The following is a 72,089-nucleotide window of genomic DNA, read 5'->3' as shown; positions in this document are numbered from 1 at the left end:
GTATGAACTGGATTGTTATTACAGTTTAAAATTAGATCCTGTCTCTGTAGTATCCAAGACCTTAAGACAAAAGGTGCCACCTCCGTTCTGAAGGAAGGTGTGAAGCAGCCTAAGCAAGACTCCATATGGGCCACACAAGAGAGTCAGCCTGGACTTGTCCTAAATCCTGCCCACAGAGGCCACCTGGAGGGTAAGGAGGTCCAGCACAAAGGAGCCAGAGGTTTCCTTGCAGATACCTTCATGCTGAAGATCATCCTTAATGCCCAGCCAGAGTGAACCACAAGGAGAGATCGCCAGTGATGGGAGATAGTTCTCCAAAGAACCTAAAGAAGCATCTAAAAGACAAGGAACCCGGATAGTCTGACAGTGCTTCCAGGAAGACCAATCAAATAAGGCCTTTCCTGTCACTTACCTCTTATCCCTCTCCCCTCTCCATTTCTGAAGGAATCAAAAGGCATTTCTGAGGTTAGGGAAGGAAATGAGCAAACACAAACTAGGGAAGCAGAGGAGCATCTCTGCTTTTTTACTGCAAGGCCTTGCCTGGAATGGGCCCAAGCAGAGGAAGGGAGAGATGGAATTTTACATGAAAGGAAGAGCTTATTTTAATAAGTTCATTTGTGTCATATTTTATTTTTTAATCTTTCAGCTGCATTGTGTAGCATGTGGCATTTCAGTTCCTTGACCTGGGATTAAATTAGCAGTGTTACCCTATATTAGCAGTGCAGTGTTAACCACTGTATACCATGGAGGAGGGGGACCAGGGAAGCCCCCAGAGAAGGAGTTGTGACTACTATATACGTTTGGACATTTTAATGAATGACATATTACGTTTTTTGCAACTAGCAGAAAACCAAGCAAATTGCAGGAAAGTCATGACCTGTGTCATATTTCACAAAAGGCATGAGGAGAATTAACTCTGCAGAGCAGGTGTGACCAGGCAGTGGGCGGGTAGGAGAAACAGGTCACTTTCTGAGTGTATGCTCCTGTCCCATTGTGCACCAGGGCAGTACATGACCAGCATCACCAAGGATCAAGGACATTGACACAAAAACTGCTATCTTATTTCTCCCCCAGGGCACAGCTCTGGCCACCCAAAGCACCATGGTTAATAGCCAGAAAGATTGGTGAGGAGAATCATGAAGAGGATATCTGCTGATGGTCCTTCTGTAAGTGAGGGGCAGGCAATCAACCCATCAGAGGCACCTTCAGGAATGGCTTCTCTACACGGCTGTTCTCACATGATTTTGTAAAGACCATTTGTTGGTCTCAGAGAAAAGATTTTTCTTGAAATGATTTCACAAATACCAAGGGCAAGACCTCATTTAGATAGAGCAAAAACTTCCCAAAGCCCAGCGGAACATTCCTTGCAGGGCTGTGCTTTCTGCTGAAGAAAGGGAGGTGTCTGAGATAAGCAGAGCAGACTGTGCTGGAAGAAAACAAATGTATTTGTTGTTCCCGTGGTGCATATATTTCCTAATATAGTCCGGGACCTTGAGAACTCTGGCTGCCCCTGCCCTGGCAGAGAGACTCAGAGTGAGTGCTGTCCTGTGGAACCCAGAGGCCTGTGCCCAGTGAAAGCCCCAAGCACCACAAGTCCTGCCTGAAAAGGGCGGCCCCAAGTGGCCTGGCCCAGGGAAGGCACTTCTCAAGTTCTAGGGGTTGCGGGCTGTCTGCTCTCACCTCCCTGTAGAGGTTGAACTGAATCATCAGCGACCACCTCACTTCTGACACCAACCCCTGAACCTCTAAAGAGGAAATGCTCACTGCGTTGAGATGTGTTCCACTTAAATTCTCTGCAGGCAGTGGGATTCCATCGATATTTATGGGAAAAAAAGAAAAAAAAAAAAGTGTTACTCATTCAGTTATGTCTGCGTCTCTGCAACACCATGACTGTAGCCCACCAGGCTCCTATGTCCATGGAATTCTCCAGGCAAGAATATGGGAGTGGGTTGTCATTTCTTTCTCCAGGGAATCTTCCCTGCCCAGGGATTGAATCTGGGTCTCCTGCATTGCAGAGAGATTCTTCATTGGTCTGAGCCACCAGTGAAGCCCTCCATATTCATGGACCACCAGCCAAACTGCTGGCACTGGAAATAAAACACGAGTTAAAACAACCATGGTGTAACTAACTACACAAGGGAAACGAGAGCAATAAAAGTGGGCGTTGTCTGTAGAGAATTTTCTTTAATCGAATTATAGTTCATTTACAATGTTGTGTTAGGCTCTGGTGTGCAACAAACTGATTCAGTTGTATATGAAGTGAAAGTGAAAGTTGCTCAATCGTGTCCCGCTCTTTGTGACCCATGGACTATACAGTCCACAGAATTCTCCAGGCCAGAATACTGGAGTGGGTAGCCTTTCCTGTCTTCAGGATATACACATGTAGATGTATACATATATATATATATACTTTTAAATATTATTTTTCATTGTAGTTTATGACAAAATATTGAATATAATTCCTTGTGCTAAATATATATAATATGAAATCCCATATATGTAAGCCTTAAATCTGTACATTTCATTACTTTTCCTTTAATAAACATCCAACATAACTAAGAGAAATTCTTTGACACACATACATTCAGCTACATGTCTACTTTGAAAGTATATGCTTAATGGCATTGAGAATTCAATAGTTCAGAATTGTTGGAGCTCATTTTTGTCCACCCTCTGTGTTAATAAACATTCTTGTGTTTAACAGAAGGATTTGAAAAAAAGCAATGACTTTTACTAAGACACAGAAACAGAATCTTAGTGATTTCTGTAGCTCCAAGTTTTATTTATTTTAAAAATTTGAATCAGAGTGCAGATTACAAGGTGAGCTATTATCTCCTCATTTGGTAAGTTCACATTTTGTTTCATTCATGAATATTTTACTGAATTTGAACAACTCAGACTGAAATTTGTTCCTTAAAATGGTTAATTCTTGCAGAACTAAAGAATTAATCAGTAAAATAAAATGTTACCTCAGTGGCATGAGATAGTTATTGTGCTTTTTGAAATCATTTTTCTTAAAATTCAGTTACTGAATAATTGTTTACAGAAATTATTTTCAGGCTATAATCAAAGAATCAAAATGCAAATGGTTAGATACATTTAATGACTAGTAAGCAAACAGTTGCAAATATATTCTTAATTTTATTAACTTTTATTAACTATTTTTATGGATATGGTTATGTACATGAATAAAATTTGTCACTGGCATTTTTCAATACTTATGATTATTTGTCTTATTGTTGCTGTTGCTATTTAGTTGCTAAGTTGTGTCTGACTCTGCAACCCAATGGACTTTAGCCCACCAGGCTCCTCTCTCCATGGGATTTCCCAGGCAAGAATATTGGAGTGGGTTGCCATTTCTTCCCTGTGATCTGTCTATACATGAAAATAATTTTGTCATGCAGAGGAAATGAGTGTGAAAAGTGATCTTCTGTCTCTAATACAAAAGGTATGCCACTGACCACAATATTATTGACAATGACAAATGGTTACTAAGCACTACTATGTGCTGGGCACTGTTCTAGGACTACGGACACAGCAGACACAGTGAAAAGAGCAGACAACTTGTCTCTGTTAAGCTTATTATTTAATGAAGAAAAATAAATGATAAACAAAATAGCAAGGTAAATTATGTAATATGCTAGGAAATGGTAACTGCTTTGGAAAATGAATAAAGCAGAGAAAGTAAATCAGTTATCTACTTTGGGATAGGCTATGATTTTAAATAAGGTGGTCAAAGTAGACCTCAATGAGAATGTCATTTGAGCAAAGACATGAAGGAGGTGAAATACATTTTTATCCACTAGGATTTTATATGTCAGGTCATTTAATAATCTTGCTACTGTCTGCAGTGGAAACAAAGCAATCAAGGTCCAAGGATGTGACTTATTTGAACAAAATTTAAGCCTATTTAATATTATTTCCTTTTTTCTCACTGGAAATTTTTTTAAGTTTATTTTTAAGAAAGTTTAAATAATCTAGATCTATAGTGATTAATAATAATAGATATATTACTAGAAAAATATTCAATGAATACCTTCTCTATACAACACATTTTGATAAGTACTCTTTGCTTCTACTATGAACAAAATCAACCTTTATTTCCAAACAGTCAAGTGAAGGGATAAACTTATGCTGAGGAGGAGTGCTATAAACTGCAAAAAGCATTAGTACTTGAGAAGTCGAGGGAAGGCAAGGATAACCTGGCAGCGTGATGTCAGAGGTGGCTTCATGAGGCAATGACTTTTAAATTGACTTTGAAACATGTCTAAGATTGGAGTAAATAAAGATCATGTGGTCAGTCCATTTGAGCTAAGGCACAGAGGTTGGAATCTGTGGGAAGTTGGAATCATTGCTTGCTTGTAGATTCTTGTATGAGATGGAGACAAGCAAGTGATCAAGAAGATTTGAGAGAAATCAAGGACTCTTGCTAGACTGCAGGTGTTCAGACTGGAAAATATAGATTTAATCAAAAGAGTGGGGGTTTGGTTGTATGGTTTATTACATGCAGGCATATGTTTGCTTAATGATGTAAGTCAAAAGATGGCCGTGCTTGAGGTTTGCTGAAATAGGCTGTGGTTAAGAGTCAGAGGATTTAAGGAAGCCAGGAACCAATGGGTGGGTGGTGGGAATCATCAGTGTGGGGTTGAAGTCATGGAAGAAGAACACAGGGGATAAGCAGGAGGGGAAGACTGTATCTGACATTGATGTTTGCAAGAAAAAAGGAAGCATATTCCAGTCTTTGTACGAGAGTCATGATGGTGGGGAAACATTTAACTGATGGCTCCTTGTTGAATTGGTAGGCTTCCCAGGTGACACTAGCAGTAAAGAACCCACCTGCCAATGCAGGAGACATGTGGATTCAACCCCTGGGCCAGGAAGATCCTCTGGAGGATGCAATGGCACTCAATATTCTTGCTTGGAGAATCCCATGGACAGAGGATTCTGGTGGGCTATGGTTCATAGGGTCACAAAGAGTTGGACACAACTGAAGTCACTTTGTTATTGTTTTTTGTTGAATAAGACTAGAGTCCAGTCTTCTCCATTTTGATTTTCTATAGTTCTATTGTGTTGACTGGGGTTGGAAGGGAATTCAGGGGGCAGGAATTAGAAATGGGACAGCATTTCCCATGGCATCAGATTAAGTAAATGTAAAATTCAGTTGGGTCATGCCTGCAGTTAAATATCAATTGACTAAAGTGCAAAAACTACCAACATGCTGTGCCTGTGCTTTTAGGTCCCCCATTATGTTTATATGATACATAGCCAATGGATAAGGAATGCATTTTATAAGCCAAATGTAGAAACTTAGACATTCTCAATAAATATGACCCTCTAGGAAAACCCCAGGACACCTCCAAACATGGCAGTGTTTACAAGAGACACCATAGATGCCTAGCCTTGCATCTTCTGAAAGGAAGGTGTATAAGGGGCAACTATCTCTGAACACTTGAGTACATTCCCTTGACAGCATATGCTAAGAGCTTTCCTTAAACATACTGCTGTTCTTCCAGACCATTTGAATATTGTAATATTCTTATCCAGCCGAATAATGCCACTTAAGGAGAAAAGAGAGGAGGCCTTTGAGCTGAGGCTAGATGCACCACAGTCATTCTCTAGGCCAGCCCTTTGTAAGTTGGCAATTGAAGAACGATCAATCTAGAAATGCAAAGTTGGTGAAGAATTCAATCCACTCAGTGCTTAGATGCCTCATTAATATTTCTAGGCTTTACCACAATAACTTTTAAAAATAATCCATGTCCAGTTTTAGAGGAAAAAAGTGATAACGTTCATCAATGAGCCATGTCCAGCTTTTTGCAACCCCATGGACTGTAGCCCACCAGGTTCCTCTGTCCATGGAATTCTCCAGGCAAGAATACTGGAGTGGATTGCCATGCCATTCTCCAGGGGATCTTCCCAATTCAGGGAAACCTGCATCTCTTGCAAGGCAGGCAGATTCTTTACTGCTAAGCCCTGGGAATCTAAAGGGCACCTCAAAACATTTCCAACATTTTTGCTCTTTGATGTTGGGATTAACACTACAAATTTTAGAGGTGTAACATTTTCATTAATGCTAGTTCAGAATTCAGAACAGACAGCAAGAACAAGTTCCCTAGGGAAGTCCTAAAGATCCATTTTTGGAAGAGAATGTCTGTGTTTATATTTCCAGTTTATAAAACATTTACCAATCACTTGGCCTCAGATCATGTTTACAGAGGAGAAAAACACCCACAAAACAAATAAACTGCTTCTTGCACAGTGTGGATCAACAAAGCTTGGCTCTCCCCCGCAGAGAGGCACTAGTTTTCCTTGCCTGATAGAAACTCCCCATCAAGGGGTTTCTGTGGAACATCCATTCTTATAACCAAAGTTTAGTTCAGATTGCTTCCTGTCGGATGTGCTGACAGCTGATTGAAATTTGACCTAAAAGGTTCTCACTGAGTAGGTCCACTTACCAATCAACAAACCCCAGGTAGTCTCTCTCTAGGGCAGCATCCTGGACAGTGCAGACAATTTCCTGAGTCTGTTCTCCAGGGGGAGGTTCAGGTTAAATGGAGACTTGAATCAACATTTCCGATTTTGATGCAGTTTCTCAAGTGGAGCATGGCCTCAGGAAACCAGTTTATCTGTCTTGTCAATAAGGAATGGCCTTTGAAAACCAGTTTATCTGTTTTGCTTTGTAGGTCCTAGAGAACAGGTCACTGGAAGATGCACTAACTGGTTCCTTTCAGCCTTTGGTTGGTCATGGAAAAACATCACGAGGCAAATCGAAGCCATGAATATTGCCTTTAAATCTGGTGAGAAAGAGATGCTTGGCTAGTGAGACCAAAATGATGAATGTAAGAAAGGAAGTTTGAAGGAAAAACTGTGAGAACCAACTGTAGAGGGATCTGAGTCATACCCAGGAAATATGAGGATGCCTACTCCCTGGGTAGTTCCTGGGTCTTTAATGTCAGATGGAGCAGCTCCGACCTTTTCATTAACTAGAGTTAGCTGTCTGAGCTTCTAAAATGCAGCCATCAGTAACTTCCCAAATAAATTTCAAGGAGTCATGCTTTGTGAAAACCTGTCACTTTCATGAGTCACTAGGAAAATGTTGTGTGTCAACTGTGCCAACTGTAGTGTTTCATGTGAGCCCACAGTTCTGCAGCATTTGAGAACAAATCTCTTCTCCAGTCATTGCTGCTGGGCATGTAGTTAATTTTAAGTAAAGGCTATTTAGGACTGAATCAAGCACAAGTGACTCATACGCAGTGGGGATTCAAGAAGTATTAATTAAATGAATTCATCAATTAAACTACTTTTCTGATGCAAGAAGAGGAGTCATGTGTAAGTGATGTAGGGTGGTCATCAGTGTTTCTGTGTATTTTTCTATTTTCTTCCTCTTTGGGGGATATACTTATCCTGAGTGTTGGTTGGGCTTCCTACACTCAGATGTCTGTGAATTTATTATCATTTACTGACAACTTGAACTTGCATTACAGGTAGTCTTTCTCAGTTTATAAGTTCCCTGAGTGGGGAAGATCCCCTGGAGAAGAGAAAGGCTACCCACTCCAGTATTCTGGCCTGGAGAATTCCATGGACTGTATAGTCCATGGGATGGCAAAGAGTCAGACATGACTGAACGACTTTCACTTTCACAGGAAGAAATTCTGGAAGTCTCTTCTCTTCCATCTCCATGAATAAGTCATCATTCCAATTCAGATGGAAAGTGAAAGTGAAAGGCACTCAGTTGTGTTTGACTGTTTGTGACCCCATGGACTATACAGTCCATGGAATTCTCCAGGCCAGAATACTGGAGTGGGTAGCCTTTCCCTTCTCCAGAGGATCTTACCAGCCCAGGGATCAAACCTAGGTCTCCTGCATTGCAGGCAGATTCTTTACAAGCTGAGCCACAAGGGAAGCCCAGATGGAAAGAGATCCTAAATCTTGTCTCTAGGACTCTTCTGTTAGAGTGCAAGCTCTTTGAAAGCAAGAGTTATGTCAGTCTTTTCCACTATTCTGTCATGCATTTATCGTAGTGCTTTGCACCAAATAAGTACTTGATCATTTTTTATAAATTAACAGCAGTTAATATATATTTAATATTATTTGCTGAATGAATAAAGGAATAAATAAATCAATATCTTTGCCAAACATATGTCAAATGAGTATTTTAGACTTCTCCCCTACACATTAAAAAATTGTCTTATATCCTGTGTTCATCATTTCGTTGCTCTATTTTTATGGCATCGCTATATATTCTTTAACAATATTTATTTAGTTTAATAATTTTAACTTTAAAAAGCTGTGTCACTATACATAAAAGAGATAAACAATAATAACCTATTGTGTAGCACAGGGAACTAGAGTCAATATCTTGCAATAATCTATAATGGAAAAGAATCTGATAAAGAATGTATATACAATATTATTAGCATATATGTGTATGTATAATCACTTTGCTGCATACCTCAACATAAATAACACTGTAAATTATACTTCAAGTGAAAAATTATTTTTTAAAAAATAAATGTATCATGCAATACTATATGGAATATGCATTGATTTCTTTTGGTTTTTATTTAATATTATATTACCAATGTGAATTTCTACTGTATTTTGTCATAGTTCTTTTTGGACTATTGTATAAAAGTGCTTTTCACGCTTTGTTAATTCTAATGTTGATGGGTATCCAGGCTTTCACTATTAAAAATCAAGTTTCTGTGAGCATCCAAGTACACATCACCTTTGTATATGTACAAAAATGTTGATGGGTGCACATTTAATATTTTGTTTGTTGAGTCATAAGATATATGAAGGTACAGATTTATTTAGAAGGAAATGCAAAGCTCTTTTCCAAAGTGGTTGTAGCAATTTTATAGTCTCACGGGCAAAGTTAAGAAAATACTATTGATTCATCCTTTCAAACACTTAGAAATGTCATATTTTTTTTAAATGTACCACTTGTAGAATTTATATGGTTGTTAAGTGATACCGCATGCAGTCTTGATTAGCATTCCCTTAATCACTAATGAAATTGATCACCTCTTCATATGCTTATTAGCCAGGAGGTCCGTTTCTGTATTAAAACTTACTCTAAAGATCCCCACTTTTTTCAGGTTATAGCCCCACTTTTTTCAGTTTATAGGATTTTGGTGATTTCTTTTTGAAAGTTGTCCTGGCCTTATTGGTCATTTATGACAGTGAATAGACTCCTTTTAGTTCCTTATCATATGTAACAGTCCTTTCAAACTCTGATTTGTGGTCACAGTCCTATCACTTCTATTAATACCTTGATATTCTAAGAAAAATGGACAAACATTTGACACCTTACATTTGTCATCTGTAAAATGGACATGAGAATAAAATAATCATAGTAAATATTCAATGGCATTTCTGTAAGTACTTTATCTGCTTTGTAACTTGTTCCTCCCTCAAAGCCAGGTTCTTAGTTATGCTCCTCTCATCTTGTGTCTCCCTCTAACATAGCCTGTATTAAATTTGTGCTGACTTGCCATGTCATATTTTTGACTGTTAGAAAATAGTTATAATATTATGATAATGATAATAATACCTAACCTTTACTAGACAATGTACCAAAGACTATGATAAGCATGTTACAGATGTTACCTCATTTACTGCTCATAACCATTTTATGTAGTAGATACTATTATTATTCTTATTTATGTATATCCTCTAAAACAGTGATCAGCAAACTTTATCTATAAGCAGCTAAGTAGTAAATATTTTAAGTTTTAAGAATTACCAACCTCTGCAATTACTCAACTCTTTGTCATTGTAGATTGAAAGCAGAAAGGAAACATGAGAAGGAATGGCCAAATAAAGCTATTTGCAAAAACAGGCCGCGGCACAGATTTGGCTTGTGGGCTGTAGCTTATCCACCCAAGGACATGACCATGTATGCAAGAGTGGAAGTCACATCTCAAAACACCATGAGGTCTAGAGGTTTACCTTAAGAATTGATTTTCTAGAAAATCTTAGTGCAACACATGCTCTTGCCTTAAATTTAGGAAATATTTATTGAATATTGATGCTGAAGCTGAAGCTCCAACACTTTGGCCACCTGATCTGAAGAACTGACTCATTGGAAAAGACCCTGATGCAGGGAAAGATTGAGGGCAGGAGGAGAAGTGCAGCGACAGAGGATGAGACGGTTGGGTGGCATCCCTGACTCAATGGACATCAGTTTGAGCAAGCTCCAGGAAATAGTGAAGGACAAGGAAGCCTGGCACGCTGCAGTCCTTGTGGTCTCAAAGAGTCGGACACAAGTGAGCGACTAAACAACAATAAATTGAGTACACAGGTTGTGCTAAGCACCTACCCCTGGAGCCAAGGATACAGAAATAAATTAAGTCAGATCCTCTGCCTTCTGGGCTCAAAGACTAGCAATAGGAAGATCAATTAGACAGACATGGAATTCAGCAAGTGCTGTAATAGAAATATACAGTCAATATGCACAAAACACAGACAAGTGACCATCAGTTCATAGATACCATCAGGTACCTACTATGTTCTAAGTGCTCTGTTAGACCCAGGGATGGATACACAATACACAGAACAGACACAGCCCTCACCCACATGTACTCACAGCTGAATGGGAAAACTGTTTCAACAAATGATTTAGTGGTAAATATTTACCAGTGTGCAAAATGTTGAGAAGTAACAAGTATGAGGAGAGCCTATGAACATGTGGAATCTGGGAACAAGGAATTTGTCTGGGGTGACTGGATTATGAGGTGGGGGATATGAACTGAAAGGTGAATGAAGGCCAGGCCAGAAGAGTTTGAACACCAAGTTAAGGAATTTGGACTTTATTCTGGAGACACCTGGTAGGCATCAAAGATTATTGAACAGGTGAATGACAAGACGAGTCCTTTTGAAAGAAAACTCTGGCAACCATATGTAGAGCAAATTGAAAGTGAGGCCAACAGTCTCAGCCTCATTCTGGCCTTAGTGGAAAACCATTTAATGAATGCATAAAGATGGTGCGAAGGCAGACTATTGAATAAACTCAAAAAGAGATGTGAGTACTCCTTGTCCAGGCTTTAAATATTTTTTAATTAACAGCACATTAACTTTTTGCATAACTTTTTGTAAAAGAGTGGGATGTCAGTTATCTGTAAATTACATCATATTTGCTAAAACACACTGAGCTTTAGTTTGTAAAGTATTTAAACAAAATATCTGCTATCTATTTGCCTATTAATTTTCTTAGTATCTACTTTCTGCATGTATCATAGATCAGTGTAGTTACAGACTGCAGGGCAGTGGCATTCACATATGTGAGATTTCTCCTTTGATCTGCTGATGTGTAGCCCTGGGCCACCTACTTTATAAAAAGTATGCCGATCATGTATTTCCCCTGCTCCATAAGACTTCATATTCCAGGAGATTCCTAAAGGCAGTTTCCTCATTCAGTGATTTCACCATGGAAGAAATCCCTGAAACTCAATTCTAGAAGTTGACATTGGATTTTTCTCTTTGTATAGCTAGTTACCAAGTCCAGGTGAGGCTCTGTTCAAACTGTATCTCAGATTTAGGTGTTTTGTTTTTTTTTTTTTCTTTTCTTTTTCCCGTTGTCACATCTGCCAGGCCAAAGGATAGATCAATTTTGTGTGTCAGGGAAAAAAAGAGAGAGAGAGAGATGGTAAGAGACAATGAGAGCCTTGATGAGAGCAGTGACTACTGGATAAAAGGTCTTGGCCCAAGGAAGCCCCAAGCTGGTGTCTGCCTGGTGGCACCAAAGGCTTCATGGCTGATCTGTAGCAAAGCAGGAATCCCCTCTGGGGCTCAAAACTTAGCAGAGGCAGAAAAACAGATGCAAGAACTGTGAATAACAGAAGGTCTTGCAGAGCTGAATCCCAAAAAGAGAGGATGCCTGGGAGTGAGGAAAGGGTTACAGGTCCCCCGGGGCTCTCTTCATGCACACATACATGGACTGGGTATCCGCAGAAACACCCTGCTAACTGGAGGGCAGCTGATCACTTCTGCAGCAGTCGTAGGTTTTAATATCTGTATCCTAATTTATTTGACATCTGCAGAACATCCAAAGAAAATATTCAAGTACGGGATGGGCAATCCGACTGCTTTCTGAGTTCATCAAATATCTCACACTCCTTTTTCAAATGTTTTCAGTTTTGCAAAACTCAAAATGCATTCTGCCAAACATGTTCTCTGTTAATGTTTATTTAGAAGGGAATTTAATCCGTATGCTGCTGATGCATTTACACTTAACTCATCAAAATGTTTTACTAGAGTCATTTGATGTCCAAGAAACCTTTTGAGTCTTTTTTATAAGCCTCTTCAAGCCCATTTTGCTTCGAAACAGGAAGTCGCCTGTTACTAACCATAAACGAATGCAATCCCCAGAGGATTTGGTTTCATTTAAGACACTGAGAGAACACAAGTTCTCAGCCTACCCTGAACTCCACAGAAAAGATTTTCCTCCTGAATCTACTGAGAATGGGCCATGCACAGATGAGGTGCCGTTATTATTTTCCAAAACAAAATCCTTTATGAAGAGGCATCTTTCATACAACTCTGGGAAAGACGTTTACCAAAGCAGAGAGCTAAATCATTGGCTTTGCAGGCTGCACCTGGTCAATGTAACTGTCTGCCATGATCCACTTACCATTCAGAGCTCGTTTGCTCGTATTAATAGAACAAATAAAATAGCATGGGAGATAAAGATCCCAGGATAGTGATTTCTTGCTTCAGGAAAACCATCCTGGGTTACAGACCAATACAGTGTTCCCAGCCATGAGCCAGGGAACCGAAGCTGATATAAACACAGCATCCAAGCCACAGAACATGACTTGTTTAAGGCTTAATTCTGTGAAGTAAGGCAGGAAACAAGATTTATCCTTCTGGGAAACTTTTGGCATTTGCCTCGAGCTGGGCCTGACTGCTCTTTGCCGTCCTCACCACCCATCATAGCTATCTGAAGGAAATCAATTTTTTTGCCCAAACTAAGGCAAAAGAGCGACGTCTCCATCTGAGTCCCGTAGAAATCCTTCTGTTTGACGTGGCGTTAAACATCGGAATGCGCGCAGCCCCGATCTGTGAGGATGGACCGCTGCTATCTTAGGCCTTTTGGCTGTGAAGGGGAGTGAAACGAGTTGGGCGAAAGCCATTTTACAAACACAGTAAAAATAAATTTACTACGCTCAATAATTGAATCTTAAACTTGTCACTATGGCAAACTTTAAATTATTCCAAGAGCCTTCACTGGGACTTGGCAAAAGTCGTGGGTGCTGGAGGTCAGTTTTCATGTATGAAATCCAGCTTAGGTTATAACTGTACAGGCTACAGAGTAAACGTTCAAAGGATGAATGGACCATTCAGAAGTAAATCAGGCTCCCCAGACACTTAGATAAGTCCTGGAAGGATTTAAGCCATCAGTTTGGTGGGCTACCAATAGAATCAGGCTATTAATACAAGAGAATTTGAGGTTGTTAATACCAGGCTTTTTTGTCCCTGTGTGTGTGTGTGTGTGTGTATACAAAGAGTTTGTTTTTTAACATGTCTTTAGTTTAATGTTGCTTTCGTTGTATTAAGTGAACTCTGATTGGGCAGTGAAAGCTGTGTGACTTGGTCTTTGGCCCAGGCTCTGACTCCCGGGCACAAGGCTGGAGAGGAATATTCAGACCCTGACCCAACAGGGAGACATTTCGGTTAACATCTGGCTTTGCTTACTTGTCCTAAATATTAAATTATTAATGGACTATTAATAGTAGACCTTTTCATTGGTTCATTTTTTTTTTCTCCTTAAAATCATATTTAGAGGCCACTTTCCTTAGAATAATGTTGAAAACTCTCTCCTTTCATTCAGAATTCACCATTTGTAAAAATCTTCAGGGGACTCAAGCAAAAGAATTATCAAAGCAACAAAGGTACAAAATGAACCCTTTTTTTTAAGTTAGGTTGGGGAAAACAAATTCATTTATTACTCACACTGAAGATGTAAAAACTTTTATCTCCAAATGCTATCATGACTGCTAATAGTTCATATGGCCCTAAGAAGCCACCTGATTTGATAGCATAGGTAGTTGAATATTCTTCCCAGCAATAAATATTTTACAGTTTTATTCATGTTAGTCTCATGCACTATTCTTTGAACTAGGTCTAGACAGTTACAATTGCCTAATTACTTAAGGTGAGATCACCCATGCTTTAGAGCGAGGCATATATGTATGCATTGAGTCAATGCAAGTCTGCTCTTGCCAGAGTAAGTCATGAAAACATCATGTCTAATGATAGAAAAGTCCCTTGGACTGCAAGGAGATCCAACCAGTCCATCCTAAAGGAGATTGGTCCTGGGTGTTCATTGGAAGGACTGATGCTGAAGCTTAAACTCCAATACTTTGGCCACCTCATGCAAAGAGTTGACTCATTGGAAAAGATCCTGATGCTGGGAGGGATTGGGGGCAGGAGGAGAAGGGGATGACAGAGGATGAGATGGCTGGATGGTATCACCAACTTGATGGACATGAGTTTGAGTAAACTCCCAGAGTTGGTGATGGACAGGGAGGCCTGGCGTGCTGCGATTCATGGGGTCGCAAAGAGTTGGACACGACTGAGAGACTGAACTGAACTGAACTGAATGATAGAAAAGGCCTCAACTGGGAGACTGTTTTACTAAATTTACCCAGTTCATCATCACAAGATGCTTGTAATATTTAAATAGAATGCTTTCAAAAATACTTAAGTGCTTTGTGTCATGGCATATGTGGTACATATTTCATGCTGCTGCTGCTAAGTCGCTTCAGTCGTGTCCGACTCTGTGCGACCCTGTGGACTGCAGCCTGCCAGGCTCCTCCATCCATGGGATTTTCCAGGCAAGAGGACTGGAGTGGGGTGCCATTGCCTTTGAATATAAATTTGGGGCTTCTCATGTGGCACTAGTGGTAAAGAACCTGTCTGTCAATGCAGGAGATTTAAGAGAGTCAGGTTCAATCCCTGGGTCAGGAAGATTCCCCTGGAGGAGGACATGGCAACCCACTCCAATATTCTTGCCTGGAGAATCCCATGGACAGTGGACTAAAGTCCATAAGGTCACAAAGCTACTTAGTTACTTAGCACACAATCATGGGTATAAATTATTAGGAAATGGTCCCCTGAATTTTAAAATGCTTTCTTTTTGCCCAGAGGAATTCAAACTTGAATGGATCATTTTGTCCCCATATCTGCTGTATCTCCTGAGTCCTCAGTTTTCTGTTAATGATATAAAGATACACTAACTTCTGTATTTTCCACCTTGAAAGTGCACATAACCTTGACTCCAAATATATTTTCGATATTCCTCTTTCCATATTAGCTGGAAAAACTCAGAGTGAATCAATCTCTTACTAGCATTGCAGGGGTAAGAGCCATGCATGTGCAGGAACTTTAATGTGATTGTATATGAAATGCAGGAGACCCGGGTTCAATCCCTGGGTTGGGAAGATCCCCTGGAGGAGGAAACGGCAACCCTCACAAGTATCCTCGTCTGGAGAATCCCGCGGACGGAGGAGCCTGAGGGGCTGCAGACCATGGGGTCACAAAGTGTCAGGCATGACTGAAGCAACTTAACAAGCACGTATGCATATGTACATTTAGAGATATGCAGAGATGGAATTCTAAATTTTAGCAATTTCTGTGAATAACAATCACACTCATAAAAACAAACCAAGATCATTAGTAGCCAGAGAAGTAAAAATAAGTTGCATTTAAATAGGGCCTTGTGTTTTTACATATTTATTTCCAATCAGTTTCCATTAAATCTTTATGATTTTTCTCCCTTTTTCTTCTCTTCTTCTCCTCCTCTTTTTCTTCTCTTTCTTCTCATTCTTACTATCTTACAATTCTGTCAAAATTTAGAGATTAAGATGACTCAGGTGGTGAAGAGTAAATTTAAGCTCTGTATCAGGTAGGTCTGATTTACTTAGGCTCCTTACCAAAACCATCCTCTGACGATGTTTTTGCAGCTATTGTAGGGAAGCCATTAACCTCTTTGTATGCAAACACACATGTGGGTCCTCTTTATGACAAGCTACAAGGAAAAAACAAAGTCAGTATCTACTTTTACTATGTAAAGACAGATCGTAGAAATGCAGATCAAAACCACAATGAGGTACTGTCTCACAACAGTCAGAATGGCTGCTATCAAAAAGTCTACAAACAGTAAATGCTGGAGAGGGTGTGGAGAAAAGGGAACCCTCTTACAGTGTTGGTGGGAATGAAAACTAGTACAGCCACTATGGAGAACAGTGTGGAGATTCCTTAAAAAACTGGAAATAGAACTGCCATACGACCCAGCAATCCCACTGCTGGGCATACACACTGAGGAAACCAGAATTGAAACAGATACATGACCCCAGTGTTCATTGCAGCACTGTTTATAATAGCCAGGACATGGAAGCAACCTAGATATCCATTGGCGGGCAAATGGATAAGAAAGCTGTGATACATATACACAATGGAATATTACTCAGCTATTAAAAAGAACGCATTTGAATCAGTTCTAATGAGGTGGATGAAACTAGAGCCCATTATAAAGAGTGAAGTAAGTCAGAAAGAAAAACACCAATATAGTATACTGATGCATATATATGGAATTTAGAAAGATGGTAACAACACCCCTATACGTGAGACAGCAAAAGAGACACAGATATGGAGAATAAACTTTTGGACTCTGGGAGAAGGCAAGGATGAGATGATTTGAGAGAATAGCACTGAAACATGTATATTACCATATGTCAAATAGATGACCAGTACAAGTTGAATGCATGAAACAGCACACTCAAAGCTGGTGCACTGGGGCAACCCAGAGGGATGGGATGGGGAAGGAGGTGGGAGGGGCGTTTGGGATGTGGGACACATGTACTCCTGTGGCTGATTCGTGTTGATGTATGGCAAAAAAAACACCACAATATTGTGAAGAATTTAGCCTCCAATTAAAATAAATAAATTGATTTTTAAAAAAAGATCATGCAAAAATACTTCATAACACCATCCAGCCAGGGTAGCTTCAAGAATGAGGCAAGTGAGGTGTCCAGGACCCCACTCTTGGGGTCCTACAATTGCAAGACACACCTGAGAGTAAAGGCTTCCTTAAAGTTTTTCCCCTGGACACCTCCATTGTCTTTTCCTAGCCATAGCCAGGAAAATTCATGCAGGCAGCAATTCTCCTATGCTGGTCATCTTGCTCTAGTTCCACAGAAATAAAAGCTAATCAATGAGTGATTTACTAAACACTGATTACCTGTTGTAGGTTGAGAAAAAAAAGGAAAACACTTTATGTTGCATCATCTTCTACTGAAAGATGTTATCCAACTAAAAAGATAAGACTTACACATGGAAAACAGTCAAATTAGATACATTGTTGGCTCTATAAAATACCATGCTCCCGTGAGGTCACGGAAGGTAGACCCAGGATGGTAGAAAATGTGAGGTTACTGAAGATGCTCTTAAGGATAAGCCCGTGGGCTGTAAGTCACATATAGGTGGGTGAGGCAGGGCTATACTGGGGAGACTGTGGAACTCCAAGAAAAGCTGATTGATGCTGGTTGTAAGAAGCCATTTATGTGTTTGAACAGGGGAACAATGTGCAGAAAGCTCTGTGATGGATTATGCATCCTTTTGCTGGAGTGGGTCAGGGTGATGGATGGATGGTAGGTCCATCCAAAATAAGAATATTGTTTTAAAGTGGGGGCATATTAGTTTAAAATTTATTTTAAAGTGACTACTGCTACAAAGTGGTTTTTGATCTGTTACAGGGAAACTGAAGTTGTAAGAAAGGAAACAGTAGAGGTTGAAATGTCCAAATCAGGCATCTTATTTATAGTATTCTGTCACATTCCCATTTCTCCTGAAATTGGCTCCACAATGCACTTAGCCGTTGTTGTTGGCTCTGAACTGCCTATTGTCTGACCCACAGGGCTGGCTGCTCCATCATGGGCTGCCTAGTTCAAGGAGCAGTTTGTGTGGATGACTCTGGTCTTCCAGACTAGATCACCAAGTCCTTCAAGGTCAGGGCTCAGAGCTAATTCTGGAATGTTCTATCTCTCTAGACTCTAAGCAGCAACTGGGTCCATGAAGAACAGTTAATAACGGTTGCACAGCTGTCTGCTTTGGAGAAAAGACATGGAGAGAAATTGAACTTGATTACCAATGAGGAAAGGTCTGCATTTGTTGTACTTTGCAATGTTTGGACTGATCTGAATGAAATTTCCAATGGCTAATTTCATTTCTAATCCTTCCATGAGCCAGAAAACTCCACCTGTGAGGGAACAGTTTTTCACTGCCGTTCTTTTGAAAAGGGCGAGGACCCCATTTCCTGTCAACAAGAGTTGCAGTAACAGGTGGGAATTGGTTTTTCCTAAGACAGTGGAGGCTGCTTGGGGAGGAGGCCCAGAACTCAGGCTTCTGCAAAAGTTCTTGGCTTAGGGTTAAACCAGAATGTACAATGCAAGACCCGCATGTCTCCTGATAGATATCTGAGCTGGGGGCTCTGAGGCACAGGACAGTTTACCAAGAAGGTAGAATTATGTAATCCTGTCACTCAACAGGGCTTCTTTCCAGGTCAAGTTATCCTGGGACTAAACAGTACACATAGCAACAAAACAAACTGAACCTGTACACTCTTTGCATTGTTCAATGGAGCACACTCCCTGTGTCGATCATAAATCAACAAAAGTGCAGTGGAGTGATGCCTCATTTATTTACCATCGCTGGGGAATGGACTATTTATTATAGATAAATATTCCAAATAACTGAAGCCCATGACTTTAAATGCCAAAACTTTTAAGAATGTTAACTGTATATGATGAAAATTCTCTAAATATTTCCTACTGTCTTAAAGAATGTACTCAGAATATAGCTTGACCTTAGAAATGTTTGGAAGGAAAAAAAAAAACGGAAGAAGGAATGAACAGACATACTAGTAAATCTGATGTCTTAATGCTAATGACTAATCAGGAGCAGTGAAGGTCTTCTAGACTTAGTCTTCTTTTTATTTTGAGAGGTGTCATTGGTGGACTGAAGGGGTAGTTTGGACATTGCCTGGGAGAAACTGAAGCCTTATGTGGAGCAGGCAGCAGCAGGAGAATGCTGGTGCTGCTGATACATATATGTATATATATATAACCAAAATATTATATAGATATATGTATATATATAACCAAAATACTAAAAATGGAGCAGAAGTGAGCTAAATATCACTCTAATGTAAAATTCTGGAAAAAGATACTTCTGGGCACATGGGTAATTAATGTCATCCTCAAGGTCTCTTTTTCTCTCTGATCTCATGTCTATTATACTTATAAATCCTGTTAGCTTTATCTGCACGATTTGTATATAACTTGATCACTCCCTACCTCTTCACTATTCCCTTCAGAGCCCAAGCCAACTGATGACATTAAATGAAATCACTGGCCTTAAGTCATCACTTCTTTCTGCATACACGCTTTTATCAAGGGGTTCTGATCAGAAAAGTCTACTTTCCTGTCCCTTGACTTTAAGCTCCATTGTATGCCCTCCAAGCAAGAAGGCATGATCTTGAAGCGTGCCTTCAAGAGTGTCTTGATGGAGTTTTCCTTCTGGCCTTTGCCGCCACATCAAGAAGCATTTATACACACTCACTGGCACACTCTTACCTGAGTTACAAAACAGCATCAGGTAACACCTGAGGGAGAGGCCCATCAGTCAGACCCACAGCTTGAATGGAGTGGTCAAGCCCAACCCAGCTTAGGTCAGCCAACTCCTAGATCACCCACTGATCCTTGTGGATCAAGGCTGTTGTTTTAAACCATTGCATTTTTTAGTGGTTCTTATATAGCCATAGCTTACTGACTCAAGGGGATTTTGCACTACCCCTTAGCATCTTACCTTCCTTCTTCTGCTCTAGTCTCTTCTCAACTCAGAAATCAGCATGATCTTCTAAAATAAAGGTCAGATCACAGCCTCCTCTGCTCAAAATATACAGTCATTACAATGCCCTTCAAAGCCCTACACAGTGTTTCTGATCTTATTTTCAGTTCTGCCTTTTCTGAACTCTTCTGTAGAGAGTCTGGCCTCTTTCATTCTTCCTCCAGCATGCCAGCCTTTAGCATAGGCCATCTCTACCAGAACACTGCAGTTCTGTTTTTCTAAACCATTATTAATGCAACCAAGTTGAAAAAATAAAGGTAACTTTAAAATGTGGAATATTAACTTAGAGATTAAAAGCATCTTAGAAATGTAAAGGAAATTTTAAAAAGTCCTTAAAAGGGACAAATTCATCCTATGAAGATTTTTGATGCAGTTTAGTAATCTTTAGAGGCAAGTGTTCTGAAATTATGTGGGTCTGAGGTCAAAACATGGTTCCATCAACTTACTGATAAATAGATCATTGGCAAGTTATGCAGCTTTTCTGTGCCTCAACTGGAGTCTCCAAAGACTTGTGGACACAGTGGGGGAAGGAGAGTGTTGGACAAATTGAGAGGGTAGCACTGAAAGGTGTACATTACCATATATAAAATTAGATAGTGGAAATTTGCTGTATGATGCAGGGAGCTCAAATCAAGTGTTCTGTGACAGCCTAGAGGGGCGAGGTGGGGGGAGCGGAGGTGGGAGGGAGGATCAAGGTGGAGGGGGCAAATGTATACCTATGGCTGATTCATGCTGATATATGGCAGAAACAAACACAATATTATAAAGCAATTATCTTCCAATTACAAATAAATAAATTAAAAAATAACACATGCCTCATAAATTTGCTATATGTATTAAATTAATGTGAACAGTAAATGCAAGACCTGGCAGATAGCTGGTAGTTTAAGAGTTGCAACTAGAGTTTTGTTTGTCATTATGATTGCTACTGATGCTATTACAATGGTTATTCTGAATTTTGTATATAGACTTTGTACAGTCCTATGCAAAACTCTAGGAGGATTTTTCAAGAAGTACTACTGAAAGTTTTATAAAATATCTACTTAAACTCTGAAATCATTGACATCATAATCATCAACTAACTGAAAAAAGAGAACATAATCAAACTATAAAATTTAAATAAAAATGAGTTAAATGGGTTTCCCTAAAGATTAATAATTGTGTACTTAGAAGAAGACAAAATTTAAAATACAAAAACAGCACAACTAGGAAAAATATTTGCAATCAAATATGACAGACAAATAATTACATTTCCTTATGAATAAAGTTCTCATTGAGCTTATCTCAAAATGTAAAAATATAATTCAAGAAGGAAAAATACAAATGATTCAAAAGTAGTTTTAATTATAACAGTTTTCAAGGAAATATAATTTCTTTCCTTTCAAAACAAATAATTATAATAATAATAATAACAATGCATGCATGCTAAGTCACTTCAGTCATGTCTGACTCTTTGCGACCCAATGTACTGTAGCCCTCCAGGTTCCTCTGTCCATGGGATTCTCCAGGCAGGAATACTGGAGTGGGTTGCCATGTCCTCCTCCAGGGGATATTCCAACCCAAGGATCGAACCCACATCTCTTGTGTCTCCTGGACTGGCAGACAGATTATTTTCCACTAGCACCACTTGGGAAGCCCAATAATAACAATAATAATGGTGAAAAAGGAGAAAGATGAGGAGACTCAGTGCAGAGAGGCACTCATGTTCTGCTTCCAAGAATAGATATTGGGACAATACTAAATTTTTAACAACTAAGAAGTGTTTTAAAATGTGCACTCTACTAATTTTATTTCTGAGACTCTAAGGAAAGTATCAGAAATGTAGACAACAAGGAATGTACAAAAATAGAAAATAAAGCAGTATTTATAGACATGAAATGGACTCAATGGACATGAATTTGTGCAAACTCTGGAAGATAGTGGTAGACAGGGAGTCCTGTTATGCTGTAGCCCATGCAGTCAAAAAGAGTGGGACACGACTTAGTGATGGAACAACAACAAATAGATGTGAAAAGAATATGAATGAGGGATATTGCTAAATAAATTGTGGCTTATTTATATAAATAGATATTATTCAGCCTTTTAAATGGTATTTAGAGAGTTTTAGAAATATTTCTGTCATATTCTGTGGTAAAAGTAGGTTGCCGTATCATTTAGACAATACTGTTTTAAATATATAAATATTACAGAAGAAAAACAACGAAATGTGTTAACCACAATAACTCCTCTGCTGTTATGTATATTTTAAAATTCTATTTCTGAAATTTCCTGGCAGTTCAGTGGTTAGGACTCCACACTTCCACTGCCAGGATGAAACATGAGTTCATTCTCCTGTTCAGTGTCTTTATTTTGCGTCATGGTGTGGCCAAAATAAAAATAAATTAATGAACTGAAATTATGCTTCTTTATGTATTTTTAAGTTTTTAATTGTGACCAAAAACACCCATGTAACATAAAATCAGAGATACCAAGGGAACATTTCATGCAAAGATGGGCTCAATAAAGGACAGAAATGGTATGGACCTAACAGAAGCAGAAGATATTAAGAAGAGGTGGCAAGAATACACAGAAGAACTGTACAAAAAAGATATTGATGCCCCAGATAATTATGATGGTTTGATCACTCACCTCAAGCCAGACATCCTGGAATGTGAAGTCAAGTGGGCCTTAGGAAGCATCACTACAAACAAAGCTAGTGGAGGTGATGGAATTCCAGTGGAGCTGTTTCAAATCCTAAAAGATGATGTTGTGAAAGTGCTGCACTCGATATGCCAGCAAATTTGGAAAACTCAGCAGTGACCACAGGGCTGGAAAAGGTCAGTTTTCATTCCAATCCCAAAGAAAAGTAATGCCAAATAATGCTCAAACTACTGCACAGTTGCACTCATCTCACACGCTAGTAAAGTAATGCTCAAAATTCTCCAAGTCAGGCTTCAGCAATACGTGAATCATGAACTTCCAGATGTTCAAGCTGGTTTTAGAGAAGGCAGAGGAACCAGAGATCAAATTATCAACATCTGTTGGATCATTGAAAAAGCAAGAGCGTTCCAGAGAAACATCTATTTCTGCTTTCTTGGCTATGTCAAAGTCTTTGACTGTGTGGATTACAATAAACTGTGGAAAATTCTGAAAGAGATGGGAATATCAGATCACCTGACCTGCCTCTTGAGAAACCTATATACAGGTCAGGAAGCAACAGTTAGAACTGGACATGGAACAACAGACTGGTTCCAAATAGGAAAAGGAGTATGCAAAGGCTGTACATTGTCACGCTGTTTATTTAACTTCTATGCAGAGTACATAATAAGAAACGCTGGGCTAGAAGAAGCACAAGCTGGAATCAAGATTGCTGGGAGAAATATCAATAACCTCAGATATGCAGATGACACCACCCTCATGGCAGAAAGTGAAGAAGAACTAAAGAGCCTCTTGACGAAAGTGAAAGAGGAGAGTGAAAAAGTTGGCTTAAAGGTCAACATTCAGAAAACTAAGATCACAGCATGTGGTCCCATCACTTCATGGCAAATAGATGGGGAAACAGTGAAAACAGTGGCTGACTTTATTTTGGGAGGCTCCAAAATCAGTGCAGATGGTGGCTGCGGCCATGAAATTAAAAGACGCTTACTCTTTGGAAGGAAAGTTATGACCAATCTGGACAGCATATTAAAAAGCAGACATTGCTTTGTCAACAAAGGTCCATCTAGTCAAAGCTATGGTTTTTCCAGTAGTCATGTGTGGATGTAAGAGTTGGACTATAAAGAAAGCTGAGTGCTAAAGAATCGATGCTTTTGAACTGTGGTGTTGGATAAGACTTAAGAGTCTCTTGGACTGCAAGGAGATCCAACCAGCCCATCCTAAAGGATATCAGTCCTGGGTGTTCATTGGAAGGACTGACTTTGAAGCTGAAACTCCAATACTTTGGCCACCTGATGCAAAGAACTAACTCATTTGAAAAGACGTTGATGCTGGGAAAGATTGAAGGCTGGAGAAGAAGGGGTCGACAGAGGATGAGATGGTTGGATGGCATCACCGACAAAATGGACATGAATTTGAGCAAACTCCGGGAGCTTGTGATGGACAGGGAGGCCTGGCATGCTGCTGTTCATGGGGCACAAAAGTCAGACACGACTTAGGGACTGAACTGAACTGAACATCAAATTTACCATCTTAAATATTTTTACGTGAACAGGTCAGAATAGTTAATATTCACATTGTTGTGCGACAGATCACGCAGACTAAGTCATTTTGCAAAACTGAAAGTCTATACCCATTTAACAGCAACTCCTCACTTCTCTCTCTCCCCAGCCTCTGGTAACCAGTATTTTATTGATACTTTCTGCTTGACTATTTTAAATACATCAGTGAAGTGGAATCATACAGTATTTCTCTTTCCATGACTGACAAATTTCACTTACATAATGTCTTCAAGATCCATCCATGTTGAACATGCAACAGGATTTTCTTCCTTTATAAGGATGAATATTATTCCATTGTATGTATAGACCACGTTTTATTTGTCCATCCACCAGTGGACATTTGGGTTGCTTCCACCTATTGGGATTTCTGACTAATGACTTCTTGAACATGGGTGTACTAGTATCTCTTCAAAACTCTGCTTTCAATTGTTTTGGAGACCAACCTGGAAGTGGGATTGATGGATCCTATGGTAGTTCTATTTTTAGTTATTTAAGGGACCACCATACTGCTTTCCACACCAGTTGTACCATTTCACAGTCCCACCAACAATACACAGGGGATAAGATTGCTCCACATCTTTGCCAACACTTGTTCTTTTTTGTTCATTTTGTTCTCCGTCTCAATAGATGTGTGATGGTATCTTATTGTGTTTTAGATTTGCATTTCTCTAACAACTTCTAATGTTAAATATTGTTTCACATACTTGTTGGCTCTTTACGTATTTTTGAACATGTCAGAATGTTTAGCATTAATTGCTTTTGTATCAAACAAAACGTGATGACAATTAGGATCAGCTTTGCCTCCACTTTGTAACATTAGCAAGAGTAAAAAAGCTTTCATTTTCCAGGTCCCCAAATCCCCATTTGTGAAGTTAAAAAACTAGACTAGCTAATCCCATATTCCTTTTTTAATAAAGAGTAAGGAGGCTAAACTAGCTAATCCCATATTTTTTAATGAAGAAAATAATCTTTCCTTGCTTTCTTTAGTGTTGTGAAAGTAGTTACATTAACTAATCTTCTAAATTTTGGAATAATTCTGAGAAGAACAGGTGAGTGGGTAAATTGATGATTTGGTGGTAGTTTTTTTTCAGCACTTCTTCTTCATTAAGAACATTTTCAGTGCTCCAGCTCCATAGGAAGCATTCAACCAGGGGCCAAGAGTACAAAGATAATGCAGTCTTGACCTTGCCTTGTTAAGTTACAAGTCTATTTGGAGAAGAAAGCTTGTAAGTAAACACTTACAATGCAACTTGAAGTTGATATAATACATGTATAAATAAGGTTCTTTGGTGTTGCAAAGAAGAAGACATCTGCTTCTAAGATGCTAAAAATGTGAAGAGTCATCTAATAGTGGGAAAAAGCTCATAACAGTTGTCCCCCAGACCTTGGTGTTTACAAAATCCATGGCATTCAAATTTAGTGAGAAGAAATGTAATATTTACCCAGCAAATACAAAGCAGAATTTCCATGAGCATTTAACCATTACATTTTTTTAAACTAACAAATGGCTAAAATGTTTTCCATTCAATCAAATGGTATTTTAGAAATTGTGGTCTACACAAAGGATGTCTCTTGCTGGGCAAAGTAATATAATCCGTTCTGTGTGGAGTAGGAAACTTTAATGATATATGCAGTTTTGTTATTAAAACTGAGTTATATATTTTGCTCTGTTCTGGAAAATTGTGACCCAGTATAACATATCTTCACATTGTTTATAACTTGAGGAAAATCAACATTTTGGGTTCCCAGTTCACACAGTAGGAATTACATTTGTTTTGGCCAAATATAATTTATATAACTGCAAGGAACAATAAAACATGAACTCTCTAGTGTTTTCTTACCTAAAAATAATATAGACTTTGTAAAACTGAAGAGATTATTATTATAAAGGAAAAGACAGTAACTTAAAAGGCCGAAGCTCATTTTACAAGACTCTTTAATGCCTGTGCAAATAGGCAGACACCTGTGTCCTCATTTTCCTTGACCCTAGCCACAGGATTGAGATTCCACACAGTAATAAATAACCTTGCAAATAAAACTTTGAAATATAATTTGCTTGAACAAGCTCAGTTCTTCTATGTTGAAAAGTCATTTTCAAAGTGACTCTTAAAATGACTCAGTATTTTTTATTTCCATGCCTACAAAGATCTTTTGTATGTAATGAAATCATCTGGATCATCTTGTTAATAAGGTCCTCCTAGTTAGCAAAGGGACCACCCTGAATTTGGAGTTGTGAGTTAAATGAATGAATGAATGCATGAATTGATCAATCAAACATTCAATCAATAATTAGGCACTTATCTTTGAAATCAACTAGTCTATGCAAGAATTGACTCTCCTATTTCAATATCATAATGTAAAATGTGATCCTATTCTCAAAAATGTGGAGATGATGAGGGAAAAGTGTAAAACTTCCTTTGAGGAAATAAGTGCAGAAGTCAAGTTGAACATATACTATAAACCCGCTGAATACTAAATCAATCAGACAACTAGAAAAAATATTGACATTTTGTGGGCAAGTACTATGTTCAAGGAACTGATCCATGGTATCTTATTTAATCTCTAAAGTCTAAACAACCCCACAAAGTTGGCAGAATTATCGTTATTTTACATGTGAAGAAACTAGGGTCATGAATTTTAAGTGACATGTTCCAAATTACATAGCCAAGTATGTGTTAGAGCTGACCCTCGACCACAAGTTGTCTGATTCTACCCACTGCACTCTTGCCGCTGTCCCACTTGAGAATCTGTTGGGTGAAGATGACAGGCTAGTACCAGTCACAACATAATCAGATGGCAGACGGGTCTAGCATAGCATTCCTACTAGATGACACCTATCTATTCAAGCAATTCTTACCTTTTCTTAGACCTAAAACTTTCTCACTTACAGAACAGATTTTCCTGCCCTGTGATTTGCTTAGAATTCAAATTCTTCAGATTCCCAGTATAATTTTTGATTTGATCTTTTGTCTTCACTTCTATTTTAAACTGAGCTTTGAATTATATTTAATATTATTAGAGTTTCTAACTATATTGATTTTTTTCTAAAACAATCTATTCTGAATACCTTTGAAAAAGAGTCCTAAGGGCTTCCTTGGTGGCTCAAATGGTTAGGAATCTGCCTGCGAATGCAGGAGATGGGAGGTTCAATTCCTAGTTAGGGGAAATTCCCTGGAAAAGGAAATGGCAACCAGTATTCTTGCCTGGGAAATCCTATGGACAGAGGAGTCTGGTGGGCTACAGTCCATGGGATTGCAAGAGTCAGACACAATTTAGCAACTAAACCACCACCATTACCATCAAGGAATCCTAAATGGTGCAGACTTGTTTCTCAGAAGTCAGTGTGAGAGTTCATTTTTCTTTCTTTTTTTTTTAAATTTGCAGCCTCTCCAGGCATTGAATCATCTGGCTTAGGGCCAGACACTAGAGGGTGCTTAAGAAATATTATTTGATGATGAACTCGGATGTTGTCCACTTGCTTTTCAGAAATCATTCCTATAAATCATGACTTTGAAAACTTGTCAGCATTTTTCTCTCTCTTTTGTGGATTTCTTCAAAGGGAAAAGGAATGCCTGAAAAATAAACATTCAAACAGCCATAACTACATCCCAAGGAGTGTGGAATAAAAAAAAATTATAGATACTTATAGATATATAAATATGTCTGTGAGATAAAAAGAGAACCCTGTGGATAACTCACAAAAAGCCTACTGGAACCTTATCAGTACACTGGGCTTTGTCAGAGTGAAGCAGGTTTGTGAGAGGGCCCAGGCAACATATGTTTCTCCAGATTCCATATCCTTCTTCTCTGGAAGCTTGCTGTTAACATAACACCTCACATTTGTATAAGAATTCTGGCTTTTTATTTTAAAGTCACACTTTTACATATATTATCTCTCAAGTGATATTTAAAAAACCTGTACATTATAATAGCATTACTATTCCTATTCACTGAATGAAAAAAGAAAAAAAAAACAGAAAATTCTGAAGTTTAATGACGATAATTATTATACCCAGATCTTTAAGACTAAGTGGCAGAGTCAGACTTTAATTATAGGACTTTTGTCTAGTATATTTATAGGGCAGCAACCCCATCCTTCTTCTTTCATACTTTTGACATATGTATATTTCCACAGTTAACATAACCACGTTTCTTCACTTTTTCCTTCCAACTTAGTCACCACATGTATCTTTCTTCATTAATGTCTTCAGATTTTAGATAAAAATAAACTCATGAATAACAAAAACAAGAGGGCATTAAATACAAAACACGGATGCCCACATCACATTTGCTATTTAAAAAAATTAACCGTAACCTGGTAGAGGATGGAGCATGATTAAGTAATGCCATGAATAAGGTGTGGTGTGTGCTCTGGGGTTTCAGAGAAGGCAGAACGCTAATTGGGAAGATTGAAAAAGGTTTCTTTAGGAAAATGATGCCTTTCTTCTAAGTCTTGAAAGGCAGCAAAATTCCCAAAGAGCACCCCAAGCTTTGGTAATAGCAAAGACAATGTTGGTTAAGTTCAGGGCATTTGCAGAAAACAACGAATATTCAATTTACTGGAGAATTGCTTGGATAAGCAGGACCGTGGGGAGAAAAGCCTAGCAAACAAGGGTTTAACCAGGTTTTAGACCAGCTCGGAGATAAGGGAAATGTTTTTTAATGAGCATTGGCCATCACAGTAGCCATGGGCCACATGTGGTTATTGAATACTATTGAAAAGTGGTTGATGTGACTATGAAACTGAAATTTTGTCTCATTTACTTTTTTTCCCATTTATTTTTATTAGTTGAAGGCTAATTACTTTACAATATTGTAGTGATTTCTGCCATACATTGACATGAATCAACCATGGATTTACATGTGTTCCCCATCCCGATCCTCCCTCCCGCCTCCTTCTCCATCCCATCCCTCTGGGTCTTCCCAGTGCACCAGCCCTGAGCACTTGTCTCATGCATCCAACCTGGGCTGGTGATCTGTTTCACCCTTGATAGTATACTTGTTTCAAGGCTGTTCTTTCAGAACATCCCACCCTCGCCTTCTCCCACAGAGTCCAAAAGTCTGTTCTGTACATCTGTGTCTCTTTTTCTGTTTTGTATATAGGGCTATTGTTACCATCTTTTTAAATTCCATATATATGTGTTAATATACTGTATTGGTCTTTATCTTTCTGGCTTACTTCACTCTGTATAATGGGCTCCAGTTTCATCCATCTCATTAGAACTGATTCAAATGAATTCTTTTTAATGGCTGAGTAATATTCCATAGTGTATATATACCACAGCTTCCTTATCCATTCGTCTGCTGATGGGCATCTAGGTTGCTTCCATGTCCTGGCTATTATAAACAGTGCTGCAATGAACATTGGGGTACATGTGTCTCTTTCAGATCTGGTTTCCTCAGTGCGTATGCCTAGGAGTGGGATTGCTGGGTCATATGGCAGTTCTATTTCCACAGCAAACATTATCCTCAATGGTGAAAAATTGAAAGCATTTCCCCTAAAATCAGGAATAAGACAAAGGTGCCCACACTCACCACTACTATTCAACATAGTTTTGGAAGTTTTGGCCACAGAAATCAGAGAAAAAAAAGAAATAAAATGAGTCCAGATAGGAAAAGAAGTGAAACTCTCACTGTTTGCAGATGACATGATCCTCTACATAGAAAACCTAAAGACTTTACCAGAAAATTACTAGAGCTAATCAATGAATATAGTAAAGTGGCAGGATATAAAATTAACACACAGAAATCCCTTGCATTCCTATACACTAACAATGAGAAAACAGAAAGAGAAATTAAGGAAACAATACCATTCACCATTGCAACAAACAGAATAAAATATTTAGGAGTATATCTACCTAAAGAAACAAAAGACCTATACATAGAAAACTATAAAGCACTGATGAAAGAAATCAAAGAGGACACAAATAGATGGAGAAATATACCGTGTTCATGGATTGGAAGAATCAATATTGTGAAAATGAGTATACTCCCCAGAGCAATCTATAGATTCAATGCAATCCCTATCAAGCTACCAACGGTATTTTTCACAGAACTAGAACAAATAATTTCACAAATTGTATGGAAATACAAAAAACCTCGAATAGCCAAAGCAATCTTGAGAAAGAAGAATGGAACTGGAGGAATCAACCTGCCTGACTTCAGGTTCTACTACAAAGCCACAGTCATCAAGACAGTATGGTACTGGCACAAAGACAGAAATATAGACCAATGGAACAAAATAGAAAGCCCAGAGGTAAATCCACGTACCTACGGACGCTTTATCTTCGACAAAGGAGGCAAGAATATACAATGGAAAAAAGATAACTTCTTTAACAAGTGGTTCTGGGAAAACTGGTCAACCACTTGTAAAAGAATAAAACTAGAACACTTTCTAACACCATACACAAAAATAAATTTATTTACTTTTATTTCTAAATGCAAAATCCACATGTGACTAGAGACCACCATTTTGGACAGGGAAGTTCAAAAGGGCCTTGGATGATAAACTGAGGCTATCATGGAGTTCTACGTTTACCCCGGGGGAAAGAGATACTTGCTGACTGAAGGAAAGAGACAGACTAAGAGATTTCAGAGAGGCTAACACTATGGCCAAAATCATCCCCTTGCCTTTTTTAGGCCTTAAGGGAAAGTGAATATCAGCCTAACAGCCACTGGAGTTTCTCAGAGATCGAATTCTGGAAATATGTACTCCAATACCTTCTTTGTTCACAACAATGAAAATCTTCAAACTTCCAGAGGTACTGTTTTCTGCCATCTTAATTTCATCCAAACTGTACAGTATTTCTTTGAAATATCAGCAGCAGAACTTGTGAAAGGATTTTAGTCCTGAATCCTCAGTTATAATTCTATTGTTTAAGTTTTCTTATTAAAAAAAAATCTGTGATAAGGAATCTTGGCTTTTCCTATGCATTTACTTGAATTCAGGCACTTGACTATATAAACCTAAAGAAAACAGTGAAGTCGTCAATAGCAATGTGTTAGTTAAAGCTGGAATTGTTCCTTCAGTCACAGAATCCTGAGATCTTAAAATTGAAATTGACCTTAAAAGAAGCCTCTTACAAATGACTTCTTTAAATGACTTCTTCTGTAAATCATTCTTACAAATGACTATTGCAAGTATTGAATGCCTGGGAGCAGAAATGGGAAGAAGGCTTGTTCATGTTCTGTTCTTTGCTTTTCTTTTTTTTTCCAAATGTCCAAGTATCCAAGTCTCTGGTATGTATCAGAGGAACAGGCAATTTTCAGAGTGAAGTCAACTGAAAAGTATGCAGATGGCAGTGTAAATGTTAGGAAAGTTTAGAAGAAAGTATGCCAGCTATGTGCTGTTTTGCTACAGTAAGTATAGAACCATCTCTTCAGTGCCATGAACAAGATCCATGCCAAGTGGAATACCCTATTTATAACCCTATCAAGAAGAGGAAATAGTGCCAGGAACAAGATAAAACTATTAGCCGTATTAACAAAAATACTTAAAAGCATGTTTGTATTTGAAAATAAATGTTAGTGGTTAAGAAAAAAATATATAAGTAGTTGAAGATCTGGGTGTTGAAACCTGTTGCAAGACCATTAATTAGTCATCTTCTTATCTTCACTGTCATGTGTCTGCCAACTTGCCTGTTTGAAGTCGTAAATGGAGCTCATAAATGGACTCTCTGGGAGATATGAGGAAAATAAACAATTCCCCCTATTTGGTAAATAGTTAAGAAATCTCCCTAGGCTCACATTTTATTTTTTCCTCCTGTTGGCACTGTTGATCCAGTACCCATCTGGGATGTCCTCCCAATCTGCCTGAAAGCTGCCAAGCTTTCCAATGCCAAGTATGTAGGCTGCAATCTCAGAAGTGGGAAAAATAGACAGAGGCCAAGGTTGTGTCATTGAGTGTGCAGACTCTGGTCACAAGAGCGTCATGCTGGGCGGGGCCTGACAACCAGCCTGCATGTGCCAGCATCAGGCTGTGGCCATGAGCTGCCACCCCATGTCTTTCCCTCCCCCTCAGTACCCTGGGCAGCAACCCTAAATCCTTAGCAAGTGGCTGAAGGAATGGCTGGATTGGAGCCAGGGTCAGCTTCTTTTGCTTTCTGAAAAAAAGCATCAGTGAAACTTGGTATATGCCGTACTGTCCTCCACTTTCAGGACTGAGCAGGCATCAAGCTACAATCTCCTTTTCCTTCCTTTGTTTTGTCACTCTCTTTTCTCCACCTACTGCTCTCACCTGGTAGGGTACAAAGACCATATGATATGGAATCAGACAACGTCAGGCTTAAGGTCTGGCTCTTTTACTAGCTCTGTGTCTTGGAAAGTAAAATAGAACATTTAACTCATCTGAACCTCAATTTATTTTCCACTGTTGGCATCTACCTTGCTGGCTGGTTGTGGGGATTATCAGAGGTGATGTAAGTGCCTATCACTGATTCTAGAATATGATAGGCAATATATATGAACTTTCCATAGCTAGAGGTACCTACATAGACTATGGATATCCCAATTTATTAATGATTTATTAATTGAATTATTTAATAATAAAATTCATTTATTATTATATTGATGATATGGAATAGTACCCTATAAATATTAATATCTACTTATTAAATAATTATTAATCCTGTATCAAGTTATATGAAAATGTTAAATATAATTTTAAATTATTGTTTAAAATATAATTGCTACATATATATTATGTATTATATATTTATATAAACATTACCTATATCATGTATATTATGTATTATCTTGTTTTATAGATCATTATATAGCATTATATTATGGTTTTTATAATGAGTTTATATTGTCTATGTGCCCTATATCAAGTATCATGCTTTATATATTATATTGATACATATTGTTTATATGTATATAATTTATATAGTTATATGTAATTTTATCAACTTAAATAAATTATTTAAGATATAAAATGACAAAACAATAATTATATTACTAGTATATTATACATAGTATAATGTATATTATGTTATAAAATAATTTGATTATATGATTGCTGAAATTAAAAAAACAAATTTTAATAGCATTCTATTTGTATATGTTATTATATTAACTGAAATGTAAGCATACAGACACAAATGTAATTATTTAATAATACTCTATTGCTACTCAAGCCACAGTTCTCATGGTTAAGAATTGTCACAAACATGGACAGTAAAATACCATGAAAAGACCATGTGTCTCAGAGTAAAAATGCTTAAATCCAGTCCACGCCAGATGTGGGAACCTAGACATGCCAATTAACCTCCTTGAATCTCTATTTCCTTACTCTGTTAGAAAGAGGGAAGGGAACTTATGGACTTGGATTAAAATACTAATAATGTATGAAAAATGTACAACTCAACTGCCAGCACATCAGTCCTTAATAAATGAAGGATATCATTATTCATATTATTGTTCAAGTTATTATTGAAAAGTAACAATTATTGTTGTTTTCAGTGGAAGTCCTCGAAGTACACTCAAGAAACAGCCCTTTACCTTAAGGGATTTCTCCACGCACAGTTAGCTCCTGCCATGTCCATTTGGCTCGGGCCTCATTTGGAGAGCAGGGCAGGTTGTCCTCACTTTCCAAAGGTCGGAGAACACTCAAACTGATATTCCTGGTGGGATAAGATCTTGGGGACAAATATTTCTTCTATTTCAAGGTTTCTTAAATTTCACATGTGATTTAAAAAGCAAATAAGCCCCTTAATTGCTTCGTTAAGCTAGTCAACACTAATTAAGAAAAGTCAAGGGGAAAAATATTAGAAACTGCTGTGCTTGAGTTTTAGTCTCCACTCTTGCTTCCAGAGTATGTCTTGTTCTGCTGAGGAAAGGGAGTTGGTGATTTTCTGTGATAGGACCGACCCACTCTGACCGCCTCAGTTCTGAGTTTGAAACTGAGCTCTAGTCTTCGGGGGTTCAACTCTTTCTACTCTTGTTTATTACTGGTGAAACATGATTTTCCAGCCCCGTGAAAAAATGCTTAAAATGCCTTGTAAAGTGCTGCAGGGGGTAACCTGAACTATTTTGATGAGTTAGACTTCAACAAGCTTGAAATAGCAGTTTCTTCTACGGCACAGTGCAGGGGCTTAAGAACAGAGTGCAGGGATCAAGAAGGGCGCTCAGGCTTAAAGTGGGAGAGGCTTTTCGTGTGTATATGTCAGTGTGTGCACGTAAGTCCTTGAATGTGTGCGTTCGTCAGCGCCATGCACCTTTGTGCATATATGTACTGGCGGACATGTGGTAAGGAGATTCTACTTATCTGCATGACAACTGGAACCTGAATTCAGCCTTTTGATCTTGTTCAAACTTTGGAAGAGTTAGTCCTTTTAGCTCTGCTAAAGTTTAAGAGAAATGTTAAGTTTTGTCGTAGGTTTTCCTAGAACTATCTAGGCCATCTCTCTGGTTACATCAGCTTCCTTGAAATCTCGCAGATGCAGAGAGATTGATCCAATAAATCCAGCAACCTGCCTGACTTCTCCTCTGTGGTAGGAAATAGCTTCTATATATTGAGCACTTCCTGTGTACCTAATTTTGTTTAGGTATTTGATAACCATGGCCATAATTCTCAGTAACACTTAGGAGTGCATCTGTTATTCCCCTTTAACTCTAACTCTCATGCAAGTGAGAATGTGGGCAAAATTCTTTCCGATTCTAATCCCCGAGTCCTTCCTCCTTTTCTGCTCTTGTAGCAGATTCCCATAAGCAGCCCAAGTTCCTCTGAAGGGTTCCACATGCACTGGCGTCCTGAGGGCTTTAGGGAAAGATGGCTCTGGATCAACAGGAGCTCTTCATATGCTGAGCACAGGCACTGTCCCACTCAGCATTTTTCAGAACAAGGAGGGACTCGGAGTCTCCTCATTTGGGACTGGGAATAATTGCTGGTTTAACTCCAAGGATCACGGTGATAGAGCCTTTTGAATGTTAAGGAGGAAATCACATTGGTTTTGCCGTGGACACTTGGGGTTCTAATTCCTGCTCAACCACCTGCTGACTCTGAGGCCATTAGCCCTTTTTTTTTAATTTCTCTTAGCTTCAATTGCTTGATCAGTTAAACAGGAATAACAAATACACATCAAGGAGTTACCAAACAATTACACAACAAACTCAACAGAAACCCAAAACTATTTAATGTGTGTGCGTCCTCAGTCGTGTCTGACTCTGCGATCCCATGGACTGTAACCCGCCAAGCGCCTATGTCCTTGGGATTTCCCAGGCAAGAATCCTGGAGTGAGTTGCCATTTCCTACTCCAGGGGATCCTCCTGTCCCAGGGGTCGAACCCGTCTCTTACATCTCCTGCATTGGCAGGCAGGATCTTTGCCACTGCGCCACCTGGCAAGCCTCTAAAACTATTTAACGTAAGACTCAATCAGCTAGTTCTCAGTCATTGAAAGCGTTCTGGAATACTGTTGCATGGGCCTACTGGAGTGTATCTTGAGTGAAGGTATCATGTAGAGGCCATCCATGGATGTGGTCAGGGGTCCAGTTCATAGGTTTCAAAGCAGTTCCATTAATGTGGTACTAACTAGCTCAATGGTATCAAGATTATCCATTTTGCTTGGCATGGCAACTGACCCCTGCCTATAACTGGCATAATTCTGGGGAGTGAAAGGCCTCCCACTCCATAATTCCTAGATGTTTAAGATCTGTTTCAGCTTCCTTGGGGCCCAGGACTTGTGGGAAAGGACAGATTCCAGGTTCCATGCATCATGGGTCTGAGCCAACTGACAGTTCCCTTGGCTTGGACTGAGAAAGACAAAGTCTGCAGGGTGCAGGGGTAGGGATGGGGATTGGGGGAAGGACAGAGCCCATAATTCTGATATTTCAGACATGTGGACATTCTCTTCAGAAGACAAATTACCTCTGGCCAGGCACTGCATGTAGATAAACTAAGGCACAAAGTGTGCACAATTAAAAAGACTACATTTGTGCAGATACTGACTTTAATGAAAACAAGCAGCTAAAGGAACAAACAAACCTCACATATTTCTTTTCATTTCTCAGTGTTCTGAAGATCCATAGCAACTGATTATAAGTCTAGAAAAATGTTATCAAGAAGTTATCAAATACAATTCCCATATGAGTTGGCATCAGAAGAGTCTCTCATGAGAGTAAAAGGAGGTCTTAATAATAACAGTTTCTGGTATTTCTGTGGGGCCTCTATTGTTCCAACTGTTTACAAATCAAACCAGGATTGCAAATTCTTAACCCAGGATGTCTTCCATGACTTTCTCTTGCCTAAGCAATTCAACTGGTGAGCCAAGCTCGAGAAATTTCTAATTTATACTTAATGTTTTCAGAGAGTTTATAAGGAATGAGTCAGAGCTCTCTCCTGATATTACAGTAGCTATGACTCTGGTGAAGGACCCTGCCTTTGCAGCTCTGGCTAAATCATGAGATTCTTGTATAACCAGGAAGAGGCCAGGCCTAGGTGAAGCCATTGCTAACATACTGCACCCCTTCCTGGAGGGAAGAGAAGGAGATCCATTACGTTAGTCTTGAGATTTCCCCCCAATACTCCCTTTATAGCTTCCTCCTTCACCTCATGTCGAGTTCTGGGATACGAATGTGCTCAGGGGTAGAGAAGATTGTAATCCCCAGGGCCTTGCACTATAAACTTCATTTCCTCCCTTTATTGCAGTTAACTGCCCATGAACTCTATTAATATTTTTCAAATTGAGATCCCTAAAACACATGTTATAGTTAATTTTAACCTCATGCTAACTAGGATGTGGTCAAATTTTCACAACAAATTCCAAGGATATTTTGATATGCCTTGGAAAAATGCATTTAAAGGTGGCTCTGGGGTATTTTTTTTTTTTTTCTGAATCCACACATTTCCTTTCAACTCCTGTATTTAAGGAGCAGGCAGGAGTAAACTGTTTTAGGAGAGAAGGAGCCAAAATACTTACTGACTCAGTTATGATGCAAGAGTGGCCGGGAAGCAACATCTACTAGACTCAGAGAGACAGAGGATTCTCTGTTTCTAAATTTGTCATAGCGGAAGTAGGATGTCCCCTTAGTCAACAGATGGGTGCACGCTCTTCACACAGGATCATTTTTCTTTAGAAACATTTACCATTCCTTATATTAAGGAATGGTAAATAAACACAGTCCTTATATTAAGATGATTGCTTTGGGCTTTATAAGTTCAGTGGGAAAAATAGATTTTTCTTATCTCTAATTAGGCCAAATGCTTTTCCATGGAATAATATCACAAGTATAACTTCTAAAACTGATCAGTCAGAATGATGAAAACTTTTCTCCCTTCCTTCCTTCCTTCCTTCCTTTCTTCCCTTCTCTCCTGCTTTCCACTTAGCAAGCATTTTCTGAGCACCTACACATGCCAGAAATTGCTCTAGCCTTTGTCCATACAGTGGTAAGCCAACCTCTGGAAAACACTAACTACATGATTCCAAATTTAATCATTTAATTATCCTTCTAAGTATGCAACCATGGAGATGGATACCCTTCCCCAAGATCATCAATCTGTTGAAGACATTCATCTCAGCAGAAAGATTTGAGAAAATGTCAGCTATAGAAAAAAAAAAAAAAAAACTTTCTATTAATCAGTAGGTAGAATCACTTTAATTTTTTTAAAGAGCTTTTTATTTTCCCTTAGAAAATATTTTTTTTCAAATGACTCCTCATTTTCCTTCAACCATGATCTTGAGTTGAGGTTCACCTAAATTTGGGTTCCTTTAAATGAGGGGATGGTGTGGTATAGTGACAGCATTTCTCTCCCACAACCAAGTCTGAGTTAGATGAAGGGAGCAAGGCCATTCCAGAGAAGAATATCCAGCTTTCTTTACTTCCTGGTCTTACAGTAGCCAAGGTCACTCCTCGACCTAGACAAGGGACCCTCCTCATCCACATGCATCCTGTTGAACCCATTCTCCAGCCTCCACTCCTCTCATCCTATTCTCCCCCACTCTCTGATTCCAACATAGCAGGTAGCATTCTTAATACATAAGTGGCAACTTTCCTTAATATTTCAATAAACATTTAGTTATTTAGGAAGCAGAGTGTCTCCAGGGGCAAAGGAAATATTCTTCATGAAGGACCTGTGACCAGTGAACTAATTAATAAACTTGACAAAACTGTGGTTACATTTGACCAAGTACCAGGGAACATGCTACAGATTTTATTCATCAAATTATATTTTGCCAAGATGAATGCATGGGAGGTATCCAGGATTATAGAATGAAATAAACTAAAGGTTCTCAAACTTTTTGGTATCAGAATCTCTTAGAACTACAGAGGAACTAAACATTTTATGTAGATTATATCTATCAATATTTAACATAATAAAGACTAAACTGAGGACAGTTTTTTAATATTTATTTGTTCATTTAAAAATAATCATAATGATCTCACTATATTTTGATATAGTTAACATAATTTTATCAAAATAACTATAATTTTTTAAAAGGCAAGTGTGAGAAAAATCAACTTATTTAATGTTTGGTTGAACAGAAGAAGGCTGATTCTCATACAAGCTTCTGCATTAATCTATGGTAATATCACACATCACATAGACTCTGGAAAACTACTGCACATTCATGAAAGACTGCAAAAGGACATGGAAGCAACATGGAATTTCCATCAACAGAAGAATGGATGAAGAAGTTGTGGTACATATAGACAATGGAATATTATTCAGCCATAAGAAGGAAAGATTTTGTGCCATTTACAGAGACGTGAATGGGCCTAGAGACTGTCATACAGAGTGAAATAAGTCATAAAAAAAATACTGTATATTAACGTATATACATGGAATCTAGGGAAATGATACAGGCAAACCTATTTGCAAACCAGGAATAGAGACACAGGATATAAAGAACAAACATATAGTCACCATGTTGGGGGTGGTGGTGGTATGAATTGGGAGACTGGGATTAACATGATACATTATTATGTATGAAGTCGACGGCTGGTGAGGGCCTACTGTACAGCACTGGGGTGGTGGTGGAAAGAAGGGACAAGAAAAAAGAAAAAGACTACACATAACTTATCTGTGCCTCAGTTTCCTCACTGTTGAAATGGATATGATAGTAGTCCTTATTTACCTCATAGCTCTACGAATTAAGTGAGCTTGTCACATAAACTGCTTGGAGCAATATCTGGCACATAGTAAGAACTGTTTATTCTCATCAACACCATTGTTTTGCATTTTTTCTGCTGACCCACTCCCTGAATAAGGCAAGATTTGTGGGGTCCTCCATGTCTAGATGGAAGAAAACTGAACGTTTATATGCATTGCACTCAAAGGGAAGTGCAATCCTCTCTCTCTGCTTTCTGTGATGTCCCTCTGAGACAGAGCATGTGGGGCCTCTGATCTGTAAACGTCGGCCTAGTTTGGACAAGCAGTCATGCAGTTACTCAGACTCAAGGCAGTCAGACCGATCCAAAGAGGGTTAAGCCATGCAGGCCTAGCCATAGAATTCTTCTCATGACCATCATGGTGTTGAGCTGAATGGAAAATCAGGGGTTTATACCTGCTACTTGCCTCTAGCTACAGTTATTTTCCCTGATCCGTCTCTGTTGTTTATGCTCTGGTCTTGGTGTGGGCACTTTCGGGGATTAGGAGGTTACCTAAGATGTTCTCTTAATCGACAGCATATCAGGGCTTTCCAGACCTTAGTCTCCCCTCTCTGGAGCCTTTTCTTCTCGAAGTCTCTTTATCCAGTTTCTTTATCCAGGGCATTCCCACATTGATAGGGTTTGCTACTATTTCTACAGCATTAAACTACACTATTTCCATTTTTTCTGCAGGAATGAATAGGGATGAGAGCCAGGGGCTTTGGAGACAGATTCACACTTGACTATGAGCTGCACAACTTCAGGTTACTTCAGTACTCTGAGCCTTGGTTTCCTCAGATTGCTAATAAAGATAAATGGGAAATACTATCTCACAGGTTTAACTGAAGATTTTGTGAGATGATGCACATAGAGGGCCTCATAGGATGCTCAGCCTGGTAAGACTTAAGGCTGGTGCCTAGAAACAGAGCCCAAATTGGGGATCAGAGTGTTTGGTTAGGAGAAAAGGAGAGAAGTGAAAAGGATTTGACCAAAGAGACTCTAAACCTGGCTGTGGTCTCAGCTGGAACTCACCTTCAGCCTGATCCCACAGTGAACTCTGGAGCATGAATGGTACTCTCAGTCCCCACCTTCACAATGGAGCTCCATGCTTTTGCAATTTTGCATCAGATCACCATTGGCTAGGGCTTCCCTGGCGGCTCAGACAGTAAAGAATCTGCCTGCAGTGTGGGAGACCTGGGTTCGATCCCTGGGTTGGGAAGATCCCCTGGAGGAGGCATGGCAACCTACTCCAGTATTCTTGCCTGGAGAATTCTCATGGACAGAGGAGCCTGGGGGTGGGGGTGGGGGCTCCAGTCCATGATGTCACAAAAAGTCGGACACAACTGAAGTGACTGAGCGCACACGCATACCACCATCGGCTGGGTATGAGAAATGGAGGAGAGGGGAAGGGGTGGGAGAAGGAGGGCTGGAGGATGTGCATAAGGTCCTTGATGATATGGTTCCCAATCAATAGAATGTACTCCTCTAGAGCAGGGAGAGGCTGTGGGAAACAGGTGCACCGTCCCAGGAAAGAAGATGCTAGAGGCACTCACGGCACTTACAACCTTCACACTCTGTCCTGCTCTGCTGCCCAGGTTTCTCATATTAAGGTTCGCTCATCCAGGCACAGCTTCTTCAAGAGCCCAGTTGATCACAGCTCCCAAGGGCACAGATTAGAGAGGTTTCATGAGACTCACTCCAGGTCTGACACTGCGGTCAGTCCTGAGAGGATGAGGTTCATCACCTCCAGTCCTCCATGCTTCCAAGTCCATCTCCCAAATTCTCCTGGTCAGCACCTCACCTACCTAGGTAGCTTGCATCCTGTGGTAACCAGTCTGAGTCCTGAGGGTCTGAGTTCTGGGACACCATGCCTTTAAGCGTAAATGTTTAGTAAGTGCCAGGCAGAGTGGAAGAAGCTAGGGGATGACCTGAGGCCACACACGTTCTGTGTTTCATTGTGAAACAGCAGTCCTTCCTCCACAAGATCACAGTTAATTACAACTGCTGCTGTGGTAACTCCTTTCCTTGCCTGATGGTCTAGTGGTACAGCGGGCCCCATGTGACCTGGGACCCATCATAGCTATAAGTTATTATGAGTCTCATGTTTCCTCAGTCCCCAGAATCTAAAGTGTCAGGGGCCAGAAGCATATCTTCCCCAAATAGTTCACTGGCAGTAATAGTAAGCAGGCACCCAAAGAAATTCACAAATGGGCTCCATAACTAGAATAAGTATCTATTCTTCTCCCATTCGCACACCCTCCAGAGATTACCAGGGCTACCTGGGAGCTGGCTGAGAAGGTGTACAAGGTTCTACTTCTGGTTGAGAGAGCTACTTGATAGCTCCTGTCCACACAGGCATCCAGTTTCTTCCCTGGTAGCTCAATCGGTAAAGAATCTGCCTGTAATGCAGCAGACCAGGATTCGACTCCTGGGTCACGAGAGATCCCCTGAAGAAGGAAATGGCAACCCACTCCAGTATTCTTGCCTGGAAAATTCTATGAACCGAGGAGTCTAGCAGGTTACAGTCCAAAGGGTCGCAAGAATCAGACACAACTTAGCGACTAAACCACCACCATGCGGGCATCTGGGCCCTGGGCCCCCTCAGCTCAAATCAGCGGCCCCCAGAGCATCACAAACCTGCCGCCGGCCTCAAAGCTCCACTCGCTTGGCCCTGGCCCCACATCACTGTAGGACATGCGGAGCTTCAAAGGAGTGCCCCTCGGAGCTGCCTCCTCCTCCAAACATGCCTTGCCAAAGCCCAGCTGAGGCAAACTCGAAGCTAAATATTTGGATTGAATGGGAGGGAGAGTCCAGTCCCTCTGAGGGGTGTTTTACCCAGGCCATCAGGAGAGGACTGCAAGCATGCTGGGACCTGTGGCACTGGAAAGCCACGAGATTGCTATGCAGTCAGCCGGCAGAAGGAGCCTTGCCTGTCCCCGAGCTCCCCAGCCTGCCTCCCTCATCCCATTTCAACCTCTGAACTGTCCTGTGAGGCTGCAGGGTGGGAGGCCTCTCCATCTGTGTGTGCAGAATTTGAGCCCCCCACCCCAAAAGGGAAAACGTCCTTCTCCCATGTGTATGCCAAAGACAGGTTGAGACTCCAACTCAGGTCTTCCATGGGCAGTTTCATCCCCTTCCTTAGCGATCGAGGTTTCTGCCTAAGGATGACTGTGCCCAGTGGAAACATATGATGCCATGAGGGCTAGAAAGATCACGGATTTGGGAGACAGGAGTGTTCAACCTTTGTCAGTTCTGTGACCTCAGACCCATCACAGTCAAACTTATGGAGCATCTGAATCACCTGGAAAGTGCAGGCAGTAATGGATGGCCTCCCCCAGTCCTACCACTGGACTATACTGAAGACGGGCCGCGTCAGTGTGTATTTCAAAAGCCCTTCCCACCCTGCATCAGGCAAAGAGGACAGGGGTGATTGTACTGAAGAGTTGATCTTTACAGCCTGAAAGAAATTGAAGACCTTAGACATCCTCTTGTCTCTGCCTTGCATTTTGTAAGAAAAAGAAAAAAGCTTGCTTAAGTTGACCTAGTGAAAGAATAGCAAAGCCAGGCTGAGCTCTCCCAGGCCTGGGCCGTTCCATGACCCTCCTCTTTCTCTGAATGTTCTCAAACACTAAACACAACATTTGTTCTCCATGAAGTAGATGGGTTAGATGATATGCCTCTAAGTTTACAGATGAGGAAATGTGACACAGGGTTACCAGAATGACCTCAAACGGCATGGTGAGTAAGTGGTGGCTGGGGCTTTCACTATTCATTTGCCCAAAGCCATTTCTTTTCAAAATTTAAAGGAAAACAAATCTAAAACTATTCGCCCCAAATATTTGCCATCCAAATATTCAAAGATCCCTGTTCATACTGATCCCTACCCAGTGCAGATTGCCATTTATAAATCTCTGCCTGGTAGGCAGCCTGCCCCCGTCTAGTGAGCTCCTGTATAGCTCTCATCAGACAAATAATTCAACTGTTAAACATCCCCAGCTTTAATATTTACCAACAGCGTATTGCCTACAGGACACTAGATGTATTGATTGTTGGGAAGTTCTCCCCTGGGTTGGAATACGATCTGACTCCCTGTGGCTGGTGGCCATCTTGCAGTCAGACTTGAATCCAACTGCCCAGTGTGATTTCTTTGCTAAGGAATTTGGCAGAGTTAACCATTCTCTTCTTCTTCTTGATACTCTGTCTTCCCTGTCTCCTGGCAATCAGGCTCCAGGTTCTTCTCCTATACCTCTGGCTCATTCTTTTCAGTCTCTTTCACTGGCTACTCTTCTTCTTTCCTACCCCTTATATATTACCATTCAGGACAGTGTTGATTCACAGCCTCAGAGACTCAATTCCCAAATAATAAGTCAGCCCAGATCTCTCTACTGAGCTTCACATTTAACAGCACAAAGACATCTCCATTTGGATGTCCCACAAGCATCTCAGATTTGGCATTGCTAAAGCTGCTTCTCTAATCCCTTGGAAGCCTCCTCTCTATCTCGTATGCCTTAATATTCTGCATCCAACCCCAAAACTTGGACATCGTTTTATTCCCCCTTTTCTTTGTTCATAGTCTAATTCCTCAGTTCTTCCCCCAACCCCACTCCTATAGGTTTAGTTCTGACCCCATTTTAGCTTCCCTAGAAGGGAAGGACAGAGAACGAGATGGTTGGATGGCATCCCCGACTCAATGAACATGAGTTTGAGCAAACTCTGAGAGATGGTAAAGGACAGGGAGCCCTGGCATGCTGCAGTCCATGGGGTCACAAAGAGTCGGACATGACTGAGTGACTGAACAACGAGAGGATGTAACAGACTTCCTGCTTGCACCCTGGCTTTCTCGTAATGAAGACAATAAAACAGGAGTGATCTTTCTAAAATGTGGTAAGTTTGGTCACTCTTTCCCTGTTAAAAGTACTCAGTGACTTGCATCTTCAAAGAATAATGTCCAGGGACTTCCCTGGCGGTCCAGTGGTTCAGGCTTAATGCTTCCACTGCAGGAGGCATGGGTTTGATGCCTGGTTGGGCAACTAGGATTCCACATGCTGTATGACACGGCCAAAAAAAAAAAGTGTCCAAGTTTTATATCATGAGCTAAGGAGGCCTTGTGATCTGGCTTCTGTCTGCTTTTTAGATTCGTTTTTTATTTTCTCTCCCCATGTCATCTGAGGTCTTCTTACACTTGAGTCTGATCATTTCTTAAATATTCCCTGCTTTCTCTAGCTGCTGGCACTTATCAAAGTCTATTTTCACATGCTGAGATGCTCTTCTTGCATAGGGTACATTTGAGGTCTCTGGTTTCCTGAGGGGCTTCCCAGGTGGCTCAGTGGTAGAGAACTTGCTTGCCAATGCAGAAGACCCAGGTTCGATCCCTGGGTTGGGAAGATCCCCTGGAGAAGGAAATGGCAACCCACTCCAGTATTCATGCCTGGAGAATCCCACAGACAGAGGCCTTCTGAAGAAGAATCTCCTTTGTGAAGCCATCTCCACTTTCTCCAGGTGGAGCTGGTCTCTTTCGATGTTATATCATAACGCCATCTTATATAATATGACCAGTCACTGGGCCTCTCATCTATGTCATGGTGACATTCCTGATGTCATATACTGATGTTTATTCATCTTTTGTAATCTGTTGCTTAGCAAAGGCCTAGAAACAATGCAGGTGCTCAAAAGCTATTTGCCAAACGAATTAGGTAGCAAAATGAGTAAATGAATGATTGTGTCTCATGCCTCCACTCTATTTCAGCCTTTCTAAGCATACCCAAAATGCTTAGATATGATATTGTTCATAGCTGCCCAGCCAGTAGAAATAGCCCTTTATCATTTAAACTTAATTGGAATGATCTTTCCATGTACAGAAAACAGTTCAAACAGTCCACTCGAATATGAGTGACACTGAGAAAATTAAAGATGACAACATTTTAAAATAGATCTGCATCTCCTCTTCACAGACCCCCAACTTCTCGATGCACTATGTCCAAAAGGGATTGTCGCTCTTGCTGTGTCCATCCCTACTGCAAACACAAAATTTGGTAGCAGCATCCTTTCCATATCTTCTCTTCCACCTGCTGATGGGTGCTTCTCTCCATGTTGCTTAATTTATCCTAACAGATACTGCCTGTTTGCTTGAGCTGGGTTTGTCCTTCCTTGTTTTAAGGGCTTCAGATTTGTTCCCAGCCTAAATGATGATCACCTTGAATTTAGGAGAATATGTCTTTTTACACTATTCTGCCCTCTGACCTATAGCAATTTTCAGAAGGTAAACTAAGGAGGAAAAAAAAAACTTGAATTAGATTTGACTTAGTTAGGGCTGATTTTCTACTTGAATTCTGAATGTTGCCGCTGCTACTCCTACTGACTCATCCTAACGAAAGACATTCACCACCATATTTTTTCTTTCTTTGCCCTCCCGTATGATCAACTTGCCCAGTTAAGGATTTTTGCCATGGGGACAATTTGTCAGACTAGAATCGGAGAATAGAGGAGCTAATTTTGAACAGTTAAACCATCTTGATATGAGTAAGAAAGATGTAGAAGGCAACTGTGTTTACAGCCATTGGGGTCTCCTGTCCTCTACACCTGAGCTCAGACAACCTGGAGACCCAGCAGCTGGGAGAGGAAAGGAGCGTGAGGGGAAGTCACCAGTTCAGAGATGAGTGTACGGCTGAGTCCAGGCCACTCCCTGCAGGCTGGCTCTTAAGGGAAGACGAGTGGGGAGACCAGAGCTCCCCACGTCAGTCCGAGTGTCAGAGCCATCTTCGCCTTCTTCCCAGGGATGTGGGCATGCCTTGCTGTCAAGAGGCTGATTAGCTGCAGGCTTCCTCTCAGTGGGCCTCTGGTGGGAAAGTTTTGTGCTGTGTTACTATTTGTACTAGTAATAGTTTCATGCATTGGAAAAAATCCTGAGGATATTCATTTTTCAGATAATCCATTAAAAAAAAGTGGAGAAATAGGAAGATGAGGGAGAGAGAGATAACCTAGAAAGGAGACAGATGCAGAGACAGAAAAAGAGAAATGGGGGCAAGAAAAGGGGGCGAGAGTGTCTCCTGAATTCCAGAAATACATCCTGAGCAGGATCTCTGGGTAAGTGGTTTAATAAGGAATTGTTCCGAGGGGGCCTGGCAAAGGAGGAAGTGTTAGTCCCTCAGTTTTATCTGACTCTGTGTGGCCCTGTGGACTGTACCCTGCCAGACTTCTCTGTCCGTGGAATTCTCCAGGTAAGAATACTGAAGTGGGTTGCCATTCCCTTCTACAGAGGATCTTCACGACCCAGGGATTGAACCTAATCCTCCCACATTACAGACTCTTTACAGTCTGAGCCACCATGGAAGCCCTGGTAAAGGAGAAGGGGGACATTTTTACTTTACAAGAATGATGTAAAGGAAATCTGAAGAGGTCTGCATGGAGGGTTGCCAGAGTTAGCAGTTAAAATGCAAGAAGCCCAGCTTAATCTGATTTTCAGATAAAGAGTAATTTTTTTAATGTAGGTATGTCCCATGCAATATTCATTGTTTCTAAGTTTTGAATTTAACTGAGTGTCCTGTATTTTATGTGACAATCCTGTACGGGTAGAGTCCTGGCACTGTTCACTAAGACAGTGGTACCCAGTCTCTGGGATCTAATGTCTGATGGTCTGAGGTGGAGCCGATTTAATAATAATAGAAATAAAGTGCACAATAAATGTAATGCACTTGTATCATCCCAAATCATCACTGCTCCCTGGTTCATGGAAAAATTGTCCTCTACAAAACAGGTTCCTTGCACCAAAAATGTTGAGGAGCACTGCACTAGGAGACCAAAGGAGACATCACATGGAAAGGAAAGGCCCAGCTGCTCTCATTCCCTGGGCACTGAGTTCTGAAATGCAATTTAGGGGTCAAAGCATTGAGATCAAAATACATAGTAGAAAGACTGTATTTCAATTCCATCTCCCTTCTCTCAAGTTTTCAAATCCAGCTGCAGCTGGAGGTGATTCTTGAATACATTTGATCTTAAAATAATACATACAACACACAGCATGACAATCTATTCCCTCTGATTTCAAAAGCAATGAGTGCCCATTTTAGAAAATTTAGAAAATATATAGGATATTTAGGAGGAGAAGTAAAAGATAATCCATTATTAATAGAATGGTATATTTCTTTCTGTTCTTTTTCTAAATATGTGTGTTGATGAGGTTTTGGTTTTCACATTTTTTTTTTCAAAATTAAGACAATAAATATGGCTTTAAACCTTGACTTTTAAAATGAGCATTATTGAGAGAATTTCCTGTCATTATTCTTTGCAAACATTAATTTTAATGAATGCATATTAAGTCATATTGGGCTTCCCTCATAGCTCAGCTAGTAAAGAATCTGCCTGCAATGCAGGAGACCCCAATTCAATTCCTGGGTCAGGGAGATCCCCTGAAGAAGGGGTAGGCTACCCACTCCAGTATTCTTAAGTTAACTTATGCTGGTTAGCTTATACTTTGTGAATTCCCTTATCTTGGACACTTAAATTATTTCTAATTTGTGGGTATTAAATGAAACTGTGAATAGCTACAATAAATATTTATCAGCATGTCTTACTATTTCCTTATATTATTTCTAATGCTCTTTCACTTCATTTTAGACATGTCTGTTATTAGAACCTGGAGAGGTGGAGAGTTGTTTAATTATCTTTTTTTTTCATTTATTTTTATTAGTTGGAGGCTAATTACTTTACAGTATTGAAGTGGGTTTTGTCATACATTGACATGAATCAGCCATGGAGTTACATGTATTCCGCATCCCGGTCCCCCCTCCCACCTCCCTCTCCACCCGATCCCTCTGGGTCCTCCCAGTGCACCAGGCCGGAGCACTTGTCTCATGCATCCAACCTGGGCTGGTGATCTGTTTCACTATAGATAATATACATGTTTCGATGCTGTTCTCTCAAAACATCCCACCCTCGCCTTCTCCCACAGAGTCCAAAAGTCTGTTCTGTACATCTGTGTCTCTTTTTCTGTTTTGCATATAGGGTTATCATTACCATCTTTCTAAATTCCATATATATGTGTTAGTATGCTGTAATGTTCTTTATCTTTCTGGCTTACTTCAGTCTGTATAATGGGCTCCAGTTTCATCCATCTCATTAGAACTGATTCAAATGAATTCTTTTTAACGGCTGAGTAATATTCCATGGTGTATATGTACCACAGTTTTTTCTACTAGGATAGGCTTGCTTCTGCTCACTGTGAAGGTGATATTCAATGCAATGGATCGGATCAATTGACACCTGCATACCTCTGGAGACTACTAGGAGAACAAAAAGGATACAAACCATGTTCTGAGTGGCTCGGGAGGTGGAAAGAAGACTAAAATAAGAAGTGAGGGACAGACAGATTTAGTTCTATATGAGGAGCAGTGTCCTGAATTCTGGGAGACAATAGAAATATCTCCCTCCAATAACAATGAACACTGGCATGCCGAAGGCATTTATTGCAGGAGGGTGAGCACCTATACTGGGAGAAATGACCAAGTACAGTGGCTAAGAGTGGGGACTCTGGAGCCAGAGGGTTAGGGTTTTAATGCCAGCTTTGCCATGTTCTGGTTGTGTGAGCTGAGGCAAGTGGTACAACCTCTCTGGGCTTCGGCATTTCCATCTGAAAATGAAATAAGCCCTAATAGTTTTTGTGAGAATTAGATTAATAACTCATGTATAACACCCAACCATACTAAACATCTACTACATGTTCCACAAATGTTAGCACTTGTTTTCCATGCTGGTACTTACTGTAGACAGGATTGCTTATGCAATATGATTGACTGATAATTCTCAGCACTTGGGTGTCTATACTTGGTCTCCAAAGGTCAGTGTTCCACTACAGTGACATCAGTCCCATGGATCCTACGAGCATTCTGCAGGGCACACTCTGGTTCTGTTTGTTTTCATATCTGTGTGTCATTGTGTCATTGTTTACCTTTTTATGAGCAAAACCAACTCTAGGACTCTGTTCTTTTGCAGCCGTGATGGAGGCCAACTGTAGCTTTGTAGCTTATCCATTTTGGAATCAAATAGCTGCCTTGTAAAAGTAGTGTTGCAATCTTTAAATGCCCATAAAGAGGGATTTGAACATTTATCTCACATCATGTGATTTGGTAAAAGTAAACAGAAAGTCTTTCAGTTGAAGAGTGGAAGTGATGACTGAGTGAAATGATATAAAACAGGAGAGTTAGGTTGAGAATGTGTGTTAACTATAAATAGATGAAGGAGCAAAGTGGGCTTGGTACAAGAAAAGTCAGATTTTTGTACGGCAAGCAAGACAAGGATGGGGCAAGTAGGTGTCACCAGCAGAGAGTGAGCACCTTTTCTCTATTTATGTCTCATTTCTTGCCCCCCCCATCGCTTGAATATTCATGAGGATATACTAACACAGAAGGTATTGTTTACCTGGAAAATCAAATCACTTTTGTTTCTAGGACTGAAGTCCATGAGATACTGTAGACCTCAGCGAGTATGATCACCCACTAACTCGCTGAGGCTGGTTTAGGGAAAGCCAAACACTATGCCCAGTCTTTCCCTTAAACAGCCCAAGACTGAAGGTAAGCAGAAGACCCACTTCATTCATATAGTAGAAATGAATGTTAGGAAACCATTTTTTTTTCCATTTATTTTTATTAGTTGGAGGCTAATTACTTTACATCATTACAGTAGTTTTTGTCATACATTGAAATGAATTAGCCATGGATTTACATGTATTCCCCATCCCGGTCCCCCCTCCCACCTCCCTCTCCACCCGATCCCTCTGGGTCTTCCCAGTGCACCAGGCCCCGAGCACTTGTCTCATGCACCCAACCTGGGCTGGTGATCTGTAGGAAACCATTTTAAAGGACAGCCAAATGTTAGAAGTAAAAATGAAACTGTTACAATTGCAAGGTCAGAGAATGCATTAAATGGTCAAGTACATTGTAGAGAGAAAGGGGTGAGAATTGGAGAGACTGAGAGGGGTGAGGGTGGTAAAGATGGAGAGAAGTTACATCCCTGTGATGGGGACTCTCCTCGTACATCTTCTCTGCACACGGTGTACCTCAATAATGCTTAGAACCAAGGAAAAAAGGGTCAAATTTACTTCTAGCGACTCATAATCCACCAGAGCTTCTGGAATTCAGACCTCTTTTGTCCAAAATCCTAGAAATATCCAGCCCTATAATAAGGCAAGTTCACAAGGAAACTTGTAGCCTCTCACTGTGGTAGTGTTTAAAATACTTAAGTATCTGATGATTTACAGCTTATTTTTCTTTTTTTCAGAATGTCTCTCATGGATAGACTTGGCATGACGGCTGGAGAGGAGACACCATCCTTGGCCACTGAGACCATTGGCTCCCGTGACCTAAGACCGACTCATGACAGAGACTTTTAAATGATTCTTTTACCCTGTATTTTGGTCACAAACATTTGTTATTTGAAAGGACTTGTAAAACTTTTTTTTTTTTTTCTAAACACCATGTAAATCGTAAGCTTAAAATCCAAGCTGCTTTTAGAGAGTGGCTCCTGGGCGGACACCTAAGGATTAGACTGTGGAATCTGACGTCTTCAATTAAAGACAGTCCCCAATTTCAGGGGAGGCAGGGAAAACCCAGAAGGCATGGGTACTCATGGAGGGACTAAGGGGTGGCTGGCAGGAGACCATGCAGGGAGGTCATGTTCGAGGCGCCCAGGTCAATGGAGTGGTTGAAGAGCTGTTTGCTGGCATTGGTATAAATATAAGGGAGATGCAAGTGGTTTTCTTGGTGATATATGAGCATTCCCAGAGAAGAGGAGGAAAAAGTGGCAGTAATAGCCGTGTGTTTGTTATCGGTGGGAGCAGTGATGATGGTTTTAACCTCAGATTCTCAGCCTGCCGAGCCAGGCTTGTCTAAAGCACGTCGATAGCTGTAATCACTCTGTTCTTGATAAGGCTGATTTTACACCTCTGATAGGTTTACACCTCTCTTAGCAACCCTCTAGCCCTCCAAAATAACAAGGGGACATTTTATAGATAACTTTCTTCTTTAGAGGTGGCTGGGAACTTCACCCACCACCTGGAGGATGCTGGCAACAATGCTAAGGGGGACAGAGAAGGTTCTAGAGGGTGAGAATATTAGGCTTAGACTGTGTCACTAGTGTAAACTCTTGTCAAATTAATTCAACCAGCACTCACTGCATACCTACCAGGATCCCCAGACCTTGCCAACCTTATGATGATTCTGATGTCAACAAGAACAGTCTTTCCTTCTGTGCCTCTATGCTCCAAAAGTTCCTAGAACACCTGTCCTTCTAGTATCCTCACTTTTGAGAGGTATCAGAGTGTAGTAGGAAGATCATGGGCTTCAAAGGCAAATCTAGACTCTGCTACTATTTAGCAGTATAACTGAGAAAGTTACCTCATCACTCTGCACTTCACTGTTTGCAAAATGTGGATGGGATCTATTTTAGATCAGAGCTGTGAAGGTTAACTGTTGTGCAGATAAAGCACCTGGCCACCTGCCAGATTCAGAGTTCAGAGTTCAATCAATGATGCCTATTTGTCAGTTTCCCTGTGGGCCCCTAGCCCCATGTCTGCTGTTGCAATGCTGCCCTCTGTCCAACTGTCCCTGTTATCAGGGCTGCCATTATTCCTGTTGCTTTTGCCATCACCCAAAGGTCTCCCAATGACGAGAGTTGATTCCCCGGTGGCTATAGTTGACCACAAGACCGAGGGCTTTTAGGTATAATTATGACTGATTCCCATTGGTGCACGGTAGAAACCAACAAAGCATTGTAAAGCAATTTTCCTCCAATTAAAAAATAATTTAAAAACCTAATCTGGACTTTGGGACGTTGTCATCCTATAGGAGAAAAACTTGGAATGGTTTACCAGGAAACTATTTGAAGGGTAATCAAGTGAAATTGCTTTGTTTCATCTCAAGCATGTTTCTTCTCTAAATGTCCCAAAATAGGACCTCAGAACCTTGACATTCTTCCTGTTCAAAGCCAGTTTGCTATTTACCCAAGATTTAACACTTCTTATATTTCTTTTATTATTCCCAATAAGACTGGTACAATACCAGGAAGATAGTAAGCACTCAGACACTTGATAGAACATGTAACAAATGTTACACACTGGACATACTGCAGATAAAATATAAACTAAGCTAAGAATTATTCTCTCCTTATTTTCATTGAGGGCACCCTGTTCAGATGCCCTTATAAGCCCTTAGCACACTTTATTTGCCTTGTCTATTGGAATTAGGCCTTTAATAGTTGTTCCTGGAACAAAATGATATATTGCAACTTAGAACATGAAAAAGGTAAGATAAAATATGATGAAATATCAAACAATAAAGATGGTTTTGACAAAATTTTGATAATTCACCTACATAAGGATTTTTAGAATCATTTGTCTGGGAATGCAACTCAATATTATATTCAGTTTATTTTAGAATAGTTGTCTTTATCTGAAAGTCAATATTCAAATATCACCAAATTACGGAGCAATTATTTTCTTAATCTAGTTTGCATATATTGAGAGGTAACACATTGGTCAAGTCATAGAGTGTACTCTGAGGCTTATGTAGAATTGTAATTGCTTTCAACTACTGTTGAAATATCTTTTCAAACACCCCAAAGCAGATTTTATCACTCTTATATTTCAAGTGACCTTAATTTCTAACCTCGAATCCTCAGACCCCTTCCATTTCTTCCAGAGGTATAAATGTTAATAAAGACTCTAATGGCATCAGTGTGCCCCAGTGTCCCTCAGGCTTAAATAGAATATTCCTTCTTCCCTGACACTTTGACCCTCAGTGCCTATGGAAAGTTCAAGACGTAGAAACACAAGTCATCCTCAGGCTCTGTTCCTCTGCTTACTGTTTGGTGGGGTCATCAAATACTCACCAAACTGTGTTATAGTCTTTTTGTGACATGTATCAGAGAACAGGCTAGTACAGGTTCTCAAAAGGTACTGGGATGAGAAAGGTCAATCATAGTTCAGGAAAGACCTCACAGAACAGAAGATATTTAAGAAGTCTTACTGGGAGATATTGATTGGCCCAAGATATGTGAATATATTTTCAGGCTTAGGGGTCAGTATGATGTAAAATTGCACAGTATATTCTAGAAAGTGGAAAATAGTGTTATAATGAAAGAACACAGGATGTTTGCAGAGGAGTTACTGGGATGAGCCTACAAAGCATGGTTGAAAACACATTGAAGACCCTTGAAGTCTTTGAATGTGCAATAATGAGGTAGTCTTTTTCTTACAAGCAGTAGGAACTTAATAGGTTTTAAGCAAGACAATGGCCATAAAGAAATGTATAATTTAGAAGGGCATTGTGTAGAGGATGACACTTGTTGAGGATGAAATGGGACATGTAGAAGATAGCTTCTTAGATAACGCAGTTTTGAACTTGCTCCTGGAGGAAAACACTAAGTTTTAATAAGAAAAGATAGGGATTGGGAAGGGAAGTTTTGCTGTTGCTGGAATAGAAATTACAGCTACTGCTATCTCCAAGCATGTGAGAGAGGACTTAGCCTTACTGCTGGCTATTGAGGACAACAAGGTGCCTTGTATTTATATTTTTCTGTGGTGATAGAAGTAGACCTATGCATGTGATAAAACTGCTGAGAACTTAACATACATACATACATACATACATACATACACACACACACACACACACACACACACACACACTCATAAAATTGAGAAATCTAAATAAAACCAGAGGATTATACCAATGTCTATAAAACCTAGCAGTGATATTGTACTATGGTTTTGTAAGACATTGCCATCTGAGGAAAGTGAATAATGAATACATGCGGTCTCTGTATTATTTCCAAAAACTGAATGTGAATCTACAGTGATTTCAAAATAAGTTTCATTTTTTAAAAAGTGGGCCAGTGGGCCATGACAGAACAATATTCGAAAGTTCTTTCTATACTGCTATCCTCTACTGTAGAGACTGGAGATTTAAAGGCATGTTACCTTGGGACTAGGGCTCCAAATGTGATATAGAGTTTAGATGCATTTCTGAGATGTGACGAAGGTGGAATGAAGTGAACATGGGCATGAAGGCATCTGGTTAGACCCTCCCACTCCCCTACTCCTTGTTTGAGCAGACATCCTGGTGGCCAATCACTATTCAGTTCAGTTCAGTAGCTCAGTCGTTTCTGACTCTTTGCGACCCCATGGACTGCAGCACACCAGGCTTCCCTGTACATTACCAACTCCCAGACTTTACCCAAACTCATGTCTATTGGGTCAGTGATACCATCCAACCATCCCATCCTCTGTCATCCCCTTCTCTTCCACAGTAAATCTTTCCCAGCATCAAGGTCTTTTCAAATGAGTCAGTTCTTTCCATCAGGTGGCTAAAGTATTGGCGTTTCAGCTTCAGCATCAGTCCTTCCAATGAATATTCAGTATTGATTTCCTTATTTCCTTTAAGATGGACTGGTTGGATCTCCTTGCAGTCCAAGGGACTCTCAAGTCTTCTCCAACAGCACAGTTCAAAAGCATCAATTCTTCAGTGCTCAGCTTTCTTTATAGTTCAACTCTCACATCCATACATGACTACTGGAAAAACCATAGCCTTGACTAGGCAGACCTTTATTGGCAAGGTAATGTCTCTGCTTTTTAATATGTTATCTAGGTTGGTCATAGCTTTCCTTCCAAGGAGTAAGCTTCTTTTAATTTCATGGCTGCAGTCACCATCTGCAGTGATTTTGGAGCCCCCCAAAATAATATCTGTCACTGTTTCCATTGTTTACCCATCTACTTGCCATGAAGTGATGGGACCAGATGCCGTGATCTTAGTTTTCTCAATGCTGAGTTTTAAGCAACTTTTTCACTCTCCTCTTTCACTTCCATCAAGAGACTCTATAGTTCTTCTTTACTTTCTGCCATAAGGGTGGTGTCATCTGCATATCTGAGGTTATTGAGATTTCTCCTGGCAATCCTGATTCCAGCTTGTGCTTCATCCTGCCCAGCATTTCTCATGATGTACTCTGCATATAAGCTAAATAAGCAGGGTGACAATATGCAGCCTTGACTGGCTCCTTATTTGGAACCAGTCTCTTGTTCCGTGTCTAGTTCTAACTGTTGTTTCCTGACCTGTATACAGATTTCTTAAGAGGCAGGTCAGGTGTTCTGGTATTCGCATCTCTTTAAGATTTGTTCACAGTTTATTGTGATCCACACAGTCAAAGGCTTTGTCATAGTCAATATAGCAGAAACATATTTTTTTCTGGAACTCTCTAGCTTTTTTGATGATCCAATGGATGTTGGTGATTTAATCTTTATTTCCCCTGCTTTTTCTAAATCCAGCTTCACCGTCTGGAAGTTCACGGTTCACATACTGTTGAAGCCTGGCTTGGAGAATTTTGAGCATTACTTTACTAGCCTGTGAAACAAGTGCAATTGTGCAGTAGTTTGAGCATTCTTTGACATTGCCTTTCTTTGTGATTGGAATGAAAACTGACCTTTTCCAGCCCTGTGGTCACTGCTGAGTTTTTCAAATTTGCTGGCATATCGAGTGCAGCACTTTCACAACATCATCTTTTAGAAACAGCTCCACTGGAATTCCATCACCTCCACTAGCTTTGTTTTTAGTGATGCTTCCTAAGGCCCACTTGACTTCGCATTCCAAGATGTCTGGTTCTGGGTGAGTGATCATACCATCATGATTATCTGGGTCGTGAAGATCATTTTTGTACAGTTCTTCTGTGTATTCTTGCCACCTCTTCTTAATATCTTCTGCTTCTGTTAGGTCCATACCATTTCTGTCCTTCATTGTGCCCATCTTTGCATGAAATGTTCCCTTGGTATTTCTAATTTTATTGAAGAGCTCTCTAGTCTTTCCCATTCTGTTGTTTTCCTCTATTTCTTTGCAATCATCACTGAAGAAGGCTTTCTTATCTCTCCTTGCTCTTCTCTGGAACTCTGCATTCAAATGGGTATATCTTTCTTTTTCTCCTTTGCTTTTCACTTCTCTTCTTTTCACAGCTATTTGTAAGGCATCTTCAGACAGCCATTTTGCTTTTTTATTTCTTTTTCTTGGGGATGGTCTTGATCCCTGTCTCCTGTACAATGTCACGAATCTCCATCCATAGTTCATCAGACACTCTATCAGATATAGTCCCTTGAATTTATTTCTCACTTCCACTGTATAATCGCAAGGGATTTGATTTAGGTCATACCTGAATGGTCTAGTGGTTTCCCCACTTTCTTCAATTTCAACAATAAGGAGTTCATGATCTGAGCCACAGTCAGCTTCCAGTCTTGTGTTTGCTGACTGTATAGAGCTTCTCCATCTTTGGTTGCAAAGAATATAATCAATCTGATTTTGATGTTGACCATCTGGTGATGTCCATGTGTAGAGTCTTCTCTTGTGTTGTTGGAAGAGGGTGTTTGCTATGACCAGTGCATTCTCTTGGTAAAACTCTATTAGTCTTTGCCCTGCTTCATTCTGTACTCCAAGGCCAAATTTGCCTGTTATTCCAGGTGTTTCTTGACTTCCTACTTTTGCATTCAAGTCCCCTGTAATGAAAAGGACATCTTTTTTTTGGTGTTAGTTCTAAAAGGTCTTGTGGGTCTTCATAGAACCATTCAACTTCAGCTTCTTCAGTGTTACTGGTTGGGGCATAGGCTTGAAATTACCATGATATTGAATGGTTTGCCTTGGAAACAAACAGAGATCATTCTGTCGTTTTTGAGATTGCATCCAAGTACTGCATTTCAGACTCTTTTGTTGACTATGATGGCTACTTCATTTCTTCTAAGGGATTCCTGCCCACAGTAGTAGATATAATGGTCATCTGAGTTAAGTTCACCCATTCCAGTCCATTTTAGTTCGCTGATTCCTAGAATGTCGACATTCATTCTTGCCATCTCCTGTTTGACTACTTCTAATTTGCCTTGATTCATGGACCTAACATTCCAGGTTCCTATGCAATATTGCTCCAATTACTATTAGCTTTCTGGTATCAAGAGGCAATCAGTCATTTTCATCAGTGTTCATGTAACAGACATTGTGTGGCTCCATACATAGCAGTTCTGAAGATAGCTTCTGAGTAGTTGGGTTATGAATAAGACTGGTTGTTCCTAGAGTCAATTCTCCCTTTTCCCGATTGTGAGAGGTGCCAGCTCCCCTGATGGGCCAGTTCAAGGGTATTGGTCTGGAAGACCTACCTAAAGCTTCCCAAGTTTTCCCTGAGTAAGAAACCTTGTACTTCTTTTTAGGACATCTGTTATGCTTAGAAGAGCTAGAGTGAGATTTCTGCTTGTTTGTTTTGTTTTTATCTTCAGCTGAACTCCAATGCTGATGCCCTGTGACTTTATAAACCCATCATTCTTCCACAGTATTCCCACTCCCCAAAACAAGATATCTTCAGTCTACTTGTCTAAAATGTCTACAACCAGTTAGATAAAATCACAGGATGGTCCATGGACGTTTCTAACAGGTAGAGTTCTCTGGGGTGTTATCTGAAAGTGAGAAGAAAAAGCAGGAGGAAACAATAGGATCATGGTTATGTGACGTTTTTGAACGCGAGGATCACTTACGGCAGCACAGGTGAAATGTTCCAGAGAAAGCTTGCCTGTGTACATGCTCAGTCATGTCTGACTCTTTGCGACCCTGTGGACTGCAGCCTGCCAGGCTCCTCTGTCCATGGGAGTCTCTAGGCTAGAATACTCTTGTAACTTACCATGCCCTCCTCCAGGGCATTTTCCTGACCCAGGAATCAAACCCTTATCTCTTGTGGCTCCTGCATTGCAGCCAAATACTTCACTGCTGAGCCACCAGGGAAGCCCCAGCTTAAGAAGTGCTAGATGCTATTTCAATAAAATTGCAATTATGTCCTGTGAATAAACCTTCAGGTCTAATGTAGCTTGATGATTACAGACAGCAACAGGGAATTTGCAAAGATAGTAGATTTTAGATGTAGTAGCCACACATACAAAGATAACAGAGAGGAGATAGATATGTTACTTAGCTTGTTTTAATCATTTCACTATGTATCTCAAACCATCATGCTTTATTTCTTCAATATATACAATTATTATTAAAATATAATTTTTTGCAATTGCAAATGTGTTCAAACTCTTCAGAGCTTTATTATATTTGTTCGTTCTTGGTGAAAATTTTGGTGTGATTGTGCTGTGCATCCCCACAGGAAATTAAAAGCAGCTGAGGAGGGGTTTAAGCTCCTCTCTTCCCCTTTGGTATTCTTTCTCTCCATCTCTTAAAATTTTAAGAGTCTCCCCTCCACAGTAAGTAAAATGAAATGGAGGTGCGCTTGCAGGCCAGGTAAATGGGCCAGCTGGAACCAAAGAGGTTGGGCGCTACAGTTGTGGTGTTAGTGGGACTCTGTGGCTTTCATGTCTAGAGAAAGGAGGCTAGGAGCGGCTGGACCCTGGGGGAAGGCCGCCTCCTCTATGGCCTGAGCTTCCCTGTGTGTTTCTTCCTTTTCCCATTCTCCCCACCCACCTTTCATCATCCTCAGAAGCCCATGTGTGTGAAAAGCAACAGAGGAATGTGGGTGGGTTGACTTGTATAATTAAATCCATGTTGCATCGTGTTCTTTAGAATTAATAAGGAATTCATCCCATTGAAACTCACCATGACATCTTCCCTCTGACTCAGATTTCTTTTGCTTTTCTCTCCTTTCCTCAGCTAAAAGCATTAGACATGGGGCTATGGTTCAAATTAGTATCTTACATTTCTCTCCTCTTTTTTTTTTAATTGAACTTTTCTGTTCAGTGAAGAGTTTAGTTTGTTTAGATTACATTTTTTTCTTCTACTTGTTCACCAGTGTCTTTTTTTTTTCCTTCCTTCCCTTGGGAAATGTGCACAGCAAAGGAGCTAATATGAGAGCTCTTTATCTCGCTTTTGACTGCAAAGATGGAGAAAGCAAAGCTGGCCAAAGCTTGCTGATCCAGGCACTTTCCTTTGAGGCAATTCATTCTTTGGACCTTTGTATCTTGACACCATGAAAACCATGCTCTTATAGATGTCCACTGAGGCCAGAGGGAGCTGTGTCTGTGAGGCCACGAGACACAGAAGAACATGGAATAAACCGTACTTCTAAATTCCTGGGTCATGTTGCGAAACACCTTTTTATTGGGGGTAATAATCTGACTTCATTCCCTTATAAAAGTGGATTTATGTGATGGATACATGATATATATTTTTCTGCCACTGTTCTTGTGGGATGGTGGTTGTATCAGTTAGGATTAAATTCAACTGTGAGTAACATAAACCCGAAATAACAATGGCTTAAACCTGATAAAAATTTTTCCTTGTTCATGTAGAAGATCGGCTATAGCCATGCAGGGTTGGGATGCTGGCTCGGTTCCATGAAGTCTCCCTCACAAATCCAGGCCACTGTATGGCTCAGGGTGTGGCCCTCAGCTTCATGGTCCAGGTAGGTAGACACATGGTCATCTTCAGAATATTTGGGCTTTCTGGGTGATTCAGATGGTAAAGAATCTGCCTGAAATGTGGGAGACCTGGGCTTGATCCCTGAGAAGATCCCCTGGAGAAGGCAATAGCAACCTACTCCAGTATTCTTGGCTCGGAAATTCCATGGAAATAGGAGCCAGGCGGGCTAGAGTCCATGGAGTGGCAAACAATTGAACACAACTGAGCAACTAGTACATTCTCTTTCTGCAGAACATTCCCATGAACCATCTGAAAGAGCTCATCCGCCGGCTTGGTTTATAGGTTCCTGATAACCACAGGGGGCAGGAGATTTGGGGCTTTGGAGTGAGACCAACACAGGCTTGAGTCTAGCTGTGCTGGCCTAACGGACTTGCACATTTGAACAAACCCCTTAACCTCTATGAGGTTGTATGTAATGTAGGTACACTTTCTCATATGTATAAAGGAAATTATATATCTTAGAGCCAGAAGAGGGTAGAAGAAAATATGTTAAAGAATTGGCCTTCTGATTAGCATGATAACAGATAGCATTCTACAGAGCTTTTAAATTTCTCACTGAGAGGTGTTTCTGTTTTAAAAGAAAACTAATTCAGTGTTTAGAGACTGGTGATTTTCTCCTCCTGAGAACATCCCCCAGAATGGGCCCCAAGATCTTTACAAGCCCTTCTCCCAACTAGAAAAAAAAAAGCTGATGTGAAGCAGGCAATCTGTTGGTCAGTCTACCTTCCACGAGGCAAGTTTCATTCTCCTCTGTGGTGGATACAGTGAATTAATGGCAAATATCCATTCCCCATTCCTTTCTATTGCAGTATTTTTTTAAAACGTCAAGTTGAGAAAGAAAATAGTATAAATATTGTGATAGGCAAAGATGTAGGGGTAAGATGTATTCCTAAACTACTTGAAAAATAAATTCTACATTGAATTTGTCAAAAGTTCAAATAAAACCTTGCAAGTTGAGAAATCCATTGGTGGGTCATGAAATCAATTTAGTGGGTCATGACCAGCACTTTTCAATGAAAGAATAAAATAGAAGAGGTTAGAAAAAAATCAGGGCACATCACAAATAGTTAATACAGTTTTTCATGAAATGGGTTTCATATATGTGGGTGTGTTCATATATGTGTATTCTGTGTTATTAAGTAAACTGTGTTTCTTAGAATGGGTTGTGAATCCTGAAAAGAATAATAAAGTAAGAGGAATCACTTTACCTGACATTAAACTTATTATGTAGATAAAATCATTAATACAGTGTGGTATTTGCAGAAAGATAAATGCATAGATCAGTGCAACAAGATGGAGAACCCAGGATAGACCTCCATAAATATGCCCAACTGATTTCTTATAAAAGTGGGGAAACAATTTAAATGGAGGAGAATTCAACTGGCTTTTTCAATTCAAATGACCTTTTTAAGAAATGCCCAATGAAGCTTGTCATCACATCTACATTCCAAGTAGCAAGGAGAAGACAAGAGAAGCTAACCGGTGTGCCCACTGTCTTTTAAGAAAAATACCTGGGAGCTTCTCTTGGATCTTTGTCTACATCCTACTGTCCAGAACCTAGTCAATAGCCACATCGACTGTAAGGAAATTTGAGAAATGTCTTCATTCTGAGCATCAGGACTGGTTAACATTTCTATTACTCTATAGAAGTAGAGAAAAATTGATATTGGTCAACAATTTGATATCTGTGCTACACAGAAACATTGTGCAAGTATGGAATTCCATCTCCCCCAGACATCAAAATGAAATTTCTGCAGCACATATTTGATCTCTGAGTCAAAACCCTAGATACCTCCTTAACACATGTAGAGTCAAGTCAAGGATATTTTGGTTCTTGAAAATTGGTCCAAACCCAGGTTTCTATCCATTCTCTGTCTGCCACATTCTCCCAAAGGCTAAGACTCTACCACCTCAGTGATCCTACTCAAACTCTACCCTAGCTCGAGTTGTATTCCACTCACCTCCTATATCTGATGGACAATGCCTCAGCCTTGTAGACCTACTGAAATAAGCATTTCCTCTCCCTGATGCCCTTACTGACTCTTTAAACCCAACAGAAGTAACTATTCCCTTCTCTAAGCTTTCATTAACCTATATGTATGTCAATCTTGGAGCTTCCCAGGTGGTGCTAATGGTAAAGAACCAGCCTGCCAATCAGGAGACATAAGACACGTGGGTTCAAACCCTGGGTCAGGAAGATCCCCTGGAGGAGAGCATGACAACCCACTTCAAACCCACTTCAGTATTCTTGCCTGGAGAATCCCATGAACAGAGGAGCTTGGCAGGCTACATGCCATTGGATCGCAAAGATTCAGACACAATTGAAGTGATTTAGCATGCATGCACGCACATGTCAATCATAGCACTTAACCTCATGTCTTACTGAGACTTACCTGGTTTTTGCTTTTTGATTTTGCTTTGCTTTTTTTGGGAACTGAAAGCTCCTCCAATACCAGGCCTATTTTTCAGATATTCTGTGTTCACAGATCTTGGAATCGCTCCACATCCTTCAAATTATTTGTTGAATTGTTGAGAGGTTTCTTGGGGTCAAAAAAGAAGAAAGAAAAAGTATCTATTTACAACAGGTGTGCTTTGAATGGACAAAGCTGGTATTTCACAGGTTCTGTTGTGAAGAAATAATCTGTGCTTAGAACTGCTTAAAAAGACTAGGGTGAAAAGGATGATTCTGTGACATCTTGAGATTCCTATTTTACTACAGTGAACAAGTCAGGTTCAAAGTTGGTCACAGGAAAGTCCTCCTGCACTTCATGTTCCTGTCATTGGCACACCTGTCTGCTTGAGGGAAGGAGGTTTTCTTCAGAGTTGGGATGCAAGGACAGCTTCAAAAAGAATCATTGCTCTGGTAATACATCTTGAAGAAAATTCTCCTCTCTCTAAGGGTAAACAGAAGTTTTATTCTTGGAAGCCATGCTTTTTTAAAAAATTATTTTATTTATTTTAATTGGAGGCTAATTACTTTACAGTATTGTAGTGGGTTTTGCCATACATTGAATCAGCCACAGGTGTACATGGGTTCCCCATCCTGAACCCACCTCCCACCTTCCTCCCCATCCCATCCCTCAGGGTCATCCCAGTGCACCAGCCCTGAGCATCCTGTCCCATGCATCGAGCCTGGACTGGAGATCTGTTGCACATGTGATAATATGCATGTTTCAAATCTATTCTCTCAAATCATCCCACCCTTGCCTTCTCCCAGAGTCCAAAAGACTATTCTTTACATCTGTGTCTCTCTTGCTGTCTCACATATAGGGTCATCATCACCATCTTTCTAAATTCCATATATATGCTTTTTTTTGCATAAAAGACTATTTTATATTTCATTATTATTTGTAAATTTGTGCTTGACATCCTTTTCAAGAGTAAAATTTATTGTACGGTTTTTGTTTTTTGAGAGGTGGGGACATTTAAATAAAAAACTTTATATACATTAAATAACACCTCCCATTTCCCCCTTCCCCAGCCCCTGGCAGCTACCATTCTACCCTCTTCTACTATGAATCTGACCATTTTAGGTTCTTCATATAAGTGGAATCATGCTCTGTTGTCCTACTGTGACTGGCTTATTTTACATTGCATAATGCTCTCCAGGTTCATCCACACAGTCACATATGGCAAGATTTCCTTTTATTTTTTAAGGCTGAATCATAAGCATTGCAGGGCTTCCCTGGTGGCTCAGACAGTAAAGACTCAGCCTGCAAAGTGGGAGACCTGGGTTCGATCCCTGGATGGGGAAGATCCCCTGGAGGAGGGCATGGCAACCCACTCCAGTACTCTTGTCTGGAGAATCCCCATGGACAGAGGAGTCTGGTGGGCTGCAGCCTATGGGGTCACAAAGAGTTGGACGCAACTGAGCTACTCAGCACAAACACACAATACTATTGTATGTATATACTACCGTTTCTTCATTGAAGGACATTTAGATTGTTGCCACATCTTGGCTGTTGTGAATAATGCATGCTTTCCTTTTCTGGATGAAATACCAGGTGACATTCTTCATGGGTGATGTTCTTCAAATGCAATCCCACTGTTAATCGGCTTTCTTGAGCCTCCGTCTCGTAAAGCTGTAACATTAAGATCCCCTACTATGGCAAAGAGTGTTTTGTTTATTAGATCTACATGTACCCCTTTATAGTTCTGTCCTCTAACTGGATCAGCACTGTGACTTATCTGAACCAATAGATTATGAACAGAACTGACATGAGTCACCTCCTGTCATGATAGGTAAGATCCAGAGTCTCCTATCTTTGTCTTCTCATGAGGGACACCTGTTCAAATGACATAGTAACAAACTGGATTTTACATGAGTGTGAAATAAAACTTGGATGTATTATTAGGCCACTGAGATCAGGAAGTCTGCTATAGCAGGTAGAATTAATAATCATCTCTAATATACTGACAGTATAAGGCTATTGGAAGGATTAAGCAGATCATTTAAATACAAGCTCAAGCCCCATGTATGAGAAGAATATACATCAGTCATGTGGTAAAGTAAGATTGCCATTATGTGATAAAATGGTTACAATGAAAGAAAAGTATTGAGACTTCCCTGACAGTCCAGTGGTTAAGACTTCACCTTCCAATGCCAGGGATGTGGATTTAATTCACATGCCTCTTGGTTAAAAAGCCAAAACATAAAACAAGAAACATTGTAACAAATTCAGTAAAGACTTTTATAATGGTCCTCATAAAAAAAATATTTTTAAAAAACAGAAAAATGTCTAGAGGACAGGAAATTTTGGTTCTAGAGTTGTAGAACTTTAGACCTGGACTTAGAAGTCCTTTAATCTTGTGGTTTTCAAACTTGTGTGATTACAAATCTCAAGTTCTTAGGAGAAATACAGATTTCTAGGTCTTGCCCCCAGTTATGATTCATTATCATCTCTAGGGGAGGTTTTGTTGGTTTTTCCATGGAAGGAAAGTGAGTCACGAGAGGTTAATGACATTCCTAAGGCCACAGAACTGATTCTTTAGCATGCTGGGACTAGAACCCAGCTTCCATGAAGTCGAATGCTTTACCTCTGGGCTCACATAATAATGTTATAATAGAGCAAGGCCGAGACTGACCTTTTGTCCCTGTTTTTCTGATAAATCATGTCAAGACCTGCAAATGATTTTACCCCTTAACAATGAAAAGAAGATGTAATTTTAAAATTACCTTGGATGTATAGTAAAAGCAGCATTCCCATAATCAATCATCCAAAATCATGGGGTTATTTGGAGCTATTTGAAGGAAAGTAAATTGAAAACATGTTTTTAAACAATGCACCAAAGAGTTATCAAATCATAAACATCTAGATTACTTTAACATGTTGATTATTCCACATTTAGGGTCTCTTTACAAAGTAACTCTGGACATGAAGAGACCTGGAAAATTCAATGAATCCCTTCCTAAGTTGTTAACTGTATTGGGTTCAATCATTTGGCCTGTGGGAACATGTGTTAAACTAAATATATACATACACACACACACACACATACACACACACTCTCACACACTTATGTATACACATACTTTTTGGAGCTGTTGTTCACACTTTTTGCTATGTATAAGACATGGAGGCCTGTTACTAGGATATGTCTCTGAGGATATAGAAATAGCTTAGGGAAAGCAGTGGTATAGCATTGAACACATTAAAACTTATCTGGAATTTTAGAAATCAAATACACAGGCATTCCATAATAACCCTTGGGTTTTAAAATAATTTCTGAACCTGAAAATTCATAACTAAATAATGGCAGCACATTTATGACATTTAAACCATTTGTTTATTATTATATGTGGATTTTAAGTTTTACATTTAAGAAAATTGAAAGCCTACCCTTTTCTCCCCCCTTCAAGAGGTGATATACCAATCACCTTTGAGAGGCTTTGTTTTTTTCACAGGAAGAGATCTAAACCAAGACTGAAATTTACTTTAAGACATCTCTTTGGTTATCAAATCTTTGATCTTACACTCTTGTTAAACTAAACCAAATTAAATTAATCTTTGTTGAAAAATAAATGATGTAATTCCTGGAGAGTCCTGATTTACTCCCAGGATGGTGTTCTGGTTTTTCTAAGTAGCTTAGAAGAAAGTAAAGTCTGAAATGGCTCTTGAAACTGAAAAGAGGAAATTGCCTTGAGTGTGGCAGGTGTCTAGAAGGAACCACTATTCATGAGTGAGCCATGACCTAAGGGGTCATCATCATAAGACTAAATTATATGTGCATTCTTCCTGAGACCGGATTCAAAGACTGAACTCTAAAATTAATCTAGATGTTATTTCTTCTTTGAGTTCTAAAACGAGCCCAGGGAAGATTAGAAGTCATTCATCTGACTCTGAGAATCACAGTGCATCCTCTGACTTTTCCTGGAATGGATTCCTTATGTGGATGCAACGTGAGTTGAATTGCATCTGGTTATTGTTTTTAGAGAACTTTGCTGAAATTCAAACTGAGCCCATGTATTGTGAGCTGATTTATCAGCGCCTGCCCATATGAGAACCAGAATGAAACTGGGAGCCCTGACAACTAGGAGTTTGCAGTGAGGGCCAGGTACATATTAAAATGGTATGGCTCTGGGACCAGGAAGAGTGAATACAACGCACTTCTGGTGGGAGAAGTCTTCTCTTAGTGCCCTGACAAGGGCAGAGGGAGGGAGACAGAGTGACAACAATGTGGTGGAATGAAGATGAACTTTAAAATCATCCTTGAATCCTGATTATGGCTCCACCATGGAGGAATTCAATCACTCTGAGCCTCAACTTTCCTCCTGGCAAAATAGTCACAGTAGTGCCTGTGTTATAGAGTTCTGAGAATTAATGAGAGATTATGCCTGGGACCTGACATCTGGTAGGTCAGTGAAAAGTAGAAAAGTGGTCAGTCTTCAATAATCTCATTGAACATACTGAACATTTACTATGGTCCAGCACTTTGCCACTACTAATCCTGAGCACACAACTGGCATCACTGCATACTCAGTAAATGTCATAGAATAACAAAATGATGACCAAATCCCTTTCAATGTTGACTGTCCGTGACCATGAAAGAGAGAGGGCAAAACCACAGGGGAAGCACCAATGCACTGGTGCACTGATGTTGGGGTTCCCTTATGCAGGCTAAGCTTGGGGTTTCTAGGACAAGGCCTCTCATCACCTTGTTTTCCTGCCCTTCTGCAGAGAGTTGTACCCCCACCCCTGGGGTGGTAGGCCTCATCGAGTGTTTTGTGGTCTTGCTTCTCCTGAGTCGAGAGGGTAAAAACTGAAATACAAACTAAAAATGTCAAGTTCGATTCTGCTCCAAGAGCTCCCGAGGGCTGGGCAAAGGGTTTGCAGTTTCACCGCAAAGCATTTACAAGGGCCGCGAACTCTGGCAGACCAAGAATCCAGATAGCATAACCTCTGCAGACCCTGAGTGCCTCTGGATTGCAGGGGTTGGTAAAGGGGAAGGTTCTGGGGGGTCCTGGAAAAGACTCTTTCCACCTCGGTTCACCATCCTGCTATGCCTCAACCCCTGTGCAGCCAGGGCACACTCGGTTTCTGGTTTCAAAATGAAATTTTCACACGGCCCAGATCTCAACCCACCCTAATTTAAAGAAACAGGCACTTGGCATGTGATCCAGAGAGATCAGCAGTGGCTCACATACAGCTGTGCACATCTGGCACACAGGTATGTGATTTCGCATGAAGATAAATTGTGTGGGGACCAAACGCACAGTTGTTAAACTAAAAATGAATTGCTTCTTGGAAGCAATCTTCCTGCACAGCAGGGCCTCTGCGTGAGCTTGATCTTTTTCATTAGGCCCTTCTCAGAAAGCACAGCTTTCTCCAGAAGGTCTGTGGGTGAAGCAAGGGCCATGCCCACACCTGCAGTTGGCTGTCTGCTGCTCCCTATAGAACTAGGATGCAATCTCTGACAACCGTGCTCAAGCAGCCTTCCCGAGGGAGTTCATCTGAGCCCAGGATCCAGGACGAGGCCAGGCCCTTCCCTGATACTGCTTCCCTTTCCATAAATTGTATTTTGCTCAGGGGTTTCTTTTTCAGAGGGGAAGTCCTTTTGCAAACAGTTGCTGAAAGATAAGAGTCCTTCACCAAACATGAGTAGACTTGCCAAGTAGTGCAATGGTAAAGATTCTGCTTGCAATGCAAGAGACATAGGAGATGTAGGTTCGATCCCTGGATTGGGAAGATTCCCTAGAGAAGAAAATGGCAACCCACTCCATTATTCTTGCCTGGGAAATCCCTTGGACAGAGAAGCCTGGCGTGCTACAGGCCATAGGGTTGCAAAGAGTTGGACACGACAGAACACACCCACATGCACGCACCAAACTAAAAGACCAAGAAGTCTCCCTTCCTAGGGAACCTTATGGAACTGATGGCATCCACCCCAAGGGAGCATCTTGTACCTCTGTAGAGAATATCACACTCAGACACTCTTCAGATCAGAGGTTCTACTTCAAGATGCTTCATCTGTCTGAAGGAAATAAAAGGATGAATCTTGAATTCAGCAGTCTCCTCGATTCCATAAAGCTGTTCCTCTGATTCAGTGGCTCAGTGACTAATACATGGTGTCAAATGTTCCATTTCAGGCTACATTTCACAATCTCAGCAATAGAAAGTTACAGGTTATTGGCACAAATGAATCAATAATTTTGAAGGAGATTCTTTCCATCTTTTTCCCACTTGTAGTGATGCTACTACAAGCAATGGTCTACCAATTTGACTTTATTTTTGTTTCTCAGTGTCTTCCTCTCTCCCTCCCTCTCTTTCCCCACATCTTCATATTTATTTATTTCTCTCATAAATGGAAATACAATCTAGGTCTTATTCTGTTTGAGTCAAAGTATCAGATTAGCCATAATATCCATTACTGCAATGTTGTGTATGCTGTTTTTTGTCTAAAGTTTTGCATCCCTTTCCCAGCTGGGTGAACCGGGGGTCATTCTTTATAGTTAAACCCAAGGTCTCACCTGTTTTATGACTCCTCTTCACATGGGAATGACTTTATTCCCTATGCTACCATTATAGTTGATGCTTACACATGTATTACCACATGTCAGCCTTATAATTATCTGTCAATACATCTGCTTTCCCACCACACCATGAGCCTCTCCACAGCAAGGACTGTCCGGTTCTTTCAGTTTCCAGTACCTAGCCCTGTTCTAGTAAATAAATATTTGGCCAATGAATACCAGTATGGCTCTTCCTTTCCTTGACACGACTTCGTTAGAACCCAGGCATCGCCAGTTTGTGAACTCCGGGATAGCCCTGGATACCAACACAGTGGGTCCTCCATAAAACTAACCTGGATGTGACCCAGAAACCAAACAGAAAGCAGTCACACTCTGAGGCAGCCTACAATGGCCAGAATTAGCCGGGGGCCCTGACATGGAAGCAAATAAGAAGGAACACGTGGGTGAGTGGGAGCTAGGCGAGCTTTCTTTGTTCTGATTGTAGAGAATCCTAGAAAATGTGAGTATTTTTAGACCTCATTGCTGGGACCAGGGTGCGTGCGGGGAGGCGAGTCCCTGTGGGAGCCGCTGAGGCTATTCAGGGCCAGCTCTGCCAGAGCTCCCTAAAGGGCTTCCAATGCAGGCGCCATCTACAGCAACGCCTCCCGACACACTGTCCCTATTAGCACACTCCACTTTGCCCATTTGTTCAGGCTTGCCTTGGATTGGTAGTTTATAGCTCTGCTAAACCTCAGAGTGAGCAAAAGCCTTGAGGGGTAAGGTCTGTCTTCTGCAGAACTCAACATAAATTCTACATTTATGTGGCAACAGAAAACCAAGAAGAACTGAAAGCATAGATGAGTCTGCTGATTAAAAATCTCCCGATCTATTTTGGCTTCCAGGGTGACTCAGTGGTAAAGAATCCGAATGCCAATGCAAGAGACTTGGGTTCAATCCTTGGATCAGGAAGATCCCCTGAAGGAGGAAGAGGCAACCCACTCCAGTATTCTTGCCTGAAAAACTCCATGGACAGAGGAGCCTGGTGGGCTACAGTCCATGGGATCACAAAGAGTCAGACACAACTGATGGACTTAGCATGCATGCATGCACGCATACACACACATACACATCTATCTATCTATCTATCTATCTATCTATCTATCTAATCTACCTGTCTATCTGTTGGCTCATTTACCAACAGGAAGTTGTTTTTCTATTCAGTTTCTAGGAATTCAATCCACCAAAATTATTCATCAAAATTAATGACTGATAACTTTGTCAGTCACTCTCTTCCTGGTAAATGAGTTTTATCTCGGGGTCCAACCTGATAATAAAATCTCATGAGCATGACAGCTCAGAAAAGAGTTTCCAAGAGGAGTTTCCCATGATTTCTTATCCTGTCACTGAAAACTCTGGAAAGGTCCAAAGTTGCTCCTTTATCCCTGCCCTTCACCTTGCACTTCATGGTCTCTCCTGCCGGCCCCTCTCCCAGGATTCCCTGAGTTCGCATGGCCTCTATCCCCATGTGGACTGCCTAGGGTTTGGGTACCAGCACATCTCAGGGACTGGCTGTCCTGTTCCTTGCAGTGTGTGGAAAGAGATGTGTCCACCTGGAGTCGGGGAAGAGATCAAACAGCACTCTCTCATTACTTCTACAGAAAAATCCATGTTGAAAAGGCAACCCTTGGAGGAGGTGACCAGATTTGATCAGAAGTTTTTTGTCATCTAGAAATGTTTGGTTCTTGCTATCATGCACAGCACCCAATCGATAATAACAGCCCACGTTTCCAACTGAGGGAGTAAGAATCCCGGTTGACTGTGTGCAACAAAGTGATAGCTTCCTATATGCTTCATTTTAGCCTCTTCAGAGCTTTTACACAATAAACTAAAAATTGTTAGGTGTTGCTCTGGAGGGCAATGTAAAGAAAGTGAAGGTTGTGAGGAAGGGAGGAAGCACTAGATCTGGAATTAAGAAGTTGGAAACTCACCCCATTTTTCACTCTGCTACTTCAAAAAACCCTTTACCTTCTCTAAAACCTATGTTTCTTTCATTAAAAAATAAAGAAAATCAAGCATACAAGTCCAGTCTGGTTTACTTTTTCTTTTCTCACTTTCTAGGATCTTTACAAAAAAATGATTTATTTGTAGAACCTAAAATTTTTATTTCCACTGCGCGTATTCTGGCTTTTATTCTCTTGTTTCTTTTCATGGATTTTGTTCAGAAGGATACTGTTGCACTGGGTTTCCTTTCAGTCCAATTACCAGTTTTGCTCTCTAGAAGTCATCGTGCCTGGGTGGGCCTGGCCCCGCAAAGCTAAGTCTGTTTTCGTGTTTGGGTTACTGATCCGTTTAGAGGAGCTATTCATTAAACACTTGCTAACTAAAATAATCGCCCTTTTCTTAAAACCAACACTGAAAAAATGTTCTCTCTAAAAGTTCAGTCTATACTGAAAACCCTCCTGTATCCTGTGGTTAACAGAAACTGGTCCACTATGAACTGTTTTCTGAATTAGTTCCAGGAAAACCTCCTCTGTTGAGAAAGAGATACCAGTTATCAGGCAGATTTCTTGGGCCGGCAGATCTTTAGGGCATCCATGTTAAAGTCTCATCTTCCACGGTGTTTGTGACATTCTTCAATCATATCTTTTCATCCAAACCACATCATTCCAGACCTCCAAGACCAGTTACTTTCTTAGGAAATTGGGTAAATCTTGTAAGCTCCTTTTCTCTGTTGCTAGGAGGTTAGCAGTCCCAGGAGTGTATCACGTACAGGGTGTTGTTTGAAATCAAGGTATTGTGAAATCTGGCCTTAGACATGAGTGGAGTCAGCAGTTGTCTGTTCTTAATGCCTTTTTCACAAATATTTATTTATTTATTTATTTTTGTCTGCAGTGAGTCTAAGCTGGGCATGAGGGCTTCTCTCTAGCCATGGCACATGGGCTCCAGAGTGCCTGGGCTCTATAGTTGGCAGTGTGCAGGCTTAGTTGCCCCTCCAGGGATTGAACCCACATCCCCTGCACAGTGGAAGGCAGATTCTTAATCACTGGACCACCAGGGAAGTCACAGTTCCTAATGCATTTGAATTGCAGCTAAAAGAACAAGATACCTTCCCAGAGACACCCACGATGTGAAGTGCCATTGGCTCCCAAAACTTATTTCTGACTCCAGTCATGTATGTATGGTCCTAGTAACTTCTCACCCCAGTAATTCAACTTCCAACAAACTGGTAGGGAGCCTTTATTGTAAATTTAAAGCAGAGAGATTTCTTCTTCATATCCCATTGTTCTGCCTCATCTTGGTAGGAACACCTTCTCTCTTTTCTCATCAGCAAACACACAAGATGATGCCACATATAGCACTGTCAAAGCTACTTTTTGGAAAAAAAAAAAGACTATGTAAGGCCACTTATGAGAAGTGGAGGATGACTGAAAAGATCTTAAAATGAGATATGGGGTGGGCGGCAGCCAAGTAGAGAAAAAAACTTCAACTAAAGGGACAGTGAAGTTACAGACAGTGGCCTT

At 40.3% G+C, this 72,089-nt stretch overlaps 2 long non-coding RNA genes across 2 annotated transcripts; one reads left to right on the top strand and one right to left on the bottom strand.

The window, feature by feature from the left end:
* Positions 1 to 15,722: 15,722 nt before the first annotated feature.
* Positions 15,723 to 40,351, bottom strand: LOC139037187 (uncharacterized). The gene is made up of 3 exons (XR_011490045.1): positions 40,228 to 40,351; positions 15,939 to 16,033; positions 15,723 to 15,847 (listed from the first exon to the last, which is right to left on the bottom strand). It is a non-coding gene; the product is annotated as an uncharacterized lncRNA (long non-coding RNA).
* Positions 40,352 to 40,521: 170 nt separating this feature from the next.
* On the top strand, positions 40,522 to 50,626 carry LOC110148208 (uncharacterized). The gene is made up of 3 exons (XR_002317106.2): positions 40,522 to 40,578; positions 49,638 to 49,760; positions 50,467 to 50,626. It is a non-coding gene; the product is annotated as an uncharacterized lncRNA (long non-coding RNA).
* Positions 50,627 to 72,089: the final 21,463 nt, after the last annotated feature.

The sequence above is a fragment of the Odocoileus virginianus genome, chromosome 2 (genome assembly GCF_023699985.2).
Source record: "Odocoileus virginianus isolate 20LAN1187 ecotype Illinois chromosome 2, Ovbor_1.2, whole genome shotgun sequence".
NCBI lineage: Eukaryota > Metazoa > Chordata > Mammalia > Artiodactyla > Cervidae > Odocoileus > Odocoileus virginianus.
The sequence above is the reverse complement of the archived record's forward strand: the minus strand, read 5'-3'. Positions and strand labels throughout refer to the sequence as shown.